Source organism: Lepus europaeus, chromosome 19 (assembly GCF_033115175.1).
Source record: "Lepus europaeus isolate LE1 chromosome 19, mLepTim1.pri, whole genome shotgun sequence".
NCBI lineage: Eukaryota > Metazoa > Chordata > Mammalia > Lagomorpha > Leporidae > Lepus > Lepus europaeus.
The window spans coordinates 4,251,122-4,323,210 of NC_084845.1; the positions used below are offsets into that span (position 1 = coordinate 4,251,122).

Below are 72,089 nucleotides of genomic sequence, written 5' to 3' on the forward strand. Positions count from 1 at the left end.
TTGAAGTCATTGACTGTTTCTTACTGAAAACATCATTTGTACTCTGGAGATGGTCAGATATTTCCTGTTTTTACATGAGGAAAGACTTTAAGCCACATGAGGCATGTCCTGTAGAGAAGGATGTCACCTGCCAGCTGCCATGTACAAATTTGTGTTCCAGCATTTGTTCTGAACTGGAAATATTTTCATGTCAATCACAAGCTCCACAGTTTGGACACCCTAGATATTCCATGTGAGTTTACACACTCTAGTACTCAGTAACCTTTAAACATCTTTATTATGGAAAATTTAGTCATTAACTATGAGTCACAAAAGCACAGATAGTGGCCGGCGCCGCAGCTCAATAGGCTAATCCTCCGCCTTGCGGCGCCGGCACACCGGATTCTAGTCCCGGTCGGGGCGCCGGATTCTGTCCCGGTTGCCCCTCTTCCAGGCCAGCTCTCTGCTGTGGCCAGGGAGTGCAGTGGAGGATGGCCCAAGTGTTTGGGCCCTGCACCCCATGGGAGACCAGGAGAAGCACCTGGCTCCTGCCATCCGATCAGCGCGGTGCGCCGGCCGCAGCGCGCCTACCACGGCGGCCATTGGAGGGTGAACCAACGGCAAAAGGAAGACCTTTCTCTCTGTCTCTCTCTCACTGTCCACTCTATCTGTCAAAAATAAAAAAAAATAAAAAAAAGCACAGATAGTAAAGTGGTCATATTTAGTTTCCACCATACATGACTTCATCATAGACAGTGTCTCCTGTTCCATAGTCTACAGCAGAACATATGATCAGCACTTAGGTATCAGGTTCTAGTGCTACAAAAGCCAAATACTGTTAGCATTGCCTTCCTAAAATAGAACTGATTTGACTTAGTAAAATACCAATTTTCAAGGAGTGCATCAGAAAAAATACTATAATCAGTTGATTTACATCTTCAAAATATATATATAATGCATAATCAATACTTACATTACTTTGTGCTGTAAATCCTTATAGTTAAATTGGCACAAAAAATGAACAATTAGCATGAGTCTGCAATAAGTTGGCAACATAATATATATGCAAAAATATGTGTTATTTGAATACACAGCCGACTAGTTTTGTAAGAATAGCAAGATAGTTAACTAACCTACTCTCTCATAAGGCCATCCAAGTTCAATTCACCACATTACATTATACATTAAGAAGTTTAAATTTAGACAATTGGCTGGCCTATAGCCACCTAAGGGACAATTTTATTTCAAATGCAAGGAATATTGCTGCCTTTCATTGAGTTAGGAATACAAGAATTACTCTCAAGACACCACATATTTGTAAGTATCTTTTGTAAGTAGCCTTAGTTACTTACTTAGTTAAAACATAATATAAATAAACATATTAAGCAGCTATGGCTAAGTGTCAACGAATTAAGTGGTGAATATTGTGAATGGAGACTGTTGTATTTTGGTTGACATTAATACATGTACCTCATGCCCCATGTCCCTTACAGGACTCAGAAACAATAATCAGACATTGGGAGATGATGGGATGGCCACCAGAGATTTGACAATGGGGATGATCTTCTTATCACAAACTCTTACAGGAATCCTGGGGAATTTCTCTCTTCTTTCCCATTATCTCTATCTCTACTTCACAAGATGCAAGTTTAGGTCCACAGATTTGATCATCAAACACCTGACTGTAGCCAATTGCTTAGTCATTCTCTCTAGAGGAGTTCCCCAAACCATGGCAGCTTTGGGGATGAAGCATTTCCTCAGTGATATTGGGTGCAAACTTGTGTTTTATGTTCACAGGGTGGGCAGGGATGTGTCCACTGGCAGTACCTGCCTCTTGAGCATCTCCCAGGCCATCACCATCAGTCCCAGGAACACCAGATGGGCAGAGCTCAAAGCAAAAGCTCCCAAGTACATTGGCTTCTCTGTTGTACTTTTCTGGATGGTGAACCTGATACTAAATGTCATGGTACCTGTGCATGTGACTGAGAATGGGAGTGACAAAAATATGACAAGGGAAGTTGATTATGGCTACTGCTATTCAGTCATTAGTTACAGATTCACAGTGTATGGAGCAGTGTATGTAGCACTGGTGTTATTCCGAGATATTTTCTTTGTGGGGCTCTTGATGTGGGCCAGCAGCTCCATGGTTGTCATTCTGTACAGGCACAAGCAGCAGGTCCAATACATCCATGGGACCAACATTCCCTCCAGGTCCTCCCCAGAGTCTAGAGCCACCCACAGCATCCTCATCCTGGTAAGCACCTTTGTGTCTTTGTGCACTCTCTCCTCCCTCTTTCACATTTTCTTGATTGTTTTAAACAATCCCAGTATATGGCTGGTGAACACCTCTGCATTAATCGCTGGTAGTTTCCCAACCGTGAGCCCCTACATTCTCATGAGCCATGACTCCAGAGTGCTTAGGCTCATTTTCACCTTCTCGAGGTATACAGAATCCCCTGTTTAGCATGAATGTGTAAATTGTATGTGTACTCACAATGGTTGGTTCTCTGATGCTTTTTAAAATTTATTCATTTATTTACTTGAGAGACAGACACAGAGCTCACTATATTGTATTTCACTCCCCAAACATCTATCTTGAGTTCGGATCAAAGCCAGAGCCGAGACGTGATTTACTTGTGCCATCAACACCACTTCCAAGTGTCTGCCTTAGCAGATAGCTGAGTTCTGGTCAGAGCTGGGTATCAAATCCAGATACTGCGATATTAGATATGTTCTTCTTGTTTGGAAACTTAACTACTAGGCCAAATGCCTGCCAAACACAATGTGAGTTCTTTATTCTTGAAGCCCTCTGAATGTTTAAGCATGTTTCTTAAAACAGTACAAAGAACAGTTTGGTAAACAAAACAGACTGAATTTCTGCTCTAAATAAATAATGAATGTGTTAGTAAATATAAATGAATCACTATGTAATTATCATGTCAATTCCCATATTGTGTTATTGTTTCTGCCTCCATCAAGAAATGTAGAAATTGCTAAGAAGTTATAGGAGTCACCTGGATCAACATATGAATTTTTCAGAAGTGAACAGTTATGGAAATAAGACAGAACAATGAATAGCATAGATGTTAGTGGAGAGAAAATGAAGATTTCCCAGAGTGGAGGCCTTGAGGATCCTGCAGTTCGTGCATGTAGGGGAAGAGTCCTCTGAACTCAGATGTTATGAAGGAGATCGGTTACTTCAATCATTTTCATATACAAATGCCTGGTGTGACCTGTAGTGGGGCACGGGGTAGCACGAAGCATGTTCTGCTGTTTATGAATGACACTGAGGGGCAGAGCACACTGTCCAAACACCCCAGCATGGAGGTGAGATCTGCTGGGGGAGCTTCTGTATCTTTCAGTGAAGAGGCCAGTTGGGTGTGTGGACAAGAAACAGCTTCCATGTGCACTCCCCAGTCTCCCAGGTGAGGAAATAAGTTTATGGTGGGACCTTCCTTTAGCCTTGAACTCAGGATGAAGTAGGCACTGGAAGCCAGTCTCCTTCCCTGCCCTCACCTGGTGCTTATTTCCAAGTGCATAGACAAGCATTTTTGTGTTTCTAAGTGTCTGTGTATGCACACATGTAGACATATGAAGTCAAATTACATCTGCATGCTGTAAATCATTAATACTGGAAAAGCACAAAGTCAGATTTACAAAGCAGTGACAGTAAGAATAACACCAGCCGTGTTAACCCCACTGTCTATTTACTCTGAATATGTATCCCCATGTGTTGGACACTACAGCAGACAACCCTGGCTGTAAGGCCAATGACAGCTAAAGGCCCCCCTGGAGGTCTGGCTGGGCTGACACTTCCTATCCCTCAGCTGTAGGACACAACCCAGCCTGGGGATTTCCAGTCCTGGCCCAGGGAAGTCCAGCAGAGAAGACCACCCCAGCACACAAGCAGCTCTCACTCACCTGAAGCAAAGCTTCCCCTGCAAGCTCAGGTCCAACTTCCTTTAGGAGAGAAACTCCTAGTACCTGACCTAGGCAGCCTACAGGCTTAAGGAAGGGGGCTGCTTCACACAGACTCTGAGAGAGGTCTTTGGCCAATGGTCATCCAGCCCCTGTATCTGGACCAGGCCACTAGCCTGCTCCCAGTATCTGGTTTGTGGGAACCCTGGTAGAATAAATAATTTTCTTACTTTTTCTATTTTCATTTAGTTTAGTTCTTTTTTTAAACAGTCTATATATTAGTTATTTTCATAAGATTTTGCCTAATCAGCAGATGAATGTTCATGGAATGTTTTTGCTCTTTTCATCCACATATTTTAACTATGATAAGGGTACTTCAAAAAGGTTCTTAGGAAAATGAAATTAAGTGATAAGTTTATTTTGGTGCAAAACATGTTTGAAAGCCAAGGATGCTTGTTGTTACATGCATTTTCCATAAAGCTTTTGAAAATCCCTATCTGCATGTGTTTTACAGTTTTTACTTTGACAGTTCTATCTTCAGAATCTACTCATTTGTAACTTGGAAAATACACGCTACTTCTCAGAGTTAGTCACAGTGTAGTTCCTAATACATTCAACTCCCCCTGGACAATGTGATGGCACTCCAGAAGTAATCTATCAACAACCTGAGAGCTTTTAAAATCTGTGGTAAACATTTTAATGTCACACACACACAGGTCTGGAATTGACATCTCATTGAAATTCCACAGCTGCACACTTCTCTGGATCAAGAACTAGAAGGTGGCTGCCCTCCCTCACCCCAGGCACCACATTTTCACTCCTTAGCACCTCCCATGTCCCTTGAGGATCATGATGGCAGACTGCCTCCAGCCTCTTCTTATGTTATGATTGAAACAACACAGCACTGACCTGTGTGGGCTTTTCTCATTTCTTATGTTGCTCATGACTTTAAGTGTACTGTCACATTTGTCTAGATACTCATCAACTTCTCTGCAGAAGGGCCCACCAGGTGAACACCCAACAACTGATTCAGTCACAACACTGCGTGAGTCATTTTCAAGTTGGACTCCCAGGAACAGTGCCAGTAGTAAATTCAGAATTCATCTTTTGGCAGAGGTGTGTGTAGGTTTGTTTTGCGTATAAATGGTGGGGAGATCATTGGGCCATAGATTTACCTTGGTTTATCTTTTTTTTTCCTTCACAATAAATTTGATTGCACAGAATTTAGGGGGAAATTATCTCATAAACTTTAAAATGTCAAATATTTACATTTTATCAATGATCCTATGGTCTTTCTATAAAATCCTGTAATTGTGCATTCAAACATAGGTGCAAACACAGTGTGCACATATAGTTTTGAGTTGTTGTGTTCTTTTTTTAACTTTTATTTAATAAATATAAATTTCCAAAGTACAGCTTTTGGATTACAGTGGCTTCCCCCCACCCCCGATAACTTCCCTCCCAACAGCAACCCTCCCATCTCCAGCTCCTTCTCCCCTACCATTAGCATTAAGATTCATTTTCAATTATCTTTATATACAGAAGATCAATCTAGTATATATTAAGTAAAGATTTCAACAGTTTGCACTCACACAGAAACACAATGTATAAAATACTGTTTGATACTAAGGGCAGTTGTTATCAAAACAGCATGGTACTGGTACAGAAACAGATGGATAGACCAATGGAATAGAATAGAAACACCAGAAATCAATCCAAACATCTATAGCCAACTTATATTTGACCAAAGATCCAAATCCAATCCCTGGAATAAGGACAGTCTACTCAATAAATGGTGCTGTGAAAATTGGATTTCCACGTGCAGAAGCTTGAAGCAAGACCCATACCTATCACCTTACACAAAAATTCACTCAACATGGATTAAAGACTTAAATCTACGACCTGAAACCATCAAATTATTAGAGAGCATTGGAGAAACCCTGCAAGATATAGGCACAGGCAAAGACTTCTTGGAAAATACTCCAGCAGCACAGGCAGTCAAAACCAAAATTAACATTTGGGATTGCATCCAATTGAGAAGTTTCTGTACTTCAAAAGAAACAGTCAGGAAAGTGAAGAGGCAACTGACAGAATGGGAAAAAATACTTGCAAACTATACTACAGATAAAGGGTTGATAACCAGAATCTACAAATAAATCAAGAAAATCCACAACAACAAAACAACAACCCACTTAAGAGATGGGCCAAGGACCTCAATAGACATTTTTCAAAAGAGGAAATCCAAATGGCCAACAGACACATGAAAAAATGTTCAAGATCAATAGCAATCAGAGAAATGCAAATCAAAACCACAATGAGGTTTCACCTCACCCCGGTGAGAATGGCTCACATTCAGAAATCTACCAACAACAGATGCTGGAGAGGATGTGGGGAAAAAGGGACACTAACCCACTGTTGGTGGGAATGCAAACTGGTTAAGCCACTATGGAAGTCTGTCTGGAGATTCCTCAGAAACCTGAACATAACCCTACCATACAAACCAGCCATCCCACTCCTTAGAATTTACCCAAAGGAACTTAATTTGGCTAATAAAAAAGCCATTTGCACATTAATGTTTATTGCAGCTCAATTCACAATAGCTAAGACCTGGAACCAATCCAAATGCCCATCAACGGTAAACTGGATAAAGAAATTATGGGACATGTACTCCATAGAATACTATACAGCAGTAAGAAACAATGAAACCCAGTCATTTGCAACAAGATGGAGGAATCTGGAAAACATCATGCTGAGTGAATTAAGCCAGTCCCAAAGAGACAAATATCATTTGTTTTCCCTGATCGGCGACAACTGAGCACCAAAGGGAAAACCTGTTGAAGTGAAATGGACACTATAAGAAACAATGAACTGATCAGCTCTTGTCCTGACTCTAGATGTACAATGTAATACTTTATCCTTTTTAGTATTTGTCGTTGTTTTTGTTGTTGTTGTTCTAGTACTAGTGGTTGAACTCTGTAATTAACACACAATTACTCTTAGGTGTTTAAATTTTAACTGAAAGGTGATCCCTGTTAAATTTAAGAGTGGAAAAAGAGAGGGAGGAGATGTACAATTTGGGATATGCACAATCAGACTTGCCGCAAATGGTGGAGTTAGAAATGTGCCAGGGGATTCCAATACAATCCCATCAAGGTGGCATGTACAAATGCCATCTCACTAGTCCAAGTGATCAATTTCACTTCACATTCGATGGCTCTGATAGGTCTAAGAGTCAAAGGGATCACACAAACAAGACAAGTGTCTGCTAATACTGATAGAATCAAAAAGGGAGAGAAGGATCCAACATGGGAAGTGGGATACACAGCAGACTCATAGAATGGCAGATGTTCTAAACAATACTCTGGCCTCAGAATCAGCCCTTAAGGCATTTGGATCTGGCTAAAGAGCCCATGAGAGTATTGTAGGCATGGAAAGCCAAGATACCATGGAAAAGAAAAAAAAGAAGAAGACCTAAATGAAAGATCTCTGTGAGTGAGATCCCAGTGGAAAGAACAGGGCCATCAAAGCAGGAGGTACCTTTCTCTGAAGGGAGGAGAGAACTTCCACTTTGACTATGACCCTGTCGGAATAAGATCAAAGTCAGCAAACTCTGAAGTCTTCCATAGCCCTGGCAACTCATGACTAGAGCCTAGGGAGATTACTGACGCCATGAACAGGAGTGTCAAATTGTTAAGTCAGCAACAGGAGTCACTGTGTACTTACATCCCATGTGGGATCTGTCCCGAATATGTTGTCTAATATGCAGTGATGCTATAACTATTACTGAAACAGTATTTTTACACTTTGTGTTTCTGCGTGGGCACAAACTGATGTGATCTTTACTAATTATATACTGAATCGATCTTCTGTATATAAAGATAATTGGAAATGAAAAAAGGAAAAACCTGGTGTTAAATTGGAAATGGCATAGAAAATTAATTTTTTTTAAATATATTATGTAAGATCTCTGTCTTTAATGTACTGTACACTCTTATTTAATGCTATAACTAGTACTCCAACAGTATTTTTTTTCACTTTGTGTTACTATATGGGGGCAAACTGTTGAAATCGTTACCTAATATATACTAAACTGATCTTCTGTATATAAAGAGAATTGAAAATGAATCATGATTTGATTGGAAGGGGAGAGGGAGCAGGAAAGGGGAGGATTGTGGGTGGGAGGGAAATTTTGGGATCGGGAACCAATTGTAACCCATAAGCTGTAGTTTGGAAATTTATATTCATTAAATAAAAGTTTATTTCCAAAAAAAAATACTGCTTGAGTACTAGTTATAGCATTAATTTATATTGTACAACACATTAAGGACAGAGATCCTACATGGGGAGTAAGTGATCAGTGACTGCTGTTGTTGACTTAACAATTGACACTCTTGTTTATGTTGTCGGTAATCACCCTAGGCTTTTATGATGGGTTGCCAAGGCTATGGAAGCCTTTTGAGTTCGGCAACTCAGATCTTATTTGGACAAGGTCATACTCAAAGTGGAAGTTCTCTCCTCCCTCTCTTCTCCTTCTCCTCCTTCTTTGATGGCCCTTTATTTTTTGAAAGGCAGAGTTAGACAGTGAGAGAGAGAGAGAGAGAGAGAGAGAGAGAGAGAAAGAGAGAAAGGTCTTCCTTTTCCCGTTGGTTACCCCCCAAGTGAACGCTATGGCCAGCGAGCTGTGACCAGTTTTCTGAGCCTATCCAAAGCCAGGAGCCTGGTGCCTCCTCCTGGTCTCCCATGCCTGAGCAGGGCCCAAGGACCTGGGCCATCCTCTACTGCACTCCTGGGGTGCCAGGACGGCCCGTTCTTTCCACTGGGATCTCACTTGCAGAGATCTTTCATTTAGGTGTTGTGTTTTTTTTTTTTTTTACCAGTGTTTTGTCTTTCCATGCCTAAAATACTCTCATGGGCTCTTCAGCCAGATCCGACTGCCTTAAGGGCTGATTCTGAAGCCACAGTGCTGTTTAGGACATCTGCCATTCTATGAGTCGGCTGTGTATCCTGATTCCCATGTTGGATCATTCTCTGCTTTTTTATTCTATCAGTTGGTATTAGCAGACACTAGTCTTGCTTATGTGATCCCTTTGACTCTTAACCCTTTCATTATGATCAATTGTGAACTGAAACTGATCACTGTGACTAGTGAGATGGCATTGGTACATAAAAGATCCTGTGAAATACTTCCAAAAGCTTTTCTTCCTTTTTATTCTTTTACAAAAATTTTCATTTTGTTGCAGAATTTATTTACTATATTTTTTATATTTTGGGGATAAATTTTAATATACATTTGAAGCAAAGGCTTAATGGCTCTACTAACAAGTTCCACAAATAACCCGCAAGCAATCTGTGTAAACTCCTATTTTACCTAGAATCTGCCAACACTTACAAGTTTCAGTCATTTTATTTTTAGCTCTTGTTGGTGTATGACACTTTCAAGTAATGGTTTTATTTGAACATTTTTTTATTACTAAGGAAGTTGATTACCTATTAACACATTGAATGAATTCAGATATCCTTTGTTGGAGGCGTTGTTTTATTTTGTCCAATTTTTCTGTTGTATTATCTTTATTGTCTCTATTGGTTGCTTGGTGCGCTGGAGTATTACACATACTTCTTACTTGGCCCCAATCTCTCATCTTTCTCTCTCTCTCTTGCTCTCTTTCTGTGTTTTCCTCTCTCTATTGCTGTGTCTTTCAAACACATAAATAAAATCTCAAAAAAAATCAAGGTTCTTGTGTTCAGAATGTTAATGGCTCTTTTTGTTCTGATGATCAGTTCTCTTGTGTTTGTACAGCAGAAATCTACCTTATGGAGGGTCATTTCCTGCATAAGTCCCTGCTATTACCTCCAACATTTATTATCTTCTGTTCCAAGTATCTTTTCAAGGATTTTCACATAACAAATCACCTCCAAAGACATCAGTAGTTTAATAACTGGGTGTAAAGGCAGACTGTACACAAGAGCAAAATAACAAAAACAACACATCCCTCTTTAAGGCCCAATACATTTCTAACAGTTTTGATAGAGATAGGATACTGAGAGAGACATGATGTTCTGCAAATGGGAAGTACAAGGAACCTTTTTGGGATGGGTTAGGGAATGAGAATACTTTAAGGTACATGAAGAATCCTTTCAATATGTTACAGCCATTCAACTGGATTGATAAGGTCAGATTATTGCATGAAACTCCTATCATTACACATCTAAGGTTGATGAAGCTATTTTTGCTGAGTGAAGTAAATGTACTATCTAATTGGAAAGACAAGCTCTCCACATTAAAGCCACTTCAAAGCCTTGTTGTTCTGGTCCAGATAACTCTATCATGTGGTTTCTCATAATGCATCTGTAGATATCTGAAACACTCAGAGAGGAACGTTTTGTTTTCAAAGGGAGTTTACAACTCTTCTTTTTCAGAACATTCAGGCTGTTCACGTACATTGAACAATATCATTTAGAAGTGCACTGTCTTCATCGTTAGCAACATAAAGGCTGTTGTGCATCCAATCAGCCCTAAACACAGCCCTGCTATCCCTCGTCTCAACCTCTTAGAACGTGATCCCAGCCCAGAGTGAGTCACAGACAACACCTCCTTCCTGGCTTTCCCTTGCCTTTCCAGTGATGGTCAAGAATCAGGCTGTAGTCATGAAAACATGGGCTGGACTGACCCACCCCAGTCAGTGCACACACAGCTGGCCATGTACTGCCTCAATGGAACACAACCTGGATCCAGTCCCCAGAAATGGGTCAGGAAATCACCATACTGAACACTGGAAGTTATGTTCCACATTAGGTTCTCCTGGGCCACTTTCTTAATCTTCTACCCAGCTCCAGCCTCAGAGGAGTTGACTGAACCTCTGCAAAAACAGAAACCACCTGAATCAGCACAAAGGAAAGCCAAGGAGGAGACTCAGTTAGGTAAGCACAGCCGCCCAAAGATGTGGGGATCCCATTAAACACATCTGGGGTCTCACTATGAGAAATGGCCATGTGGCCAGGCCAGGCTGGGATTTATCCACCTTGACCCTTTCCCAACATCAGTGGTGATGAAGGTGCTGCAGCCTCCAGCCCACTTCCATGTGCTTCAAGCTAAAGAATGGCAGCCCTGTCCCTCACACACCCGTCAATCTCACAGCACTGCTGGTACCCACTGAAGACTGTCCATCCCTCCCTCCTGGGAAGGCTGCACTCTTGTCTGGACTTCTGTAGGATAAGAGTTGGCTACAGAAGGCAGCTGTTTCAGAACCAAGCTATATTTCATGAGCAACACACGTCCTTTCATGAAAGTGAGTCTTTTTTTGTAAAGATTTATTTGAAAGGCAGAGTGGCAGACAAAGAGGTCTTCCACCTGCAGATTCACTCTCCAGAAGGCTAAAAGAGACTGGGCTGGGCTAGGGCAAACCAAGAGCCTGGAACTCCATCCAGGTCTTCCTCACAGGTGGCAGGGGCCCAAGCCCTTGGGCCATGTTCTTCAGTTCTCCCAGGTGAGTTACCAGGGAGATGGATTAGAAGCAGAGCAGCCAAGACTCAAACCATTGCTCCAAGTGGGATGCTGGCATCACAGACAGGGGCTTAACCCACTCTACCATCATGCCAGCCTCCACGAAAGTGGCTCTAATTGAGCTTGTCCTCTATGCTTCCATATGCATGGATCTGTGTTTGTCACTCACATGAACTATGTGAGTCAACTGTGGACAAACCCTGGATTGGGTGTGATGAGTCCCATCTATATGTAGATGGGGGAGTGGTGCATACTTTTTTTTTAAAAAGGCAGAATTTTGGTTCTGTAATGTATTTGATCACTTATTTACATGAGGTCATTGGATTTTACTTGTTCTGAACATAGGAAGAGCCCAAGAGACCTATAAAAAATATAGGATAGAATGGAGAACATATGTTATTTGAAAATTCCACCCATGAAATTTTAAGTCCTTTCTTGCCCTTTATTTGTGATTCTCCAGGAGCAGGAGGAGCAGCCACCCTGATCTCTGTCTTTCCTGCGCTCCTCAGAGAAAGGAAGATGGAGCTGGGGATGGAGAATGAGGGGAGGAAATTCCTAACTGAGCACATTAGTGAATGCCTGCATTGATCACACTTGGCACCAAGACTCACAATTGAGGGAACAGCTGCGGTGAAGACTCGAGGAAAACTGGAGTCTGGAGATAAGGCTGTAGGGTCAGCAGCACAAGGCAGGTCTCTGAGGACATTCTGCAAGGGCCCATGAGGGAGCTGGTCTCTTTCGGCACCCTGTGCACTGCTAGCTTGCACAGTGGTCATTGATGCCCTGCCCTAGAGCCTTGGTGTTGCCCAGAGGGCAGCTGGGCAGAGGGTGCTCTGGGTGCAGGTCACTGCATGTGCTTCTGCAATGAATTGGGAGAGAAGGGATAAGACAAATGGGAGGAGGGATGATGAAGGGTGTAAGGCAGCAACGGCTTGGGTTGGTTGAACCATAGATTTTGATCTGGTTACCCTACCATCTCCACCAACCTCCCTGCCTATATCATAGCCTGTTCCCATTTTGTCTCCCTGTGCTTGTGATCCCTGCTCAGCATCAGGGTCCCTAGCCCCCTCCACCCTCCACCTCTGCCTTGGGCCACAGGTCGCCCCTAGGACATATATGTGGCACTGTCAGCCTCTCTGTCATTATCCTTTTACTTCTCATAGACATTAAGTCTCATGTGCTGTTTACCAACTCTGCTCTTAACCATGTTCTACACTGGGAGCCACCCCTTTGGACAGTCTCATTCCCATGACCCCATGCACACCTTATTGGCTCGCACACACCATTTCCTGTGCAGTCACTTTGCACACCTGGCACCCTTGGAGCATCAACCCCACACTTTGACCACTCTGTGAATTCAACACTCTCATTCCTTGGACCTTCTTTCCCATCTCTCCCTCTGCATTATGTCTTGTAACACCCACACAATCTCTTCCTGTGCACCAGTAGCCCCTCCCTGGGCCCTCATGTCACCTGTACTGTCACAAACACACTCTCTGTCATGCCCCTGCATTTACACATGAAATGAGATTGAGCTGTGGGCAAAAGTCCGTGCTTTCCAAGAGAAATTTCATCTTCTTATTTTGCTTGTTTCCCATTGAATATCCTTCACAGAGGATGTGCTGTTATAATTGTCTGCTAACTTAAATGTTTCGTCAGCTCAGTGGCCTGAAGATTTTGGGAAAAATCACACTTTGGAGTAGGGAAACTTCTCAGACAACACAAAACCTGGGAAGACACATGAGCGTGAGGAGCCTCTCTCATCACAGACCCCAGCAGGAGCTGCTGCCTCCCTGTGTGACCGGTCTGTCTCCAGGCATCAGGGAAATAAAGAGACTCTCAGACACTGCCATAGTCTCTTGGCAGATGGTAACTACAAACCTCTAATTGGTTTTTGGTCACAAGGAACTAGGGAACATTTTTCACTGCCCCAGGCCTGTCCTCCACTTGTAGGGACAGGTGATAAGATAATGGCTGCTCTGAGGGGAGGCGACATCACACATCATATCACACCATTTCCCAAGGTCTCCATCCCAACACAAGCACTGGTGCTGTGAACATCAGTTTGAGTCCTTGCTCTTATTATCAGAGGAGACAGGTGTTTGCCATTGCAGCCTGAGACAGAGAGTCTGAAACCAAGGTTTGCCAGTCTGCAGCCAGGTAAGATATCCTGTTAGAAGGGGTTTGCATTTGTAATCCAGCCTGCTGCCACAGCCACCCAGGAAGCAGAGATCATTCTGAGGCCTGAGCAGAGCTTGTAGAGAGATGAGGGCCGAACCTGACAGCAGCCCCTAAAGGCAGTTGTGCCATTTACTATAAACCAAAACCACCTGTGTTGTGTTTCCTATTTTCATGTTTAAATCTTAATTTTTACATGTTTAACACTGAAAACTTAAATGAATTTTGTTCTCTGGTTAAAATGAGGTCATAAGGAAACAGCCTTGCTCATGTAAAAGCACGTTTCTGTTACAGGTTTATAAACTTTTTTTCAAGTTAATGTTTTCTTTATTGTTTTTGAGATAACATTTTTAACTTAATTATGGTTCAAGGTATAATGCTGTACCACACAGAGTTCAGCAAATGAAAAATGCAAAGACCACAGTAGAGCAGGAAAGTAGGGAGGGGCCGCATCCAGTCATCCAAGAAGATGGCCCTAACTTTTCATGAAACCCATCTCTGCTAAGATACAGGAGATGTTTAAGCTTTCTTTATGTTTAACAATGCCTTTTACCATCGAAATGGAGTAACATATCCTTTTGAGGAAATTTATATTTTTAAAATAAAATTGGTTGTAACAATATCATTGAGTTCTGACTACAAAATAAGGCTATCAAAATTATCCTGATGGGTGGGATTTAATTAAATTAATATCAAAAGTTGAATTTTAATATGTTTAAGGATTTCAGTTCCACGTTAAATTGTTGTTTAGTCTACCCTATCATATTCACACAGTGTTTTCAGGATGACTGAATATGCACTATCTTTTCTTTAAAGATTTATTTATTTATTTGAGAGAGTGGCACCAAGAGGGGGTGAAAGATAGCGAGTGAAAGAGATCTTCCAGCCATTGGTTCACTCTCCAAATGCCCACAACAACTGGGCCAGGCCAATGCTAGGAGCCTGGAACTCCTACCAGGTCTCCCACGTGGGTGGCAGAAGCCCAAGCATTTGGGCCATTTTCCTCTGCTTTCCCATGCACAGTTACAAGGAGCTGAACCAGAGTTGGAGCAGCCAGGACTTGAACTCGTGCTGAGACAGGAAGCTGGCATTGCAGGAGGTTGTTAACCTGCTGCACCATGAAAGCAGGCCCTCAAAAGTTCACTCACAGCACCAAGCTGGCAGCAGAGATGTGAACCCACAGGAACCACCTGGTGCTGTGCAGACCTGGTGTCTATGGCACCTGCTGGGAGGAGATGCACCCTGTGATACCAGGTGCTAGAATTATTTAATGAGACAGTGGTTGTTTCCTTCTGAGAACATCCATGGTCTCCTGATACTGGAGAGAGTGTTTCCCAATTTCAGCTTAGGCAGTGAGCACGTGAGGAAGCGGTAACACTATACATGGGATTCCAGATAGCAGCTCTCGGGCACAAAATTTTCCTGTGCTAAAGTCTCTGATCTTAATATATTTCACATCAATTCCTAAATTTACAATTTCAACTTATAAAATATGCAAATCTTAATATCTTACACATTCTCTTTACTGGATAGCTTATAATTTAGTTTGTTTTGGAAATTTCACCTGAGTTCTACTGATTTTACTTGTGACAAGTATTAATCCACATAAGTACATGATCTGAAATTAGTAACTTTTAGTTTGTACTCTATACTCTTTTATCATATACTGGTATTTAATGTCACATAGTTTAGGGTGCAGCAAAGTGTTCTGTGATTCCTGTGACAGGTGCAAATTCTATTTGGACATAAAAGAAATCCTTGTCACTGGCACTGTGGCATGGTGGGTTAAGCTGCTCTCTGCCACACCAGCATCCCATATGGGTGCTGGCTGGAGTCCTGTTTGCTCCACTTCCACTCCAGCTCCCAGCTAATGTACCTGGGAAAGCAGCAGAGGATGGCCCAAATGCTTGCGCCCCTGCAGCCATGTGGTAGACCCAGAAAAATCTCCTGGCTCCTGGCTTTGCCCTGGCCTAGCTTCAGCCATTAAACCATCCAGAGGGTAAACCAATGGATGGAATCTTCCTGTCTCTCTCTTTCTCTCTCTCTCATATTCTGACTTTCAAATAAGAAAGTAAATAAATCTTAAAAAAAAAAGAAATCCTTGTCGAAGCCCATCTCAATAAACAGGCAATTATGCATTCTTAAAAAGAATTTTGTATGGAATGGGTCCCTACAGAATTATTTCATAATTCTAAATCTGAATGTTAAGATATCTAAATCTTATTCATAGCTGGTATTAACTTACAGCTTCAGTCCTTATACAGTCATGTAGACTTACATACGAAGTAATAAAATCAGCTATCTAAGATCAAATCACCTGGTATGAGAATGACTAAATAGACACTGCATTATGTGAGGAACACAGCCAACAGGTCTGCAGCATCACCTTCAAGTGCACTGCTTTGATCAGCCTGCTAATTCTAAGCCCCCTCTTGAGCCACACATGTTGTTCAGATTAGACACATCACTAACTCTCCCTACTTAGCTTCTCCGTATCTTTTCGAGGAAAACAAGAATACTGTGTGGTCACTGCCTCATTTTCACTTGCAGGATTCTCACTCAGAAGATGAGCAGCAGAGGCTGGGAACTGACAGCATGGCCTCGAGGGACCTGGCCCTAGGAATGGTCTTTCTAGTACAGACACTGGCTGGGATTCTGGGGAATTCCTCTCTTCTTCTCCATTATCTCATCCTTTATTTCACAGGATGCAAGTTTAGGCTCACAGATCTTATTCTCAAACACCTGACTGTAGCCAATGCCTTGGTCATTCTCTCAAAAGGAGTCCCCCAAACCATGGTAGCCTTGGGGATGAAGCAGTTCCTCAATGATACTGGATGCAAACTTGTGTTCTATGTGCACAGAGTGAGCAGGGATGTGTCCATTGGCAGCACCTGCCTCTTGAGTGTCTTCCAGGCCATCACCATCAGTCCTACCTGCTCCAGGTGGATGGGGCTTAAAGTAAAAACCCCCAAGTATGTTGCCTCCTCCACTATTCTCTGCTGGATTCTGAACATGATGCTTAATGTCATGATACCTATGCATGTCACTGCCAGATGGCAAAACAATAATATCACAAGGAAAATAGACTATGGCTACTGTTCTGCTATTTCTAGTGGGAAAATCACTGACTTATTGTACATAGCACTGATGTTATTCCGTGATGTTGTCTTTGTAGGGCTCATGCTCTGGGCCAGCAGCTTCATGGTTTTCATCCTGTACAGGCACAAGCAGCAGGTCCAATATATACAAGCTCTCTCCTACAGATCTTCCCCAGGGTCCAGGGCCACACAAAGCATCCTTGTCCTGGTGAGCACCTTCGTACTGCTGTGCAGCCTGTCCTCCATTCTACAATTTTGTTTAGCGTTTTTCAGTATTCACAAAATGTGGCTGGTGAAAGCTTCTGCACTGATAGCTGGGTGTTTCCCAACCGTCAGCCCTTACATTCTCATGAGTTATGACTCCAGGGTACCCACACACTGCCTTCCCTGGATCATAGCAGCAAAGTCCTCTGTGCTCTGAGAAGTAAACTCTATGTATATGTTCATTGGCTGGCTGCTTACTTTTCAATCCTCCTCAGACACAAAATTCATTTCAAGAAGCAGTCATTTTACAAGAACCTGTCCTATGATACAGTTGAGCTCTGCTTGAAAATAAACTGTAAATTGAATAATTTTATTTTTTATAGAAGTCACATTTTATTCATTTTTAACATTTAATGTATACAAGCTTCATGCATTTCATAAATACAGATATGGGAATGTAGTTATTCTTTCCACCCTACCCTCCCTCCCTTCCACACTCTCACCCTTCTTCCTCCTCTCTCTTCTATTGAATAGTATTTTTAAAGAAAAATGTGAGATATTGTTATAGTAATACTTACATAACTAAAATTTTATTAGTGGTTATAATGGAGGAGCTAAGAGGTTATGTAGGGCTAAAACAATAGATCCCTCAGTGACATGGAGAAGTTCCTGGGAGTGTAACTTTCATCTGGCACAGTAAAATGTCCAGACATTAAGTGGCTGTGGAAGGGCAGAGATGTTTCCATCAAATATGGACACAATTTGAGACATCATTCAAGATACTGAAGAAACAAAAACTCTGCCATGGAATCCTGAATAGCATGGAGTTTAACTGGAGGGTAGTTCAGTTTCGAAGTATTAGTGTTTGATATTCTTGGAGAAATAGTAGTCATTTGCATGTAGATGAATTCAAACTGAACTAGAGTTGCTCATTTAAGTGGATATTTTCACTGAGTTTTCAGAGTTGAAGGGACTGTTGCCTCTTGAAAACAGATATGCTGCACAGTGTAAACAGCATGGGCTGGGGTTCTGTATGTCCATTGTTTCTGTGATGTGAAGATACCAGTTGGGCAGAGTGGCAGGAAGCAGGTCCCATGGTGCCCTCTCCTGTCTCTCAAGTCAGGAAATAATCCTGTGGTGGAGGGAGTGAGGGAGGAGCCTTTGGAAGGTGTAAGACATGAATCCATTTGGTTCCTGTAGCATTTTTGGCCTAAGCATTTTCAAAATAATGTGAATAATTTTTACTCATTGTGAGAGTTATTTTACTAATGCTCTCTCTCTCTGATTATACCATAAAGCTTATGTAAGGTATGAAAGATTCAAATATTCGAAAAGAACAATTAATCTGGCCTAATGTGTGTCTGTAATCTTGTGCCACAAAAATAGACACCATATAGTGTTAGCTCACATGAGAAACTTAGAAATACCTGACACATATTAGGTATAAAAGCAATATATTTGTATGTGTACATATTTGCATGTACATATGTCTTTGTATTCACGTGTATACATGTATATATAATGTCACTTATGTTTCTTTTCCATCAATCAATGCTGTTAGGAAATTATAAATGAAAAATGAAAAAAGAAATGAAAAATAATACTTGTTAAAATAATAGCAAATTGCTTTATCCTTGTATGTATATTACCATGAGAAGTACTTAATTGGTTTAATTTACATAAGATATATTTTCCGTTTTTATTATTTGTATTTAACCCATATACCTTGAAAAATATCTACCTGATAAACTATTAGGATTAATTATTCCTTCATGGTTGATATGAAAGTGTATACATTTGAGATTAGATTCATCCATTTCTTATATACTCATGGGTTGCTCATGGTCAATTTCCTAACTCTACCTTAATTTATTCCAAGTTAATTTTTAAAATATTTTTAATAGTTTATGCCTTTTAATTATAGATTGTATAAATGATGGCAAATTACATGGTATATATAAGTATATATATTTTTCTTTTTTCTATTTTAATCCTTTTTAAAACATATTTATTTATTTATTTGAAAGTCAGAGTTACATAGTGACCAGAAGGAGAGACAGAGTGAGAGGGCTTCAGCTGGTTCATCCTGCAAATGGCCATGATGGCTGGTACTGGGCCAGGCTTTTTAGCTATATATTTTGAAAATATTTCCCATTGAACATAATAAAATGTCTGACACAGGAATAATTAATCTATTTATACTTAATATCATAATTCTATATTGATTATTAGATTTAGCAATTTATCGTGTTCTTTGCATTCTGCTTGTTATAAATTCTTGATTTTTCTATCTCAACTTCATCTGTATTAATCTTTAAAGATTCAGTTATTTATTTGAAAGTCAGAGTTAACAGAGAGAGGAGAGGCAGAGAGAGAGAGAGAGAGATAGAGAGAGAGGTCCTCCATCCGCTGGTCACTCCCCAGATGGCTGCAATGGCCAGAGCTGTGGCAATCTGAAGCCAGAAGCCAGGAGCTTCTTCCAGGTCTTCCACATGGGTGCAAGGGCCCAAGAATTTGGGCCATCCTCCACTGCCTTTCCAGGCCACAGTAGAGAGCTGGATCAGAAATGGAGCATCCAAGACTCAAAATGGCACACATATGGGATGCTGGCACTGCAGGTGGTGGTTTTACCCAATATGCCCCAGCGCCAGCCCCCTCTAACTCTATTTTCTTCTCTATGTCTATCATCTCTATCTCTATCTCTATCTCTATCTCTATCATCTCTACCATCTCTATCTCTGTATATCCCTTTGTCTCTCCCTCAGTCTCTGTCACTCTGCCTTTCCAATGAATGAATTTTTTTTAAAATAATAATTAAGAGTCATGAGCTGAGCCACTAGAGAAAGATTATAACCCTGTAGAGTCACTAATGGCCGTTATGTATTGCAGGGTGAACCAAGTGACAATGATTGTGGGTGTTTCATTCAAGTGATAATGAAACCTGATATATAATGTGTGTGAGGACATTAGTACCAAAGTTGATCTGTCCTCAGTCTCCTGTGAGAATCACAGAACATTCTCAGGGTGACTGGAGGCACACTGTGACGTCACAATGCTAGCCACGGACAGGTGAATCCAGAGAATGACCTGATGTGATGCTGTGCAGAGCTTGAGTGTCCAGAAGGCACTTACTGTGTGGAAATGCGTCCTGCAATACTGGATGCTAGAACTGCTTAATTATTAGGAAAACTCCCATGGTCTCCATGGGAGACATTACACACAGTTTCAGACAGCAGCTGTCAGCCACAAGAGGTTCTTGTGATATATTCTCTGGCATAAACATATTTTCCTATCAATCCCAAACTCTTCAAATCACTTTTAAAACACAAAATTGAACACCTTATATACTGTCTTTACTTTATGCCTTATATTTTACTGATTTACAAATCTTGCCTTAACCGCAATACTTCTACTTGAGTCAAGTATTAATCAAATGTAAGCATATGATTTGAAAGACGTAACATTGAGATTCTGTTCCACCACATTTTGTCACATACTGCTTAGAGTTCTGTATTTTAGGGCAAAATATAATGTTCAGTGATTCCCATGATAGGTGCAATGTCACTGTGGGTAAAAAAGCAGATTCTGGTCTGTTGCTGCTTCACGCAGAGGCAAATCTGTTCTTTAAAACACCTTTGGGGCTGGCACTGTGGTGCAGTAGGTTAATCTTCTGCCTGTGGCACCAACATCCAATATGAGTGCCAGTTCAAGTCCTGGCTGCCCCCCTTCTGATCCAGCTCTCTGATATGGCCTGTAAAGCAGGAGAAAATGGTCCAAGTCCTTGGGTCCCTGCACCTGCATGAGAGACTCAGAAGCTCCTGGCTTCAGATCAGACATGCTCTGGCTGTTGTGGCCATTTGGAAAGTGAACCAGTGGATGGGACACCTTTCTCTGTCTTTCCCTCTCACTGGTTATAACTCTACCTCTCAAATAAATAAATGAAATCTTTAAAAAATAAATAGAAAAAAAACAAATTGGTAGTTTCCATGCAGTTCTTTTGAAATTCTCAGTCTAAATTCTGTTAAGAAAATTATTCATAATCCATACATATCAAATCTTCACACACATATGGAAACTTAATCCAAACAAATTTAGAATCTAAAATATCAATGTAAAATGAAACCACAAGGCATAAACATAACAAAATAAATGCTAGCATCACTTTAAGAATATTCTGTAGCATAATCTGACCAGCCCTGACAGATTCAATTCCCCACTTTTTTCAAGAAAGTGTGAAACTGAGAGGAATCAATTCAATACCTTAGTCTACACAAGTGACTCCTTCCTTTACAGTGAAAATAGTGCTACTTATATCACAGAGTTTTTTAAAAAAGATTTATTTATTTATTTGAGAGGCAGAGTTACTGACAGGGATAAATGGACAGAGGGGTCTTCCATCTGCTGGTTCACTCCAAATGACTGCAATGGTGGAGCCAGGCCAATCCAAATCCAGGAACCAGGAGCTTCTTCCAGGTCTCCCACATATGTGTAGGGAATCAAACACTTGGGTCAACTTCCACCACTTTCCAGGCCATATTAGAGATCTGGATTGGAAGTGGAATAGCCGGGACACGAACCGGCGCCCATATGGGAAACTGGTGCCATAGGTGGAGCTTAGCCCACTACACAACAGCACCAGCTTCCTCAAAGAGTTTTACAGGATGTAAGGCATAGGCATGTTCTGCCTTCCTGTCAGTGATTCTCATTTTGTGAATGCTCATTAAAGGGACACAGTCAACTTTGGGATGCCTGGGAACTAGAGAAGCATTGCAGTAAATGTATCTAAATGGAGACTAAGGGGAAGATGCTGTGTTTCAGTTCGCATGGCCCATGCAGCTCAGGCCTCTTCTTCCCCTGCAGGGCTCCCAGGCTCAGACAACAAGCATCAGACATCAGCAGCTGGTAAGACAGTCAGTCACCAGGGACGTGTCCATGGGCATAATCTACTTTTCAGAAACTCTCATAAGAATTCTGGGGAATTTATCTCTATGCCATTATCCCTATTTCTATGTCACAGGGTGCAAGTTTAGGTCCATAGACTCAATGATCAAGAATCTGACTGTAGCCAGGTGCTTAGTCATTGCCCCTGGAAGAGTCCCCCAACAATGGCTCCTTGCAGGTTAAAAACTTTGGAACACAGAGTGTCTGAGGGTTGTTCACTGGCATTACCTGCCTCCTGATCATCTTCTAGGCCATCACAATCAGTCCAAGCAACTCCAGGTGATGAGAATATGAAAACTCCCACGAATGCCAACTGCTTTTCCAGAACGTGATGCCAGTGTTTGACATCTTTGTATGTGACTGGCAAGTTGAGTGATAAAATATCATAAGTAACATTGGTTATGTCTACTATCCTGCTTACTTCACACACCCACTGTAGGCAGCAATCATATTCTTCTGTCATTGTTGTGTTTGGAGCTCCTGCTCTGGGCAAACAGTTCCATGGTTTTCACTCTTTATGGGCATTTAATGTGTACCCAAATTTGGTCAGTCCAGCAGTACATGAAGAAAACAACATGCGAGATGGATTAAGAAAGAGGGACAGAAAATCAGAAAAGTGGTGAGGAGAAAGGTATGAGTCTAAGCCTTGTGAGACAAGCTGCATTCAATGCAGGGACCCAGTATTGGGCAAGGGCTTGTACCCTGATCCAGTAGGATCATTGACAATTCTAATACAAACAGAAGCTTATGTAACGATGGGGCAGCAGTTCACTAACTTAGCTAAATTTACCCAGATGGAGATCTGGCTCTTTGGCTCAACTTCTGGAGATGATCTCCAAGTTCCCAGAATAGACTAAATGTCCATCAGCAGGAAAATAACTGAAGTTCTGGTGAGCTTCGCTGGTTGCCAAATTTCTTTGTGTATTGTCACATATTACAGGAGGCAGTGAGAGTGTCCATAACCCAAAAGGAAGAGAATCTCTAAAAGCACCTTGCTTGAATGCCTCCCAGACTCTGTTCTATGTGTTCTGCATCCTTTGTCCATAATAAATTATGACCACGATAGATTTCCACAAGTTTTTTGAGTCCTTCTTGCCGATGAGCAAATATGAGGGTTTTCATGGGGATCCCCAGGTGATTTAAGTGAGGGTGGTGTAGGGGTTCATTAAACTTGAGGATGCTGTATACAATGAAAGCAGCCTTGTGTGAAGACTCTGCCTTCTGACTGTACAGCTGATCAAACCTATGTCAGGTCAGCATATGCTGTGACCTGGATCCACAGTTCCTGGACCAGAATTATGTTTGCTCAGATAGTACAAAAAACCACTTCCTCATAGGTGGGAAACCACAGAGAGATGGGCCCCAGACACCACAGGAAATAGAAATTGGAGTCAATGCTGCATGGAATCAGGAATGTAGCCATGTGGCAACCTTGCCTAAGCCCCTCCAAAAGAGGAGGCTGACCCCACTGTCTGAATCACAACATTGCTAGGCGCAGCCAGTCACTGGGAATGCTTACTCAGGGTTCCAGACCTGCATCACAGAGCAATGGAATGCTTTAAAAGTATGCTAGAATGAAAAAGAGTTGACATGAGAGAGAGAGAGAGAGAGAGAGAGAGAGAGAGAGAGAGAGAAAGAGAGAAACCCACAGCCTCTGCCATCTGGTCCAAGTGATATGACCACTTATCTCTGCTTATCTGGTTGAACTCAGAACCTCCACTGTTCTCTGGCTTCTCCACTTTCTATCTCCATGTCATCCTCATACCATACATGTCCACTGGAAAAACATTCCACACATGCTGAAGCCCTGACTCCACTGTGACTGTTTTTGGAAATGGATTGTTTGAGCAGTCACGTGGGTTACATGAGGTTATGAGAATAGGAGTCAGGATCAATGTCTTTGTGAGACAAGCACAAGAGCTCTCTCTCCACTCTCACCTCTGTGACTACACAGAGAGGAGGTCAGGTGAGCACACAGCAAGACGGTGACCATTTACAAGCCAAGAAAGTGACTTCTGACAAAAGCGACCATGTCAGCACTTCGTCTTAAAGCTTCCTCCAGCCAGAACCATGAGATATGTATATCCTCCATTTAAGTCACACAGCAAATGGTATTCTATCATGGCAGCTCATTGAATTAAGCCACCCCTTAGAAACCTCTGCTCTGATAACTAATTCCACAGCCTGGCATTTCAGAAGATTTCCCAGAAATATATGTGGGTCATTTTAGTCATTTGTTTATATTAAGAAATTTAGTGTTATCCCAATTGGAATTAGGAAAATCTCCACAAATACGTATATACATATACTTATCCTGATGTAAAAAAATATCCCAGGCTATAAATTAAACATTAAACTGATAACTTGTATTCTGATAATGAAAGATTACTTATTTTATACACAAAGAAATGAAAACAAATCAGTAAGCAACAAAATTGACATTATGAAAAGGATATAATTCATGTATATTTCAATTTTAATTATGTATTGTCAGATACACAAATATGTTCTATATTTTTGGTAACAATATGATACTTGACCAAATATTTACGTTGTGAAATGATTTTATCAAACTAATGAACGAACCCATCACCTCACATACTCTTCATTTTTGAAGTGAAAATATTTAAAAGATATTTCTTTACTACTGTTCTTGACTAGTGTTTGTGAAATTCCAGTGTGTAAAGAAGTGATTTGGACATCTTGTGACATGTAGACTTGATCTTGCCTGGTGGAGGTAGAGCCTGAATTTCTGTATTTATTAACTTACCAGGGGCTCATAAGAATCAGTGGAATACATGGGAGGAGCAAGAGTTATTAAAGAAAGGGAATAAGACAATCTCCACACTACCACAGAAAACCAGAAAACACTAACATAAAGAATTAAAGCAGACATAAATAAATGAAAAGATAATCTACATTCCAGGATTTGAAAAACTAAAGCATTTAAATGAACATTATCACCACATAATCTATAGATTCAATTCAATCCATGCCCAAATCCCAATGATATGTTTTACAGAAGCAAACAAAAATCCTAACATTTATGCAGGACAACAAAAATCATGAAGAGCCAAAACAATATTGAGAAAGAACAAACCTGGAAGTCCTACACTCCTTGATTTAACATGTACTAGAAAGCCAGGGTATGCAAACAGTAGGGTACTGGGAAAGTCAGACATATACACGTTGTAGGAACTTAATCAGGATCTCTGAAAGAACCCCATCATTTGTGATCCATTCATTTTCAACAACGGTACCAAGCATGCACAATGGGGTAAGGAGAGTCCCTTCAGTGAAAGGTGCAGAGAAAACTAGAGATGTGCATGTAAAATGATGAACTGTACCCATAACACACTATAACCACAGCAGCTCAAAGTGAATTAGAGACTTAAATTTAACACCTCAAATTAATGTCGGCAGAGAGGCAGCTAATGAGGAGGAGCTGAGGTCACCAGCCCCTCCCTGCAGCCTCTCATGTACTGTCCAACTCCCCACCCCTTTCCATGTAGTGCAAAAGCAAAGCTTCTGTAGAACCACTGCAGAGAACAGGTGGCAGATAAAACTAACGAACATGGTGCCCCCTAGCTCTTTACATGCTCACTGTAATACAATTCCCACGGCTGACCCTCCTCCTCCCATTGCGTACCTGATGCATGACTTCTCCAAAATTCAAACAAAATCTTGCTTCTCTGATGATATACACTTAAGTCTTAAGTTAGAATTCCTTCTAGTGTCAGAGACAAGAACCTAGATCCCACTACCTCACAAGAAAACCTAAAATTCCTAGATGAAAACTGGAGAAAAGCTGTGACACTGGTCTTGCCAATGATTATTTTTTGTGTGTGGATTTGATATCATAAGCACAGAAAATAAATGAAAATTGCAATAACAAAATATCAATTAGAAAGTTTCAGCATGACAAAAACTAATCAAAATAATATGAACTATGGAATTGCCAGAAATATATGCAAATTTTAGGATTATATTTTAAAGTCCAAAACATATAAAGAATATCTACAACTCAGTGGTAAAATAACAAATATCTCGCTTCAAAAATGAGCAACAAACCTGAACAGACATTTTTCCAAGACGACATTCAAATGCCCAACATGTTTATGAAAAGGGGCTCAATATGAATAATCATCAGGGACATGGAAATTGAAACCATGGCTGAGACATTACCACAGACTTTATAGGACAGCTGTTACTGAGAGAGTGAGAGAGACTGAAAGAAGAATTTGGAAAAAATGAATTATCGTACATAGTTGTGGGAATGTTAACTGGATGAAACGTTATGGAAAAAACCACAGCAGCTCCTTAAAAATTAAAAAAAGGAATTATCAGATGAGCCAATAATCCAACTTATGGGTATACAGGAAAAGGAAATGAAATGAGAATTTGAAGCCTTAATAGCACTCATGCTCATGACTGCACATTCACAATATCCAAGACACACAAGCCACGTAAATACCCGTTTTCAAGTGAATTGATAGATTGAGATTTGTAACACAGTGGAATATTATTTTTACTTTAAAAAGAGGGAAATCTTGAAAGTTACAATGTGGATGAACATGAAGGACTCTGTGTGAAAGTAAAATAAGCCAGAGATGCATGGACAATCACTACATGATCCCACTTGCCCACGAGAGGAATCTAAATAATAAATTCAAAAAGTGGAGGTACAGTGGTGGCTGTCAGGAGCTGTGGAGTGAGGAAAATGGCAGGGATTCATAACATTATTTGACTTCTCAAGACATTTAATATGCAAGATGAAGAAGGCCTGGAATTCTGCCATCCAGCACAGTGACCATGGCCAACATGTGGTATTCCACACTGAAGACATTAATAAGTGGGTAGAACTTTTGTGAGGTGCCCTTGCACAAATACAGGGATAATAACAACAAATAAAGAGACTTGAAGGAACTTTGGGGGTAAAGGATAGGTTGATGGCTTCACCGGTACACATCTATGTGCAGGCTCATTAAACTGTATATACTATATATGTACAGCAATTAGTGGTATGTAAAATTTGAAATGAGTCCATTTAAAAACTTCAAAGACATCAAAGTTTAAAAAGCATTCTTCATGTTAAACATTCCTCAGAAAAGTGCTGTATAAAAAATAGATGCCAGCCTAGCTACAGCTGGAATGTCCCTCTGGCTAAATGATAATGAATTGTAACTACCACAGTAATGTCCAAGGAAAGAAATCCATATACATTACTGAATTATAAGTGAAAATTAAAAGTTTTAAATGAAATTGTTGATATACCCATAAAATGTCACCATTAATTTCTGTTAAGGTTGATAAGGGAAAAGCAAAAGACGACTGAAATTTTAAATTCCATAATGCTAATTTTAATTCTTTCTTAATAAGACAAGTATAATACCTAAGAAATAATATATACTCTAGTACATTATATTAATGTATTAACAGATATGTAAATATTTATATAAAATATTATGATTTTTAGAAAACATTAGATGTTTACTGTTATTTAATATTTATAAAATAGTAGATATTGGGGCTGGTGCCGTGGCTCACTTGGTTAATCCTCCGCCTGTGGTGCCAGCATCCCATATGGGCACCGGGTTCTAGTCCCGGTTGCTCCTCTTCCACTCTAGCTCTCTGCTGTGTCCCAGGAAGGCAGTGGAGGATGGCCCAAGTGCTTGGGCGCCAGCACTCTCATGGGAGACCAGGAAGAAACACCTGGCTCCTGGCTTCAGATCGGCATAGCTCCGGCGAGTTGGGGGGTGAACCAACGGAAAAAGGAAGGCCTTTCTCTCTGTCTCTCTCACTGTCTAACTCTGTCAAATTAAAAAAAATAGTAGATATTTAAGATTTATACTTATACAATATTCCGGAAACAATGTTTAAGATAATGAGGGATTGTTATCATGCAAGATTTGGGCATTAAAAAATCTCAAGACAAAAAACATGCAGGGAACTGTGGCACCTCTGTCCATCACTGAGCAAAGGGTCCCAAGCAACAGCTCCTAGCCTCCGGAAACCAAGTCTCCAAAGATGACATGGAAATTGGGGGTAATTAGGCAGTAGAACTGGGGGAAATCATGGATTTGTGTCCACTAAAAACTAAAGGATAAATTTGAATTTATGTGGCATTTTCTCATTAATTACAAAATCAACCAAGACAACTAAAAATTAAAAAGAAAAATATAGAGATATGAAACTATGGTAACCATTCAAGTTTGTTGAATTCAGGAGGTCATATGGCTTATCTGGTAAGGGAGTTTAAACATCTTCTCATTAAATCAAGGTTTCACTTATGAGGGCTCATTAACTCATTTTTTTTTTTGACAGGCAGAGTGGACAGTGAGAGAGAGAGACAGAGAGAAAGGTCTTCCTTTTGCCGTTGGTTCACCCTCCAATGGCCGCCGCGGTAGCGCGCTGTGGCCGGCGCACCGCGCTGTTCCGATGGCAGGAGCCAGGTGCTTCTCCTGGTCTCCCATGGGGTGCAGGACCCAAGGACTTGGGCCATCCTCCACTGCACTCCCTAGCCACAGCAGAGAGCTGGCCTGGAAGAGGGGCAACCGGGACAGGATCGGTGCCCCAACCGGGACTAGAACCCGGTGTGCCGGCGCCGCAAGGCGGAGGATTAGCCTGTTGAGCCACGGCGCCGGCCTCATTAACTCATTTTTTAAGAATTACTTATTTGAGAGGCACAGTTACAGACAGAGAGTGGAAGAGACAGAGAGAGGGAGATCTTCTACCCATTGGTTCATTCCCAAAATGGCCATAAAGGCAGAGCTGGGCTGATCCAAGGCCAGAAGCTTCTTCTGGATCTCCCACATGAGTACTGGGGCCCAATCATTTGGGCCATCTTCTATTGCTTTCCCAGGCATATTAGCAGGGAGCTGGATTGGAAGAGGAGCAGCTGGGATATGAACCAGCAGCCATAGAGCATGTCAGTGTCATAGGCGGAGGCTTAACATACTGAGCCACAGCCCCAGCCCACATTAACTTCTGTATGTCTATGGATATTATTCTCTTCAGCTTCCTGTATCTACTGGAGATGAGAAAGAAAGCTAAATTGGGATAAAGAATGTTTTCCTATAAAACTCCCATAATCCTCTGCAATTCCAAACAGACTGTCATTGTCAACAGAACCTCTGGTTTCTCATGTGAGCTATGACCATCAGGTTCTTCACAAAACTTGTAATCTGTGAAAGCCTCTCCCAGCTGCATCCTTAACTCTGCTATGCTCATCACATCAATGGTACTGAGCCTGGAGGTCTCAAGTTGGAGAGAACTCAGTCTTGTGAGGAAAGAAATCTACAAATGCTGGGAGACCCATGAGTCTCCTGCCACTCCCTCTGCTGGCAGACATCAGAATGTCCTGCTCCCTCCTGGCCAGATCCTGTCTGCCTCCAGGGAGCTGGGGAAATTTTGAGCCACTTCAAAGACTTCACATTCTCCATGGAGATGATTACTATAGAGTTCTAATTGCTTTTGGTAATGAGCAAGAGGAAAAAAGTTTTCACAAACATCCTCAGTATCCCAACTTCACTTTCAGTGCAGCTGCAGGTGAAAATAGAATTGCAGTTCTTCAGGGCGGTGAGGTCACAGGTGCACACTATTTCTAGTGCTTCAGCTGCCTCCAGCCCACCCAGTGCTGACTTTGTGGTGACCTTGTTGCCAACACTTGTCCTGGAGGCTGAAAGAAACTGGTTATTTTCTATGTCAGTGTGAAAGAGAGACGCTGTAAGCAAAGAGGTGTCTCTGGAGTCTGGGTGAGTGATTAGGTGGGAAAGGGGATTCTCCTGTGCTTGCTCCTGGTCCTGTGCCTCAGCCTCACAGGAAGGAGAAAGGAATCCGGCTGGCGCCACGGCTCACTTGGCTAATCCTCTGCCTGCAGTGTTGCCCCCTCCCCCGCGTGTTAGTCCGGGCTGGGGCACTGGATACTAGTCCTGGTTGCTCCTCTTCCAGTCCAGCTCTTCTGTGGCTTGGGAAGGCAGAGGAGGATGGCCCAAGTGCTTGGGTTGCTGCACCCGCATGGGAGACTGGGAAGAAGTACCTGGCTCCTGGCTTCGAATTGGTGCAGCACTGGCCGTAGAGGCCATTAGGGGAGTGAACCAACAGAAGGAAGACCTTTCTGTCACTCTCTCTCTGTCTCTCACGGTCTAACTCTGCCTGGCAAAAAATAAAATAAAATAAAAAAGGAGGAATAAATCTGAGATGTGTGCTGAGGAAGGATAGGAGATGGGGTCCTATAGCCTACTCCAATCCTGGGGGCTCCTAATGTAATTCAGTGTCATCCACCATGACATTAGTTCTTGGTTTTAAAGAAATAATCCTGAAATCTGGTGTTGATGTATTTAAAGGCTGTCATTCCTGTAAATCCTCTGTTCTGCCTATTGGATGGGAGTCATATTCTCCACTTTCAGAATTATCAGAGATGCTTATCCATCTGTCATGTGCTTATGAGAAAGATTTGGAAATCCCTGCAGGAATCTTCTACTCCTGGAAGAAATCATGGATTCCAGGGACAGTGGTTGGAATAGTAAGGTTTTCTCCTACTCTGTTGTCTAAATCCTCAATGGAGTCAGTGACAGTTTCCTACTGAAAACATCCTTGTACCGTGGAGATGGTGAGATTATTTCCCCTCTTTACATAAGGGAAGAGTTTTAAACCACATGAGGCATGTCCTGTAGAGAAGGACACCACCTGGCTGCTGCCACTTATGAATGTGTTTTCCAGCGTTTGTTCTGAACAGGAAATATTTTCATGTCATTCACAAACTCCACAGTTTCAAGTGACAAACTACACAGGATTGGACACCCTAGTTATTCCATGTGGCTTACATGCTCTAGTACTCAGTAACCTTCAGAAATCATCTTTATGGAAAACTTAACCATTAATTAATGATTAGTTACAATAAAAGTATATGATATTAAAGTAGTATTTAGTTTCCACCATACATTACTTCATCACATTTTCTCCTGCTCCACAGTCTACAACAGAACATGTGACCAGCACTTAGATATCAGTTTCTGATACTAATTAAATGCATGAACTTGTTTCTTAAACAAAATTAAAAAAGTAAGGAAATAATAAGAGACAACTATTAGAAAATAAATCTGAAAAACAGATGAGGTATTATTCATTTTTTGACAGGCAGAGTGGACAGTGAGAGAGAGAGACAGACAGAGAGAAAGGTCTTCCTTTGCCATTGGTTCACTCTCCAATGGCCACTGCGGCTGGCACGCTGCGGCCAGCACACTGCGCTGATCCAACGGCAGGAGCCAGGTGCTTATCCTGGTCTCCCATGGGGTGCAGGGCCCAAGCACTTGGGCCATCCTCCACTGCACTCCCGGGCCACAGCAGAGAGCATTTTTTTAAAAGCCAACTTTTGCTTGCATTGCCTTCCAAAGAATTGATTTGATTTTAATAAAATACATTTTTTTAAAGAAAAAGAAGTTTACTCCTATGTTAATACATGTCAAGGGACCCTTTCTTTCCAAAAGGGTTGATAACACCAGTTCTTAGCAATAAACATAAGGCACTTGTTTAGATTACAATATCACTTCATTTTTCCACTTGTTTCTCTAACCCTGTTTTTCCCCCCACAGTATCACTGGAAATTCACACAATGAATGAGGCAAATGTGAGATGATCAAGTTGACACTACTCAGAGCAAGATAGTACAGCACAACGTTTTGGGGGTGATGTCCGGACATAAAATTAACCCAGTCAAGGTCCTCTGACACCAGACAATGTATCCACTATCAAATAAATCTGAAAGAAAATAAAAGATGTATTCAATAGTTCCAGTAAAATTGAATTGGAATATAATATACATGTTAGGAACTTAGCTCTTCATGGGTGACATCTGCATTTAAAGTTCTGGGTACATATGAATATTCACTCTAAGACAGTCTACATCAGTTGAACATTATCAAGACAAATAGATGAAGTTCATTTCAATATACAGTAGAGTTTAGACAAAATTCACACAAACTCCCCCAATTAAATGGCTGGTGCCTCCTCCAAACACCTCATTAGTGGCAGAGGTAGCACTAGTGTTCTTTCCCAACAATTAAGAACTTCAGTTGCCACTCATAGGAGAAGTTCAAAAAAAGTTTTTTAACCATCTGTTAAAGATGTTCCTGAGACAGGGCCAGTTAATAAAACAAATCAAAGCACTGTAGTTTAGTGTGTACTTCTCTTTACATCACTAAACTCTTAGACTGGGATGTGGAATGCAGATCATGTATTGTGAAAGCTTGATATTAGCACAACTGTTCAAGTCAGTAAAAGGATCAGATCTTCTGAAAATTCCCTTTAGTGAGTATACTTTCTATAAACTAACAGTACCACAAAAAGTCAATTATATATACAGTGGATTCATTTTACTTCATCTTAATTTGCTCAGATCTTGCAAAGGCAATGAGAATACTGAGCCTGAGGCTAGTTCTCAGGATACAGGTTTAACATGTTAAGGCTGATTTTCCAATCAAAATAGCAGTTTATAGTTTTCCTTTCAAATTATGAATTACATTCATAGTACCTGCCACTATCCTAGCCCTCAATGAATCTTAATACAGAAGCAGCATTCTACTTCATTATTGAGTTCCCTGACACCAGCTTGCACCCAATAACTCATTCCAAAAATCTCCCATCTTCACTAGCTTTAGAGCACATTACATTGCTTCGGGCTTGCACCTCTGTTTCCACCTGTGTATTTTCACAGAAGCCCAACACAGATTAGTTGAAATATTCAAATAACTGTTTTCCAAAACAATTTGGTACCTTATGTTTGACAATAAAAAAGAAATTACATCAGTAACTACAGGAAAAAGAAGCTGGTCTGTCATTGGAAAAAAAATCATGGGCCCTTTGAAAATTATAAAGTCTAGGGCTTGCTTGAAACAAATGAGCAAGAAATATATTCTTAGAAATGCAGGGCTTCAAGAGTTACAAACCTGTGACACTGTGGAAAACTTCCAGAGGCATCTAAACTGCAGCATTTTTTTCCTGCATATTGTGAACAAGGCCTGCTGAGGTTTTTAATTATTCGTCTCTTGATCAGTCATAGAATGGTAGTCAGGAGTTCTGCTCTTTAACTTCAAGCCATGGTAAATTTTCTTTTCTTCACTCTTGGGTGAAAAATTCATGCTTGCTAATTAGTTGGTACCACATCACAGTGCAATAAAATACGATTTTCAAGGAGTACATCAAATACTATAATCAGTTGATTTACATCTTGAAAAGACACAAAAATGCTTAATCAATACTTAAGTTGGCTTATGCTGTAAATCATTATGTATAGAGTTAATCTTGCATTAATTGCTAAAACAAATTACTTCTAGTCTACACTAAATTGACAATGCAATGAAATATGCATGAGTATGTGTTATTTGAAGAACACAGCTAACTCTTTTCATAAGAATAGCAAGGCGGGCTGGCACCATGGCTCAATAGGCTCAATAGGCTCAATAGGGTGTGTGTTTCTCTTCAAGTCTGTCAGGCTGTATCTGCTGTATGTGCACAGCATTCTGTATGTTCGTTCAACTTCAATGTGTCAACTTAAGAAGTTAAGAATGAGTAAAAACTGGAAAGATTTCATTATGTCAAACATTCCTTCAGGCTGGTTGTTTTACATAATGAGTAAGCTGCCTGAAGTGCCAGCATCCCATATGGACTCTGGTACAAATCTTGGCTGCTCCAATTCAGATCCAGCTCCTGGCCACCACCTGGGAAAGCAATGGAAGATGGCCCAAGTGTTTGGGGACCTGAACCCAGGCGGAAGAATCAGAGGCAGCTCTTGGCTCCTGGCTTTGGTCTGGCTCAGCTCTGGCTATGGCAGCCATTTGGGGAGTGAATCAACAGACACAAAATTTGCTCTGTATTCCCTTCCCTCTTCATAACTCTGACTTTCAAAGAAACAAATAAAATCTTATTTTAAAAAGGCTACAGCAGAAAGCTGGATTGGAGTGGAGCAGACATGAGATGCCAGCACTGTAGGAGGTGGCTTTAACTGTACACCATAGCACCGGACTCAATAAATAAATCTTTCAAAAAAATTTTAAAAAAGGAAATAGGCGTCACTATAATTATATCAGTAATATTATTTTTGCTTGGTAATGTTATATATGATAGAAGTAACACCCAAGGGAAAATACACAATGTGATTTTATCAATGAAAAGAAATTTATTTAAATTTTTCAATATATCCATAAACTATTACCACCTTTATTTGTTGTAAGGTTGATGACTAGGAAAATGAGTATTGAAATTTTAAGTTCTACAATTCTATGCTTGATTCTGTTCATAAATAAATTACTGTTTACTTAATATCAAAATCTGTTATTTTTATCATGTCAGATTTGGAGTAGAAAAAGGCCCCAGACATTTGAAAAATCCAGCAGGGAATCCTGGCTGCTCTGTCCATCACTGAGTACATGGTATCAACCCATAGTCTGTGGGCTGTCCACTACCACAACTCTAAAGTCTGACTTGGACATTGAGGCAAATTAATGTGGTGTATCACATTGATTGAGTTGTGAACACTGAACTATCCCTGCATACCAGGGATAAATCCCACTTGGTCTGGGTGGATGATCTTTCTGATGTGTTGTTGCATTCTATTGGTCAGAATTTTATTGAGTATTTTTGCATCTATGTTCATCAGGGATATTGGTCTGTAATTTTCTTTCAATGCTGCATCATTTTCTGGCTTAGGAAGTAAGGTGATGCTGGCTTCATAGAAAGAATTTGGGAGGATTCCCTCTTTTTTGATTGTTCTGAATAGTTTGAGAAGAACTGGAGTTAGTTATTCTTTAAATGTCTGGTAGAATTCAGCAGTGAATCCATCTGGTCCTGGGCTTTTCTTTGTTGGGAGGGCCTTTATTACTGTTTCAATTTCTGACTCAGTTATGGGTCTCTTTAGGTTTTCTATGTCTTCCTGGTTCAATTTAGGTAGGTTGCCTGTGTCCAGGAATCTATCCATTTCTGATAGATTTCCCTGTTTGCTGGCATACAAGTCCTTGTAGCAATTTCTGATGATTCTTTTTATTTCTGTTGTGTCTGTTGTTACGTTTCCTTTTTCATCTCAGATTTTATTGATTTGGGGCTTTTCTTTTTTTAGTTAGTTGGGCCAACAGGGTGTCAATTTTGTTTATTTTTTCCAAAAAACCAGCTCCTCGTTTGGCTGATTTTATGTAACTTTTTTTTTTTTGATTCAATCCTATTGATTTCTTCTCTGATTTTCATTATTTATATTCTCCTACTAGATTTGGGTTTGGTTGCTGCAGTTTTTCTAGATCCTTGAGATCAATTGAAAGCTCATCTATTTGGTGCCTTTCCAATTTCTTGATGTAGGCACCTATTGCTATAAACTTTCCTCTTAACACTGTTTTTGCTGTATCCCATAAGTTTTGGTATGTTGTGTTGTTATCTTCATTTACTTCCAGAAAGTTTTTGATTTCTCTTTTGATTTCTTCTATGACCCACTGTTCATTCAGGAGCATGTTGTTCAGTCTCCATGTGTTTGCATATGCTCTAGGGATTCCTGAGTTGCTAATTTCCAACTTCATTCCTCTATGGTCTGAGAAGCTGCATCGTATGATTCTAATTCTTTTGAATTTGCTGAGACTTGCTTTATGGCCCAGTATGTGGTATCCTAGAAGAGGTTCCATGTACTGCTGAGAAGAATAAATTCTTTATGTGTAGGATGAAAAGTTCTGTAGATATCTGTTAGATCCATTTGGGCTATATTGTCATTTAAATCTACTGTATCCTTGTTGATCTTCTGTCCTGTTGATCTGTCTATTTCTGAGAATGGAGTATTGATGTCCCGCAGTACTATTGTATTGGAGTCTAATTCTGCCTTTAAGTCCCTTAACAAATCTTTTAAGTAAACCGGTGCCCTGTAATTAGGTGCATATACATTGATAATTGTTATATCTTCCTGTTGAATTGAACCCTTAATCATTATATAGTGCCCCTCTTTGTATCTCTTAATAGTTTTTGTGTTAAAGTTTATTTTATCTGATATTAAGATGGCTACACCCACTCTTTTTTCATTTCTGTTGGCATGGTATATCTTTTTCCAGCCTTTCACTTTCAGTCTGCATGCATCTTTGTTGGAAAGCTGTGTTTCTTGTAAGCAGCAAATAGATGGGTTTTGTTTCTTATTCCAATCAGCCAATCTGTGTCTTCTAACTGGAGAGTTGAGGCCATAAACGTTCAATGTGACTATTGATAAGTAGTGATCTTGCCCTGCCATTTGCCAAATATATTTTCTAATATATGCTTTGAACTTCCTGTGATCTTTTGCTGTGAGGTTTCCTTCCTTTACTTTCTTTCATATTGATGACCATGTTTCTGTGTTTCTGTGTGTAACACATCTTTAAGCATCTTTTGCAGGGCTGGATGAGTGGCAACAAATTCTTTCAATTTCTGTTTGCTTTTTTTTTTTAAACTTTTATTTAATGAATATAAATTTCCAAAGTACAGCTTATGGATTACAATGGCTTCCCCCCACCCCCATAACTTCCTTCCCACCCGCAACCCTCCCCTTTCCTGCTCCCTCTCCCCTTCCATTCACATCAAGATTCGTTTTCAATTCTCTTTATATATAGAGGATCACCAACTTTTCTTAAAAATAACCAGGGTAGAATCTAAAATAAATAGGAGGAAACCAAACCAAATGCAAAGCATTGTCTGTTTCAAGAGGTATTGGCTTTATCTTAAGAGCAAAAGAGGGGGAAGAGTTGTTTTTCTATGTTATTAAATACATGGAATACATTTTAATACTTAAATTCAAATTCAAATATTTAGTATAAATTATATTGTACATGTTTCATTCTTTTTTTTTAACTTTTATTTAATGAATATAAATTTCCAGTATACAGCTTATGGATTACAATGGCTTCCCCCTCCCATAATTTCCCTCCCACCCGCAACCCTCCCCTCTCCCGCTCCCTCTCCCTTTCCATTCACATCAAGATTCATTTTCAATTCTATTTATATACAGAAGATCAATTTAGTATAAATACTTCAACAGTTTGCACCCACATAGAAACACAAAGTGAAACATACTGTTTGAGTACTAGTTATAGCATTAAATCAAAATGTACAGTACATTAAGGACAGAGATCCCACATCAGGAGCAAGCGCACAGTGGCTCCTGTTGTTGACCCAACAAATTGACACTCTAGTTTATGGCGCCAGTAACCACCCTAGGCTGTCGTCATGAGTTGCCAAGGCTATGGAAGCCTTCCAAGTTCCCCGACTCTGATCATATTTAGACAAGGTCATAAAAGACAGGTTGAGGATAGTAACCAATGATCCTAAGAGTGGCATTAACCAGGTCTGAACAATTATACAGCATTAAGTGGGGAAGAGGACCATCAGTACACACAGGTTGGGAGTAGAGCCATTGGTGGTAGAGTAGAGGTTATGATTACAAAGGAATGAGGCCCAAGTGGACTAGACAGGGTCTAGAACAAAGGACAGAGTCATTATTAGAGGAGCTAAGAAAGGTGCTGTCTAAGCTACAAGTAATTTTTCTGATTGAGAGGCAAATAGAACCTGAATTTCTGTTTGCTATGAAAGGTCTTTATTTCACCTTCATTCACAAATGAAAGCTTTTCAGGGTATAATATTCTGGGCTGGAAGTTTTTCTCTCTTAGTACCTGAGCTATGTCTCAGCATTCTCTTCTAGTCTGTAGGGTTTCTGATGAGAAGTCTGCTGTGAGTCTAATTGGAGATCCTTTTGGAGTAATCTGGCTTTCCTCTCTTGCACATTTTCAAATCTTTTCTTTGTGTTTCACTGTGGTGAGTTTGATTACAATGTGTCCTGGTGAGAATCTCTTTTGGTCATGTTTACTAAGGGTTCTATGAGCTTCCTGAACTAGGATGTCTCTGTCTTTCTCCAAACCTGGGAAATTCTCTGCTAGTATCTCAGTAAAAAGGCATTCTAATCTTTTTCTCCCTCCATGCTTTCAGGAACTCCTAGAAAAATAAATGTTGGTTTTTTTAATAGCATCCTGTAGATTCTCAACAATATTTTTTAGATTTCTAATTTCCTCTTCTTTTCTTTGGTTTGGCTGTATACTTTCCTGTGCTCTGTCTTCTAACTCTGATATTCTCTCTTCTGTTTCACTAACTCTGTTTTTAAGGCTCTCTAATGTGTTTTTCATTTCATCTATTGAGTTCTTCATTGCATTTTGATTTCTTTTCACTATCACAGTTTCTTGTTCTACTAGTTTCTGCATTTCATTTTGATTCCTCCTTAAGATTTCACTTTCACAAGAGAGATTTTCTATCCTGTCCAGTAAGGATTTATGTAGCTCAAGCATTTGTTTTTGAAAACTTCTAAATGTTCTTATAAATTTTTTGAAATCAATATCTTGCATTTCTTCCATCTCATCATCTTCATAATCTTGGCTTGCGGTGTCTTGTTCATTCGGGGGCATCATAATGTCTTCCTTGTTCTTGTTTCCTCGGTTTCTGTGTTTGTTGCTTGGTATTGTGGAGATATTCTTTGGATTCTTCTTCCCTCACTGTGGTGTTTTTTTCTTGTTATACTATGACTGTATTAAGTGGACTGTCTGCTTTTGATGGAGCCTTAGAGGATTGAGATGGGTGTGGCCAGAGAGCTCTGTTTGGTTCTTCAGGGTTAAGCATGTGCCAAATTGACACACCCAGGTTAGGCGTGGTAAATCTCTCTTTTTTTTTTCATTCAGAAGGGAAGTAATTCCGCACAGCTGATCCTAATTGAAGATAGTCAGCTTCCGATCTCTGGCTCCTGTGGGTATAAAATTCATCTGCTCTTTTCCAAGGACCACACAAAGAATCTGTGCTGCCCTCAGTGTGGGCTCAAATTCCCCTGCAGTCTCTCACTGGGTTGCCAAGGTTTCCGAATTTTAGCATCTCTGGAGAGTACTCACATGAACTTCGTGAGTTCTCTCACCCACTGTCTCTTTTTTCACAGTCTCAGCTCATTAGCTCCACACATTCACTAGGTTCCAATCTGCTGTTATTTCACCCCCCCACCCCGAGTCAGGTTTTTCTGCTTGGCTGAGGGCAAGTGCAGCCCTGAGGTTACGCAGCTTTTACGTATGACCAAAATGGCGCCTGATCTTTGACTTGCTGGCCTTTGAGAGGTGAGCAGAGAGAGAGAAACTCGTGTTCATACTGGTCCCTTTTTTTTCCCTCTCTCCTCTAGTTAGCCTGGTGAACTTTCCCCCATGGGGCTTCAAGCCTCGTTCCCTCTAGGCTCCTCCTTCTGCTTTCCCACCGGTGTTTCGGGCTACTGAGGTTCAACTCACCTTGTGTTCCAGCGCTGCTGCGTAGATTCCGCGGCTGGTGTGTAGATTCTGCAGCTGGTGTCCTGAGCCGTGTTGGCTCCTATGCCCTCCATGCAGGTGCACCTTGAATCACTAGTTCCAGAAGAGTTTACTCTGCTGTTTCTTCCCCAACTCTTCCTTGAACCTGCAGTATCTCCACTTTTATTAAACTGTCTCTTCCTGGACTATCAGTGTGCTCCCTTCCTATTCTGCCATCTTGCCGGACCCTGTTCCATCCACCTGATCGCAGTCATAGACTCCACTTTTAGAATTGTCAGAGATGCACATATATCTATCACATGCTTATGATAAAGATTTAGAAAACTCTACAGCAATCTTCTATTCTTGGAAGAAACCATGGATTCCAGGGGCAGTTGCTGGAGCAAGGTTTTCTCTAACTCTGTTGTCTGAATCCAAAATGGAGTCAGTGATTGTTTCTTACTGAAAACATCCTTGGTTCTGAGAAGATGGTAAGATTAGTTCCTGTCTTTCCATAAGGGGAGATTTTTTTATGCCATATGAAGACATGTCCTATAGAGATGGACATGACCTGGCAGCTGATATGTATGAATGTGTCCTCCTGCATTTGTTCTGAATTGAAAATATTTTCATGTTATTCAGAAGTTTACAGTTTCAAGGGAAAAACTACACAGGATTGGACACCCCAGATGTTTCATGTGGCTTACTTGCTCTTGTACCCAGTAACCTTTATATATCTCATTATAGAAAACTTAATCATTAATTAACTATGAGTCACAACTGAAGCATATGATAGTAAGGTGATATTTAGTTTTCACCATACATAACTTCATCACAGATGGTGTCTCTTGTTCTACAGTCTACAGCAGAAAATATGACCAGCACTTAAGTATCAGTCTTGTACTATAAAAGCCCAGTACTATTTGTATTAACTTCCTAATATAGAAGGAATTTGATTTAACAGTATACATTTTTAAAGGAAAAGGACATTAGAAAAATATTATAATCAATTGATTTATACCTTCAAAAGTTACCTAAACCCTTAATCAATATTTATGTTGGCTTATGCTGTAAATCTTTATGTACAGAATTAAACTTCTATATATAAAAATAATTGAAAATGAATCATGATGAAGAATGTGATGGGAGATGGAGTGGGAGATGGGATGGTTGTGGGTGGGAGGAAGTTTATGTGGGGAAAGCTGCTATAATTCAAAAGTTGTACTTTGGAAATTTATATTTATTAAGTAAAGGTTGAAAAGAAAAAAAAATGATGAATCAGGCCGGCGCTGTGGATCACATGGTTAATCCTCTGCCTGTGGCACTGGCATTCCATATGGGTGACAGTTCTAGTCCCAGCTGCTCCTCTTCCAATCCAGCTCTTTGCTGTTTCCTGGGAAGGCAGTAAAGGATAGCTCAAGTGCTTGGGCCCTTGCACCTGCATGGAAAACCAGGAGATCTGGCTTCAGATTGGCACAGTTCCAGGTGTAGTGGCCATTTGGGGGGAAAACCAATGGAAGGAAGACCTTTCTCTCTGTCTCTCTTGCTGTCTATAACTCTACATATCAAATAAATAAAATAATTGATGGATCAAATTACTATTAATATCAATAAATTGAAATAATAAAATAGATGTGTGTGTGTGTGTGTGTGCTATTAGAAAGTCACAGCTAACAAATCTTGTAAGAATATCAAGATGGCTAACTTACCTATATTTTTATAAGAGCATCCATGTTCAACAGACCACATTACACATTAAAATGTTAAAATTTAGACAATTCACTGGCCTATAGATACCTAAATGATAAACTTATTTCAAATGAAATGGATACTGCTGCCGTTCGAGGAGTTATGAACACAAGAATTACTCAAACTCACCACATACTTGTGAGTCATATTTTGCAAGTAGCCTTAACAGTTACATATTCATCTATTTAGAAACATGGCATAAAGAGACATATTAAGCAGCTATCTCTAAGTATAAATTGAGAAAATGGACGATATTGTGAATAGAGACTGTTGAGTTTGGTTGACATTAATACATGTAACTATTCCTTCATTTCTCATACAGGATTCTCAGGATCAGAGACATAATCAGGCATTTGGGGCTGATGGGATGGAAACCAGAGGCTTGATAATGGGGATGATCTACTTAACACAAACTATTATTGGAATCCTGGGGAATTTCTCTCTTCTATCCCATTACCTCTATCTCTACTTCACAGGATGCAAGTTCAGGTCCACAGATTTGATCATCAAACACCTGACTGCAGCCAACTGCTTAGTCATTCTCTCTAGAGGAGTTCCCCAAACCATGGCAGCTTTGTAGATGAAGCATTTCCACAGTGATATTGGGTGCAAGCTTGTGTTCTATGTGCACAGAGTGGGTATGGATGTGTCCATTATCAGCACCTACCTCTTGATTATCTCCCAGGCCATGACCACCAGTCCCAGGAACAAAGGGTGGGCCAAGCTCAAAGTAAAGGCTCAAAAGTACACTGGCCCCTGCATTACACTCTTCTGGATGATGAACCTGATACTAAATGTCATGATACCTCTGCATGTGACTGGGAAAAGGAAGGACAAAAATAACACAAAGAAAGCTGATTTTGGCTACTGCTATTTAAACAACAGTGACAAATTGACAGAGAATGGAGCAGCACTGGTGTTATTCTGAGATGTTTCTTTGTGGCAGTCTTGCTCTGGGCCAGCTGCTCCATGGTTTTCTCCCTGTACAGGCACAAGCAGGAGGTCCAATATATCCATGGGACCGATGTCACTTCCAGGTCCTCCCCAGAGTCCAGAGCCACCCTCGGCATCCTCATCCTATTGAGCATCTTTGTATCTTTGTTCACTCTCTCCTCCATCTTTCACATTTCTCTGGTTTGAACAATCCTAGTTTGTGGCTGGAGAACACCACTGCATTTATTGCTGGGAGTTTTCCTGCTGTGAGCCCCTACATTCTCATGAGCCACAACTCAAGACCACATAGGCTCTGCTGTGCCTACACCAGGAATACACAATCCCCTACTTAGCAAGACAGTGCAAATGTATCACCATTCATATGTTTGTTCTCATATATTTGTTCTCAATATGTTTCAAATTTCATTAATTCAAATTAATTTATTTTGTACATGGAAAGAGGAAAGACAGATCTCAAATCCCATGATTCACACACAAATGCCTGTAATAGCTGGTCTCAGATGGCAGAACTGGGAGAAAGGTACTCTATTCAGGCCTCCTACAGTTACTTGAGCCATTATTCCTGCCTGCCAGGTCTGCATCAGCAGCAGGCTTGGGTTGGCAGCAGAGCTGGATATAGAACCCTGGTAACTCTGACGTTGTGGCAATTTTATCTGGGATATTAACCAACAGGTCAAACACCTGCCATTACAATGGTGAGATCTTCATGCACTGATCCATCCAGGAGTGCAAGCACATTTCTAAAGCCATCCCGGTTCCAAAGTAGGGTTAACAAGACAGCATGAATTTCTGCTTTAAAACAAGACTTTAATGCCTGTCCAAAAAAAAAAAAAACAACAAAAACAAAACAAACAAACAAAAAAAACCAAGACTTTAAAACAAGAACATGGGGCTGGCACTGAGTATTAATCCTATGTTGACTCAAGTTCATTTACAGATTGCTGTACTTGTGAGCCAGCTCCCTGCTCATGGCCTGAGAAAATAAAAGATGATGGTCAGAGCATTTGGGTTACTGTCACCCCTACAGGAGACTTGGATGAAGTTTCTGTGTGGGGAACATAGCTTCTGCCACAGCTTTCTCGGTGAGGACATGCTCCTCCTGGACACAGAGTGTGGCCACAGGTACTGATTAAGGATAGTAAGTGACCTACTATCAAGAAGAGCATTGAGCCCTTGTGGAAATGTTGGGACCCACAAGGACATGCAGCTGCTTTAAGAGACATGCTTATCTAATATGTCTTGCTATAGAGTTATGAGATCTTGAACCTGTGATTTACAAATGGCTGATGTGATCCAGAGAAATAAAGAAACACACTGGGTTTTGTCTAGCAGCATTCTTCTGAGGAAGAGTTCCCGTGTACTTTCTCTCCTTTTGCTTGCTACAACCACAACACTCCTGGCTCCTGGCTTCAACATGGCTCAACCTTGGACATGGAAGCCATCTGGGTAGTGAACCAGAGGATGGAACATCTTCATCTGTCTGTCTCTCTTTCTGTCTCTTCCTCTCTCTTAGTAACTCTTTCAAATAAATGCATTTTATTTCAAAAATAAAATAAAAATAAGTTCTAAGTAATAAAAAAGATTTACTATCTAATTGTCACATTAATTCTTATATTATGGAAATGTATTAATGTTCCTTGCTCCACTAATAAATATGGAGATAGTGGAGAAGTCACAGATGTCCCCTGAATCTAATAATGAATTTGACAGAAATGAATAATTTATGGGAACATAACAAAAGCTCCTTAAATAAAGGGAATGTAAGAGGTATTGGGAAGAATGTGGAGAAAGTGAATTCTTGTATACTGCTGATAGGAATGCAAATTGGATAGAGCCATTAAGGAAAATGGAATGGCAGTGTCTCAGAAGTTAAAAATAGGACTTCATATGACCCCGTGACCCCAATTTTGACTATGGAATCAGAGGCAAGCAAACGAGATCTTTAATACATCTTGAACTCATGTTTGTCTCTAAATTGCTCATGATATCTGTGGCATGGAAAAAACCAAATTATGTATCAAAGGTAAGTGATTAAAGACATTGTGCTATATAAAAATGGAATATTATCTAGTCTTAAAAAAAGAAGGAAAGGTTAGCAATGCACCAACATGGATGGGCATGAAGGACATTAAGTGAAGTAAGACACAGAAAGCCAATCACTACATGATCTCCTTTATATGAGAAATACAAAATAGTAAGTTCAGGGGCCAAATTTTGGCACAGTGAGTAAAGCTGCTGCCTGTGATACTGTCATCACATTTCAGAGCTCTTCTTCAAGTTCGGGCTGGCCTGTTTCCAATCCAGCATGCTGCTAAAGGGCCTGATAAAGCAGCAGAAGATGGCCCTAGTACTTGGGTCCCTGCACCCCAATGTGAGATCCAGATGGAGTTCTTGGCACCTGGCATCAGCCTGGCTCAGCTCTGGCCATTGTGCCCTTTTAGGGGAGTGACTCAGTGGATTCCCTCTCTTAACTCTTCTTTTAAGAAAAATTAAAATATAGTAAGTTCAATGAAGCAGAGAGTATAATGGTGGTTTCAGGGTTGCAAAGAATAGAAACTGGAAATGAATCATGACATAAGATGTTTTAAGTTTGCAAATGAAAAAGGCCCAGAATTCTGTCATGTAGCACAGTGTAGTTAACACTGCTGTATCACATACAGAAAATTCTCTAAATGTGTAGCTCTTAAATGTCCTTTTTATATACATCAATAATAACAAAATAATAAATCAGAAGGGCATAGTGAAGTTTGGAAAAAATGGATATATTTATGTCAATGATTTTGGTGGTGTATTCATGGGTGTGTGCTTCTCTCCAAGTTTGTCTAGTTCTATTTGCTGTATGAGCACAGCGTTCTGTATGTTGGTTGAATTTTAATATATCATCTTAAGAAGTTTAAAAGAGTCAAAATGAAAAAAACTTTCATCACGTCAAACATTCCTGGGGCCAGTTTTATTGCTTAGCAAGTAAAGCCGCCTGTAGCAGCAGTATCCCACATGTCCTCCAGTCAAAAGCTAGCTTCTCCACTTCTGATTCAACTCCTTGCAAATAGCCTAGGAAACCAGTAGAAGATGGTTCAAGTGCTAGGGTCCAGAACCCACATGGAAGACCCAGAGACAGCTTATGGCTCCTGGCTTCAGTCTGGACAAGCTCTGGCAGTGGCAGCCATTTGGGGAGTGAACCATCAGATGGAAGACCTTGTTCTTTGTCTCTCCGTCAGTCTCTGTAACTTTTTCAAATAAAAATAAATCTTTGAAAAACCTTTTTAGAAAAAGGAAATAGCTGTAACCATAATTACATAAGCAACATTCTTTTTGCTGGGTAATATTACATATTAATGAAATAATACCCAAGGGAAAATATGCATAGTGTTAGAAAAATAGTGATTTATTAATCATAAGCCTGAAGATAAGGAAAAACAAGAGTACTAAAATTTGAAATTCTCAATGCTATGTTTGATTCTCTTCATATACAAGTTACTATATATTTAATATCAAAATATGGAGATTTTTATGTCATATTTGGGGCAGAAAAAGGCTCAATACATGTGAGAATTTTGGCAGGGAATTCTGGCATCTCTATCCATCACTGAGCACAGGGTACCAATCAACAGTCTGTGGGCTGTCCAATACCAGGACTCTAAAGTCTGACCTGGAAATGGAGGTATCAGAGAGTAGGCATGAGAAAATAGTGCATTTCCTTGAACTAAATTTCAAAGAATGAATTTCAATCCATGTAATATCTCTTTATTAATTATAAGGTCAATCAAGACTACAAACAATAAACAAAAAGGGGGTAGGGCCAGAAAATCATGGTAGCCATTCAATTATCTTAAATTGAGGAGGTAAGATTACTAATCTAGTAATTGAGAGAATTTTAGAATTTGCCTGCTACTAAATTATTTTTCATTTTGCAGTGCTCACAACCTTCTGTATATCCAATGTTGTTATTTTTTTTAGCTTCTTGTGTTCACTGGAGATGAGAAAGTAAGGTGCAAACTGGGAAAGAATTCTGTGGGGGACCAGTTCTGTGGCTTAGCAGGTAAAGCCACAGCCTGCAGTGCCGGCATATCATATGGTTACCAGTTCGAGTCCCAGTTGTTCCACTTCCGATCCAGCTCTCTGCTATGGCCTGGGAAAGCAGTGGATGATGACCCAAGTCCTTGGGCCCCTGCATCCCAGTGGGAGACCTGGAAGAAGCTCCTGGCTTTGGATCAGCTCAACTCTGGCTGTTGTGGCCATTTGGGGAGTGAACAAATGGATGGAAGACCTTTCTCTCTCGCTCTCTCTCTGCCTCTCTTTCTCTCTATGCAACTGTGACTTTCAGGGAAAATAAATAAATCTTTAAAAAAAGAGAATACTTTGGTGTAAAATCCCCACATCCTCCTTAATTCCAAAAAGTTTTTCATGGAGTACCAGATGAATCTAGTGCTTTCTTTCTTTAGTGGCTAATGAGAGACTTATTTCCCCCAAGAGGCTGTAACAATTATTTTTGATACTTTTTTTTCATAGATACCATTCGCTCCTTCTTCATTCCTTCTGTTTATTTTTTTAATCAATTTTTATTTAATATAAAGAGAACAATGGGGGCAGGCACTGTGGCACAGGGGGTAAAGCCACTGCCTGCAAGGCTGGCATCCCATATGGGTGCCAGTTCGAGTCCTGGGTGCTCCACTTCTGATTCAGCTCTCTGCTACGTCCTGAGAAAGAAGTGGAAGATATCCCAAGACCTTGGAACCCTGTGCCTGTGCTTGAGACCCAGAGGAGGCTCTTGGCTCCTGGCTTCTGATTGGCCAAGCTCTAGCCATTGCAGCCATTTGAGGAATAAACTAGTGGACAGAAGATCTTTCTCTCTCTCTTTCTGCCTCTGATTCTCTATAAATTTGCCTTTCAAATAAATAAATATTTTTTAAAAAGAACAAGTTTATTTCTCTTTTTTTATTTTTTTGACAGGCAGAGTTAGAGAGACGGAAAGAAAGGTCTTCCTTCCATTGGTTCACCCCCATATTGCCGCAACAGCTGGCACGCTGCACCAATCTGAAGCCAGGAGCCAGATGCTTCCTCCTGGCCTCCCATGCGGGTGCAGAGCCCAAGGACTTGGGCCATCCTCCACTGCCTTTCCGGGCCACAGCAGAGAGCTGGATTGGAAGAGGAGCAACTGGGACAGAATCCGGTGCCCCAACCAGGACTAAAAGCCAGGGGGCTGGTGCCGCAAATGGAGGATTAGCCTAATGATCTAATGAGCCGCGGCACCAGCCTATTTCTATTTTTTAAACATTAATTATTCAAAAGGCAGAGTTATATATAGATATCTCAAATCAGCAGGTTCACTGCCTAAATGAACACAATGGCTGGAGCTGGGCCACGGCAAAGGCAGGAGTAAACTGTTGCTACTATGTGGGTACCAGCAGCCCAACATCTGGGCCATCATCTGTTGCTTTACCCTGCCATTAGCAGCAAGCTGGATGCAATGTGGAACAGGTGTCCATATAGGATGCTGGCATCACAGGGAGTGGCTTTTACCAGCAAGCACAATGCAGAACCAAAGAGCACTGGTTTCTAATGTAAACTATGGTCATCATGTTCTCCATTGCACCTGTGTTTCTGAAAACCTTTCTCAGGCGCATTGTTCAAATGGCTCTGCTCATTACATAAATGATGCTGAGCTTACTGGTCTGCAGTTTGGGAAAGAACTCACTGTGGGGTAGACAGAAATCTTCTGTGCATCCAGAGAGGCACAGGAGTTTCACTGCCCATCCCTCCCATGTCAGGCTCAGGATCTCCTGCTCCCTCTAGGGCAGACCCTGTCTGCTCCAGGGAGCTGAGAAAAAGCAAGTCTCCTTTGAGATAGTAACTGCAATGCTGCACTGGGTCCTTGTAGTTACCAAGAGTGAAAAAGTTTCACAGTATTCTCAGATCCCCAATTTTCAAATCACTGCAGCTACAGATGAAAAGATAATTGCATTCTGAAGGGAGGTGAGGTCACACCTACACAAATGCATTTCTAGTGCTCCAGCTGCCTCCAACCCACTCAATGTAACTGTGGTAAGCTTCATGCCAATGCTTATTTCAGCCTCAAGGCTGAAAGAAAGGGGATTTTCCATGTCAATGGGAAAGAGGAAGCTTTAAGCAAGGAGAAGTTTCTGTAGTCTGGGTGAGTGATCAGGTGAGAAAGGGGATTCTCCTGTGCTTGCTCCTGGTCCTGTGCCCCAGCCTCACAGGAAGGAGGAAGGATTCTGAGATGTGTGCTGAGCTAGGACAGGGAGATGGCGTCCTATACCTTACTCCAATTCTGGGGGCTCCTAATGTAATTCAGTGTCATCCTCAATGACGTATGCTCATGGTTTCAAAGAAATAATCCTGAAACCTGGTGTTGATGTATTTAAGGACTGTGGTTCTTGTAAATCTGCTGTTCCATACTCCTGGATGGGAATCATAGACTCCACTTTCAGAATTATCAGAGATGTACATCTATCTATCATGTGCTTATGATAAAGACTTGGAAATCCCTACAGGAATCTTCTGCTCCTGGAGGAAACTGTGGATTCCTGGAGCAATTGCTGGAACAGCAAGGTTTTCTGTAACTCTGTTGTCTGAATCCTCAAGTGGTCAGTGATTGTTCCTACTGAAAACATCCTTTGTACCATGGAGATGGTAAGATTAGTTAGTTCTGGTCTTTATATAAGGGAAGATTTTTAAGCCACATGAAAGCATGTCCTGTAGATGGATGTCATCTGGCAGCTTCCATGTACGAATGTCTCTTCCAGCATTTGTTCTGAACTGGAAATATTTTCATGTCATTCACAAGCTCCAAGTTTCAAGTGACAAACTACACAAGATTGGGCAACCTAGTTATTCCATGTGGTTTACATGCTCTAGGACTCAGTAACCTTTGAAAATCATCAAATGGAAAACTTAATCATTAATTAACTATGAGTCACAGTTAAAGCATATGACAGTAAAGTGGTTATACTTAGTTTCCACCACACATGACTTCATCACAGTGTTTCCTGTCCCATAGTATACAGCAGAACATGTGACCAGCACTTAGGTATAAAAAATATGAATGATTATGCATTATTTGAAGAACACAGATAACTAGTTTGGTAAGAATATCAATACTCTTATATATTTTTATAAGACCATGCAGGTTCAACTCACCAAACTACACAATAAAAAGTTCAAATTTACGCTAATGGCTAGACTATTCCTGCCTAAGTGATAATTTTAGTTAAAAATGGACTGCTCATTTCAGAATTTAAGACTACAAGAATTACTCAAATTAATCACATATTTATTAGTCATATTTTGTAAGTACCTTAATATTTTTTACGGATTTATTTATTTGAAAGAGAGAGAGAGGTAGAGACAGAGAGAGAGGTCTTCCATCCATTGGTTCCCTCCCCAGATGGCCAAAACAGCTGGAGAGGTGCTGATCCAATGCCAGGAACCAGGAGTTTCTTCCAGGTCTCCCACATGGGTGCAGGGGCCCAGGGACTTGGACCATCTGCTGCTTCCCTCAGCCATAGCAGAGAGCTGGATCAGAAGAGGAGCAGCTGAGACTAGAACCAGTGCCCATATGGGTTGGCAGTGCTTCAGGCCAGGGCTTTTACCTGCTGCACCACAGCACCAGCACCTCAACTCTGTTTAAATAAGACAAACATTTTAAGAGCTACCTCTAAGTGTGCATTGATTTAAGTGGACAGTATTGTGCATGGAGAATGTTGACTTTGGCTGATATTAATACACATAACTCTTGTCTCATTTCCCATACAGGAATCTCAGGCTCAGAGACAATAATCAGGCATTGGGAGCTGATGGTATGGTCACCAGAGACTGGACAATGGGGATAATCTTCTTATCACAGACCATTACAGGAGTCCTTGGAAATTTCTCTATTCTTTCTCATTATCTCTATCTCTACTTCATAGGATGCAAGTTTAGGTCCACAGATCTGATTATCAAACACCTGACTGTAGCCAACTGCTTAGTCATTCTCTCTAGAGGAGTTCCCCAAACCATGGCAGCTTTGGGGATGAAGCATTTCCTCAGTGATATTTGGTGTAAGCTTGTGTTCTATGTGCACAGAGTGGGCAGAGATGTGTCCATTATCAGCACCTGCCTCTTGAGCATCTTCCAGGCCATCACTGTCAGTCCCAGGAACAAAGGGTGGGCCAAGCTCAAAGCAAAGGCTCACAAGTACATTGGGCATTCAGTTCTCCTCTTCTGGATGGTGAACATGATACTAAATGTCCTGGTACCTGTGAATGTGAGTGCAAACTGGAGTGAACAAAATGTCACAAAGAAAATGGATTATGGCTACTGCTCTTCAAGCAGTAATGACAGACCTACAGGGTATGGAAGACTGTATGCAGCACTGGTGTTATTCCGAGATGTTTTCTTTGTGGCCCTCTTGCTGTGGTCCAGCAGCTCCATGGTTGTCACCCTGTATAGGCACAAGAAGAAGGTCCAATATATCCATGGGACCAACATCTCCTCCAGGTCCTCCCCAGAGTCCAGAGCCACCCAAAGCATCCTCATCTTGGTGAGCTCCTTTGTGTCTTTATTCACTCTCTCCTCCATCTTACATATTTGCTTGACTGTTATAAGAAATCCCAGTTTGTGGCTAGTGAACACCTCTGCACTAATCGCTGGGAGTTTTCCTGCTGTGAGCCCCTACATTCTCATGAGCCATGACTCCAAAGTACAGAGACTCTGCTGTGCCTGCACCAGGAATACAGAATTCTGTACTTAGCCAGAGAGTGCAAAGTGTGTGTCTATACACAATGGTTTGATCTCAGTATGATTTTCACTTCATTAATTCACTAATTAACTTTTTGTACTTGACAGGGTGTCAGAGATCGAGCTCAACATCCCATGATTCACACCCAAATGCATGTAATAGCTCAGGTTACAAAAACTGGGAGCAAGGAACTCTATTGCTTTCTCCCACAATTACTGAGCCATTGTCTCTTCCTCCCAGGTCTGCATCAGCAGAAAACTTGAGTTGGGGGCAGAGCTGGGTCAGAACCCTGGTAACTCAGATGTTTGATGTGGCAATTTTATCGGGGATCTTAACCAATAGTCCAAACACCTGCCATTACAACCGTGAGTTCTTCATGCACTAATCAATCTGGGAATAATAAGCACATTTCTGAAGCCATCCCAGTACCATAGAGGGGTTACAAGAGAGCATGAATTTCTGCTTTGAAATAAGAATATGGAACAGCCTTATGGCATGGGGGGGGGTAAATCCCATATTGGCCCCAGTTTGTATACAGATTACTCAACTTCTGATCCACTTTGCTATTTGGCCTGAGAAAGCAAAGTGTGATGGGCAGAGCAAATGGGTCCCTAGAAGTCATACAGGAGACTTGGATGAAGCTCTTGGCTCCTGGTTCCTGGTTTCACCTTGTCTCAGCCCTGGTTACTGAAGCCATTTGAGTAATAAACCAGCAGATGGAACATGTATCTGTGTGTGTGTGTGTGTGTGTCTTTCTCTCTCCAAATCTACCTTGTATATAAATGTTTTAATTTCAAAAATACAGAATATGCATTTAAGTAATAAAAATGAACTACTATGTAACCATCACATTAATATCTCTATAATGGAAATATTAATGTTACTTGCTCCACCAAAAAATGAGGAGATTGTGGACATGCCACATGATCTCCTGAATCTGACATAATGAACATAGCAGAAATGAGCAAGTTTGGGAATGTAACAAAAGTTCCTCAAATAAAGAAATGGTAACAAGTGTTGGGAGAATGTTTAGAAAAGTGAATTTTTGTATACTGCTGATAGGAATGTAAATTGGATGGAGCTTTATAGAAAACACCATGGCAGTGGCTCAGAAATTAAAAATGGGACAATCATATGACCCTGTGACCCCGCTTGTGCCTAGGTAAATAAAGGAAATGAGATCTTCAATAAATCATTGAACTCGTGTTTGTTACCAGATTGTTCATGATATCTATGATATGGAAGGAACCAAAATGTACTGACAGGTGAGTGGATAATGATATCATGCTATGTAACAGTGGAATAATATCTAGCCTTAAAAAGAGGGAAATGAAAGCACTACAACTATATGGATAAACATGAAGGACACTGTGTAAGTGAAGTGAGTCAGACACAGAAAGACCATCACTACATGATCTCACATGAGGAGTAGAAAATAGTAAATTCAGAGGCAGACTGTGGCAGAGTAGATGAAGCTACTGCCTGTGATGCTACCATCACATCTCAGAGCTCTTGTTGAAGTCTCAGCTGGTCTGCTTCCAATCCAGCTCCCTGCTATAGTGCTTGGGAAAGCAGTGCAAGATGTCCATAGTACTTGGTTTGTGCACCCATGTGGGAGACCCAGATGGATTTCCTGGCTCCTAGCTTCAGCATTGCTCAGCCCTAGCTTTTGTCACCTTTGGGAAAGCGAACCAGTGGATGGAAGATTGTTTCCCTCTCTTTCTCTCCCTCTCTGTCTATAATCTGCCTTTCAAATATATTACATGATTCATAAGAATAAAATCCCTTTTAGTATTTTTTTGTCCTACTTAATACTATTGGTTGAACTCTGTAATTAACACACAATTATTCTTAGGTGTTTAAATTTAACTGTAAAGGGATCTCTGTTAAATATGAGTGGAAATAAGAGAAGTAGGAGATATACAATTTGGGACATGCTCAAGCTGACTTTCCCCAAATTGTAGAGTTAGAAACATGCCAGGGGATTCCAATTCAATCCCATTGAGGTAGCAAGTACCAATGTCATCTCACTAGTCCAAGTGATCAATTTTTGTTCAAAATTTACATACTGATAGGTCTAAGAGTCAAAGAGATCACATAAACAAGACTAGTATCTGCTAATACTAACCGATAGAATCAAAAAGGGAGAGAATGATCCAACATGGGAAGGTGGGATACACAGCAGACTCATAGAATGGCAGATGTTTTAAACAGCACTCAGGCCTCAGAATCAGCCCTTAAGGCATTCGGATCTGGATAAAAAGAACCTGAGAGTATTTCAGGCATGGAAATCCAAGACACTCTGGCAAAAAAAAATCTAAATGAAAGATCTCTGTGAGTGAGATCCCAGTGGAAAGAAGGGGCCATCAAAGAAGGAGGTACTTTTCTTTGAAGGGAAGAGAGAACATCCACTTTGACTATGACCTTGTCTAAATAAGATCAGAGTCGGCAAACTCAAAATGCTTCCATAGCCTTAGCAACTCATGACAAGAGCCTAGGGTGATTACTGACGCTATAAACAAGAGTGTTAATTTGCTAAGTCAACAACAGGAGTCACTGTGCACTTACTCCTCATGCAGGATCTCTGTCCTTAATGTGTTGTACAATGTGAATTAACGCTATAACTAGTACTCAAACAGTATTTTACACATTGTATTTCAGTGTGGATGCAAACTGATGAAATCTTTAGTTAATTTATACTAAATTGATCTTCGGTATATTAAGAAAATTTGAAATGAATCTTGATGTGAATGGAATGGGAGAGGGAGCAGGAGATGGGAGGGCTGCGGTGGGAGGGAAGTTATGGGGGAAAAAGCCATTGTATCCATAAACTGTACTTTAGAAATTTATATTTATTAAATAAAAGTTAAAAAAAGAAAAAAGAATAAATAACAGTAAATTCAAAGAAGCAGAGTATAAGGGTTGTTGCAGGGCTGCAGAGAGAAAAAATTTGAGCCATGAATCAGAACATGAGATGTTTTAAGTTTGCAAATAAAGAAGGCCTAGAATTTTGCCATGCAGCACGGTGACTGTCACAGACAGTGCAGGATCACATAGTAAAAATCCCCTAAGAAGCAGATCCTAATTTAAGTATCCTTTTTATATATCTCAATAAAAATAAAATAAAACACAAGGGTGGACTGAGCTTCTGGAGATAATGGACATATTTATGTCAATGACTGTGGTAGTGTGTTCATGGGTGTTCGCTTCTCTCCAGGTTTGTCAATTTGTAATCCCTCTACATGCACAGCTTTCTGTTTTTCTTTATTTTTTATTTTTATTTTACTTTGACATGCAGAGTTAGACAGTGAGAGAGACAGAGAGAAAGGTCTTCCTTTTTCCGTGGTTCACCCCCCAAGTGGCCGGTGCACTGCGCCATGCTGATCTGAAGCAAGGAGCCAAGTACTTCCTCCTGGTCTCCCAGGTGGGTGCAGGGCCCAAGGACTTGGGCCATCCTCCACTGCACTCTTGGGCCACAGCAGAGAGCTGGACTGGAAGAGGAGCAACCAGGACAGGACCGGCGCCCCAGTTGGGACTAGAACCTGGGGTGCTAGCACCACAGGTGGAGGATTAGCCTAGTGAGTCATGGTGCCAGCCCATGCACAGCTTTCTGTATGTATGTTTTATTTTAATGTGTCACTTCAAGTAATTTAAGAAATTGGAAACAAAAGAGCATTCTTCACGTGAAACCTTCCTTGGGTTGGTTTTGGGGCACAGCAGGTAAAGCTGCCTGTGATGCTAGCTTCACTTATGGGGGTCAGTTCACGTCCTGTCTGCTCCAGTTCTGACCAGGTCCCTACTAATGGCCTAGGAAAATGGCAGAAGATACCAAGTGCTTGGCTCCCATGCATTCATGTTGGACTCCTGGATTGGGCTCCTTGTTTCTGTCTTCTGCCCGCCCAGCCCCAGATGTTGTGTTCATTTGGGAAGTGATGGAAGACAGGTGTGTCTCTGTCTTTCCCCTCTCTCAGATTCTTTCAGAAAGATCAAATACATCTTTAAAAAATTCCTGAACTGATTCTTTTTAAAAAGGATTTATTTATTTATTTGAAAGTCAGAGTTACACAGGGAGAGGAGGGGCAGAGACAGAGGTCTTCCATCCGATGATTCACTCTCCAGATGGCCACAAATGCCGTAGTTGCACCCATCTGAAGCCGGGAGCCAGGAGCCTCCTCTGGGTTTCCCACATGGTGCAGGGGCCCAAGGACTTGGGCCATCTTCCACTGTTTTCCCAGGCCATTGCAGAGAGCTGGAGCAGAAGTGGAGCAGCTGGGACATGAACCAGTGCCCACATGGGATGCCAGCACTACAGGTGGCAGCTTTACCCACTATGCCACAGTGTTGGCCCCTGAACTGATTCTCTTTAAAGAAACAGGTGTAACCATAATTAATCAGCAAAGTTCATTTTGCTATGGAATTTTTACAAATGCATAAAATAACACTAAAGGGAAATATGCATACTGTTATGAAATGAGTAATTCACTTCAGTGAAGAAAAATTTTATTTACAATTCTCATAATATTCATGTTTTTAGAAGGCTTCTATTTAATAGATACAAATTTCATATGTGCAGTTTTTAGGAATATAGTGGTTCTTCCCCCAATTCCTGCCCTCCCACCCCCACTCACCTCCCACCTCCTACTTCCTCTCCCATCCCATTTTTCACTAAGGTTCATTTTTAACTGACTTTATATACAGAAGACCAACTCTATACTAAGTAAAGATTTTGACAGTTTGCACCCACACAGACACACAAAGTATAAAGTACAGTTTGAAGACAAGTTTTACCATTAATTCTCACAGTACACCTCATTAAGGACAGTGGTCCTACATGGGGAGTAAGTGCACAGTGACTCCTGTTGTTGATTTAACAATTAACACTTATTTTGTTAAAGATTTACTTTATTTTATTTTATTTTAAGACAGAGTTATAGAGAGATGTAGAGAGAGAGAGAGAGAGGTCTTCCATCTACTGGTTCACTACCCAGATGGCTGCAAAGGCCAGAGCTGCTTTGATCCAAAGCCAGGAGCCAGGAAGTTCTTCTGGGTATCCTTCGTGGGTGCAAAAAACCAAGGACTTGGGCCATCCTCCACTGCTATCCCAGGCCATAGCAGAGAACTGGATTAGAAGAGGAGTAGCCGGGACTAGAACCAGCACCCATATAGGATGCCGGTGCTTCAACCTGCTGCACTTCAACCCAGCCCCATCACTCTTATTTTTGTCATTGACAACCCGAGGCTCTTGATGTGAGCTGTCACGGCTATGGAAGCTTTTTGAATCCACAAACTCTGACAGTATTTAGACAGGGCCATATGCAAAGTGGAAGTTCTCTCCTCCCTTCAGAGAAAAATACATCCTTCTTTGACCGCCCCTTCTTTCTACTGGGGTCTCATTCACAGAGATCCTTCATGCAGAATATTTTTTGCTACTATGTCTTGGCTCTCCATGCTTGAAATTCTCTCATGGGATTTTCAGACAGATCTGAATGCCTCAGAGGATGATTCTGAGGTCAGAGTGCTGTTTAGGGCATTTGTCATTCTGAGTCTGCTGCATGGACTGCTTCCCATGTTGGAACTTTCCTTCTTAATTCTACTGTTACTAGCACACACTTGTTAATACTTATGAGTGATCCCATTGACACTTATTTTCATCTTTATGATCAGTTATGCACTTAAAATGATCACTTTAACTAGTAAGACAGCATTAGTACCTGCCACCTGAATGGGATTTGGAGTCCCATGGCAAGGTTTTACTTCTCCCCATTTAATCAAATGCAGGCCGTGGGTTTTTTACAAATTGCTTTGATTGTATTGAGGAATGTTCCTTCTATACCCAATTTACTTAGAGTTTTCATCATGAAAGGGTATTGTATTTTATCAAATGCTTTCTCTGCATCTATTGAGATAATCATATGGTTTTTCTTTTGCAGTCTGTAAATGTGTATCACAATGATTGAATTGTGAACATTAAACCATCCCTGCACACCAGGGATAAATCCCACTTGGTCTGGGTGGATGATCTTTCTGATGTGCTATTGCATTCTACTGGCCAGAATTTTATTGAAGATTTTTGTGTCTATGTTCTTCAGGGAAACTGGTCTGTAATTCTCTCTCTGCTGCATCTTTTTCACGTTTAGGAATTAATGTGATGCTGGCTTCATAGAAAGAATTTGGGATTCCCTCTTTTTCGATTGTTCTGAATAGTTTCAGGAGAATTGGAGTTAGCTCTTCTTTAAGTGTCTGGTAGAATTCAGCAGTGAATCCATCTGGTCCTGGACTTTTCTTTGTTGGGAGGGCCTTTATTACTGATTCAATTTCCAACAGTTATGGGTCTGTTTAGGTATTCTGTTTTCCTGGTTCAATTTAGGTAGGTTACATGTGTCCAGGAATCTACCCATTTCTGATAGATTTCCCTATTTGCTGGCATACAAATCTTTGTATTAATTTCTGATGCCTCTTTTTATTTCTGTGGTGTCTGTTGTTACATTCCTTTTTCTTCTGATTTTATTGATTTGGGTCTTTTCTTAGTGAGTTGGGCCATTGGGGTGTCAATTTTATGTTTTCAAAAAACCACCTCTTCATTTGGCTGATCTTTTTTTTTTTTGATTCAATCCTGTTGATTTCTTCTCTGATTTTCATTATTTTTCTTCTCCTACAAGCTTTGGGTGTGGTTTGCTGCAGTTTTTCTAGATCCTTGAGATGTATTATGGCTCATTTGTTTGGTGCCTTTCCAATTTCTTGATGTAGGCACCTATTGCTATAAACTTTCCTCTTAACACTGCTTTTGCTGTACCCCATAAGTTTTGGTATGTTGTGTTGTTATCCTCATTTACTTCCAGATACTTTTGATTTCTCTTTTGATTTCTCTTTTGATTTCTTCTATAACCCAGTGTTCATTCAGGAGCACGTTGTTCAGTCTCCATGTGTTTGCATATGCTCTAGGGATTCCTGAGTTGCTAATTTCCAGCTTCATTCCCCTGTGGTCTGAGAAGATGCGTGGTATGATTTTGATTCTTTTGAATTCGCTGAGATTTGCTTTATGGCCTAGTATGTGGTCAATCCTAGAGCAGGTTCCATGGACTGCTGAGAAGAATGTAAATTCTTTAAGTGTAGTAAGAAAAGTTCTGTAGATATATGTAACATCCATTTGTTCTAAGTGTCAATTAAATCTGCTGTTTATTTGTTGATCTTCTGTCCAGTTGATCTAATTCTGAGAGTGGAGTATTGATGTCCCCCAGTACTACTGTATTGGAGTCTAAGTCTCCCTTTAAGTCCCTTAACATATCTTTTAAATAAACTGGTGCCCTGTAATTATGTGCATATATGTTTATAAAAGTTACATCTTCCTGTGGAATTGACCCTTAATCATTATATAGTGCCCCTCTTTGTCTCTCTTAACAGTTTTTGTGGTAAAGTTTATTTTGTCTGATATTAAAATGGCTATTCTTGCTCTTTTTTCATTTCTGTTGGCATGGAATATTTCTTTCAACCCTTTCATTTTCAGTCAGCATGCATTTTTGTTGGAAAGATGTATTTCTTATAAGCAGCAAATAGATGGGTTTTTTTAGTCCATTCAGCCAGTCTGTCTTTTAACTGGAGAGTTGAGGCCATTTACATTCAATGTGACTATTGATATGCAGCGACTTTGCCCTGCCATTTTCCCAAAGATTTTTCTAATATATGCTTTGAACTTCCTGTGATATTTTACTAGAGATTTTCTTTCTTTACCTTCTTTCGTACTGATGACCGTGTTTCTGTGTTTCTGTGTGTAACACATCTTTAAGCATCTTTTGCAGGGCTGGACATGTGCTGACAAATTCTTTCAATGTGTTTGCTTTGAAAGGTCTTTATTTCACCTTCATTCACAAATGAGAGCTTTGCAGGATAGAAGTCTGCTGTGCATCTAATCCTCTGAGAGTAATCTGACGTTTCTCTCTTGCACATTTTAGAATCTTTTCTTTATGTTTCCCTGTTGTGAGTCTGATTACAACGTGTCGTAGTGAGGATCTCTTTTGGTCATATTTTCTGAGGGTTATATGTGCTTCCTGTACTTGGATGTCTCTGTGCTTCTCCAATCTTGGGAAGTTTTCTGCTAGTATCTCACTAAAAAGGCCTTGTAATGCTTTCTCTCTCTCCATGCCTTCAGGAACTACTAGATCCCGCATGTTGGTTTTTTTAAATAATATCCTGTAGATTCCCAACAATATTTTTTAGATTTCTAATTTCCTCCTCTTTTCTTTGGTTTTGCTGTATACTTTCCTGTGCTCTGTCCTCTCTTCTGTGTCACTGACCATGTTTTTAAGGCTCTCTAATGTGTTTTTCATTTGTTCTATTGAATTCTTTATTTCATTTTGATTTCTCTTCAATATCTCAATTCATGTTCTACTAAATTCCTAATTTCATTTTGATTCCTCCTCAAAATTTCATTTTCATGAGAGAGATTTTCTGTCCTGTTCTGCATGGATTTCTGTTGTTCATCTCCTTCCTCTCTGATTCCCAATCCTATTTTTAACTGGGATCTAATTTCAATTGACTTAATACACCTATGATTAATTCTATGTTAAGTAAAGATTTCAGCCAATGTTATTAAGTCGAAAAAAAGAATAAATAACAAAATAAAATAAACTGTTCTTTGACAGTCAAGGCAAGTGTTGTTCAAGCAATTGCTTCTCAAAGTGTCAGTTTTCTAAGTCTTCATGGTTCAATTTAGGTACATTGTATGTGTCCAGGAATGTATCCATTTCTAATAGATTTCCCTGTTTGCTGGTATACAAGTCCTTGTAGTAATTTTTGATGATTCTTTTTATTTCTGTGGTTTCTGTTGTTACATTTTCTTTTGCATCTCCGATTTTATGGATTTGCGTCTTTTCTCAGTTGGGGCATTGGGGTGTCAATTTTGTTTAGTTTTTCAAAAAAACAGCTTCTCGTTTGGCTGAGTTTTTGTAATTTTTTTGATTCAATCCTGTTGATTTCTTCTCTGATTTTCATTATTTCTCTTCTCCTACTAGATTGGGTCTGGTTGCTGCAGATTTCTAGATCCTTGAGATGAACTGAAAGCTCATTTATTTGGTGCCTTTCCAATTTCTTGATGTAGGCACCTATTGCTATAAACTTTCCTCTTAACACTGCTTTTGCTGTATCCCGTAAGTTTTCATATGTTGTGTTGTTATTTTCATTTACTTCCAGATACTTTTGATTTCTCTTTTGATTTCTAATGTTCATTCAGGAGCATGTTGTTCAGTCCCCATGTGTTTGCATGTGTTCTAGGGATTCCTGAGTTACTAATTTCCAACTTCATTCCACTATGGTCTGAGAAGATGCATGGTATGATTTTAATTCTTTTGAATTTGCTGAGACTTGCTTTATGGCCTAGTATGTGGTCAATCCTAGAGAAGGTTCCACGTACTGCTGAGAAGAATGTAAATTCTTTATGTGTAGGATGAAAAGTTCTGTAGATATCTATTAGATCCATTTGGGTTATAGTGTCATTTACATCTACTGTATCTTTGTTGATCTTCTTTCCAGTTGATCTTTTTCTGAGAATGGAGTATTAAAGTCCACAAGTACTATTGTATTGAAGTCTAAATCTCCATTTAAATCCCTTAATATATCTTTTAAATAACCCAGTGCCCTGTTATTAGGTGCATATACGTTTATAATAGTTACATCTTCCTGTCCAATTGATCCCTTAATCAGTCTCTCTTTGTCTCTCTTAACAGTTTTTGTGGTAATGTTTATTTTGTCTGATATAAGATGGCTACACCCACTCTTTTTTCATTTCTGTTGGCATGGTATATCTTTTTCCAGCCTTTCATTTTCTGTCAGCATGCATCTTTTTTGGAAAGCTGTTTCTTGTAAGCAGCGAATAGATGGGTTTTGTTCCTTAACCCATTCAGCCAATCTGTGTCTTTTAACTGGAGAATTGAGGCCATAAATGTTCAATGTGACTATTGATAAGTAGTGATCTTGCCCTGCCATTTTCCCAAGGATATTTTTAATATATGCTTTGAACTTCCTGTGATCTTTTGCTGTGAGGTTTCCTTCCTTTACCTTCTTTCATATTGATGACTGTGTTTCTGTGTGTAATACATCTTTAAGCATCTTTTGCAGGGCTGGACGAGTGGCAACAAATTCTTTTAATTTCTGTTCGCTATGAAAGGTCTTTATTTCACCTTCATTCACAAATGAGAGCTTTTCAGGATATAATATTCTGGGCTGGCAGTTTTTCTTAGTACCTGTGCTATGTCTTGCCATTCCTCCTAGCCTGTACAGTTTCTGATGAGATGTCTGCTGTGAGTCTAACTGGAGATCCTCTGAGAGTAATCTGATGTTTCTCTCTTGCACATTTTTAAATCTTTTCTTTATGTTTCACTGTGGTGAGTTTTATTACAACGTGTCGTGCTGAGGATCTCTTTTGGTCAGGTTTACTAGGTGTTCTATGAGCTTCCTGAACTAGGATGTCTCTGTCCTTCTCCAAATTTGCGAAGTTCTCTGCAAGTATCTCAGTAAAAAGGCATTCTAATCTTTTTCTCCCTCCATGATTTCAGGAACTCCTAGAAAAATAAATGTTGGTTTTTTTAATAGTGTCCTGTAGATTCCCAACAATATTTTTTAGATTTCTAGTTTCCTCTTCTTTTCTTTGGTTTGGCTGTATACTTTCCTGTGCTCTGTCTTCTAACTCTGATATTCTCTCTTCTGCTTCACTGACTGTTTTTAAGGCCCTCTAATGTGTTTGTCATTTGATCTGTTGAGTTCATTTCATTTTGATTTATTTTCACTATCACAGTTTCTTTTTCTACTAGTTTCTGCATTTCATTTTGATTCCTCCTTAAGATTTCATTTTCACGAGAGAGATTTTCTATCCTGTCCAGTAAGGATTTATGTAGCTCAAGCATTTGTTTTTGACAACTTCTAAATGTTCTTATAAATTTCTTGAAATCCGTATCTTGCATTTCTTCTATCTCATCATCTTCATAATCTTGGCTTGAGGTGTCTTGTTCATTCGGGGGCGCCATAATGTCTTCCTTGTTCTTGTTTCCTCGGTTTCTGTGTTTGTTGCTTGGTATTGTGGAGATATTCTTTGGATTCTTCTTCCCTCACTGTGGTGTTTTTTTCTTGTTATACTATGACTGTATTAAGTGGACTGTCTGCTTTTGATGGAGCCTTAGAGGCCTGAGATGGGTGTGGCCAGAGAGCTCTGTTTGGTTCTTCAGGTTAGGTATGGTAAATCTCTTTTTTTGGTTCAGAAGGGAAGCAATTCCACACAGCTGAGCATAATTGAAGGTAGTCAGCTTCCGATCTCTGGCTCCTGTGGGTATAAAATTCATCTGCTCTTTTCCAAGGACCACACAAAGAATCTGTGCTGCCCTTTGTTGTCTCAAATTCCCCTGCAGTCTCCCACTGGGTTGCCAAGGTTTCCGAATTTTAGCATTTCTGGAGAGTACTCACGTGAACTCGCTGAGTTCTCTCACCCACTGTCTCTTTTTTCACAGTCTCAGCTCATTAGCTCCATACATTCACTGGGTCCTAACCTCTTTTTATTTCACCCCCCCTCTGGTTTTTCTGCTTGCTGAGGGTGGTCACAGCCCTGAGGTCATGCAGCTTTTACGGATGTCAAAAATGGCACCTGCTCTGTTCTTGCTGGCCTTTGAGAGATGAGTGGAGAGAGAGACTCATGTCCGTACCAGTCCTTTTTTTTTCCTCTCTCCTCTAGTTAGCCTGGTGAACTTTCCCCCATGGGGCTTCAAGCCTCGTTCCCTCTAGGCTCCTCCTTCTGCTTTCCCACCGGTGTCTCGGGGCACTGAGGTTTTGGCTCACCTCCCATTCCAGTGTTGGTGCGTAGATTCTGCAGCAGATGTCCTGAGCCATGGTCGCCCATGGCCTCCTTGCAGGTCCACCATGAATCACTAGTTCCGGAAGAGTTTCCTCTGCTGTTTCTTCCCCAACTCTTCCTTGAACCTGCAGTATTTCCACTTTTATTAAACTGACTCTTCCCAGACTATCAGTGTGCTCCCTTCCTATTCCGCCATCTTGCCAAAACCACCCCACACTGATATTATTCTTTTAACTCCTCTGTCCACTAGAGATGAGAAATAAAGGTGCCAAATTGTGAAGAATGCTTTGCATGAAATTACCAAATCCTCTGTAATTCCAAAGAATTTTTCAGGGTGGACCAGATAAATGCAGTGTTTTCTTTCCTCAGTGACTGTTAAGTGATTTATTTCCTCCAAGGAGCTGTATAAGTTCATTTTTCTTTATATTTTTTCATAGATACTACTCCCTTCCTTCCTTTTCTTTTTATTATCACATTTTTATTAATACAAATAGAAAAAATGGTTTCTCCTCTGTTTTATACATTTATGTATTTATTTGAATGACAGAGTTACAGAGAGAGGGAGAGATCTCCCACCAGCACTTTCACATCCCAAATAACCATAATACTTGGGATGAGCAAGGCCAAAGCCAGGAGGTTCACTGGGGTCTCCCATGTGGCTGGCAGGGGCCCAAGCACTTGGGCTATCTTCTGCTAGTATTCTCAGGCCATTAGAAGGGTAACTGCATCCAAAGTGAAGCAGCTGGGAACACAAACAGGTGTCCATATAGATGTTGGCACTGCAGGCAGTGGCTTTTACCACCTAGCCACAACACCAACCCAAAGAACAGAATTTCTAATGTAAACTAGGGTCATCATGTTCTCCATTGGACCTGTGTCTCTGAAAACCTTTCTCAGGAGCATTCCCCACATTGCTCTGCTCATTACATCAATGAAGCTGAGTTTAGTGGTCTGAAGTTTGGGGTGGAACTCACTCTGAGGGAGAAGAAATCTACGAATCCTGGGAGACACAGCAGTTTCACTTCTCATCCCTCCCAAATCAGTCTCTGCACCAGGGAGATGAGAAAAGGAGAGCCAGTGTAAGAGTCTGATAGCCTCCTTTGAGAGAACAACTACAGTGTCGTAATGGATCCTGGTAATGAACAAGAGGGAAAAAGTTTTCACAAACATCCTCAGTACCCCAACTTCACTTTCAGTGCAGCTGCAGGTGAAAAGATACATGTAGCTCTGCAGGGAGGGTAAGTCATGGGCACACACCATTTCTAGTGCTCCAGCTGCCTCCAGCCCACTTATTGCTGACTGTGGTGACCTGCAAACCAAGGTTTCTCTTGGCAGCTGAGATTAGTGATTTTCTGTATCAGTGAAAAAGAGTGAGGCTTCAGGTTAGGAGGCTGGGTGAGTGATCAGGTGACAAAGGAGATTGTTCTGTGCTTGCTCTTGGTCTTGTGCCCCAGCCTCACAGGAAGGAAGAAGGGTGCTGAGACTGTGCTGAGCTAGAACAGGGAGGTTGTATCCTACACCCTACTCCAATCATGGGGGTTCATAATGTAATTCAGTGTCACCCACAATGACATTGGTTCCTTGTGTTTAATGAAAATAATGCTGAGATCTGTTGTTGATGTATTTAAGGACTGTTGTTCCCAATAATTCCTCTGTTCCATCTCCTGGATGGGAGCCATATACTCCACTTTCAGAATCATCAGAGGTGCACACCTGTGTGTCATGTGTTTATGATAAAGAGTAGGAAAACCCTGCAACAATATTCTCTTCCTGGAAGAAATTGTGGATTCCAGGGGTGGTGGCTGCAATAGCATGGTTTTCTCTAACTCTGTTGCCTTAATCCTCAAGAGAGTCAGTGATAGTTTCCTACTGAAAACATCCTTGGTACTGTGGAGATGGTAAGATTATTTCCCATCTTTACATAATGGAAGATTTTAAGCCACATGAAGACATGTCCTGTAGAGATGGATGTCACCTGGCAGCTGCCATGTATGAATGTGTCTTCCAGCATTTGCTCCGAATTAGAAATATTTTCATGTCAATCAGAAGCTCCATAGTTTCAAGTGACAAACTACACAGGAATGGGCACCCTAGACATTCCATATGGTAACCTTTAAATATCCTCATTACAGGAAACTTAATCATTAATTATGAGTCACAATAAAAGCATATGATACCAAAGTGGTAATACTTAGCTTATACCATGTAAGATTTCATCTCAGATGGTATCTCCTGTCACTTTGTCTGCATTAGAACATATGACCAGCACATATCAGTTTCTAGTGGTAAAAACCCAATGGCTGTTTGCATTGTCTTTCCAGTGAAAAACAGATTTGCTATAATAAAATGCAATTTTTCGTGGCAAAGGACATCAGAGAAAATTTTATCATCAGTAGTTTTAAATCTGCATAAGATACCTAAAGGCTTAATAAAGACATATGTGGGCTTAGGATATAAATCTTTACATAAAAGTTACAATTGCTTTAAATTGATAAACACTAGTCTTCCATAAATTGACTTTATAAGAAAATAAGTATGCAGATGTGTTATTTGAAGAAACCAGCTAACTACTTTTCTAAGAATAGCAATGTGGTTAACTAACCTGCATTTTTATAAGATCAATCCAGTTGAACTCACCACATTACACATTAAAAAGTTTAAATTTAGACAAATGGCTGGACCACAGCTGCCTAAATGATAATTTTATTCCAAATGAAATGAATACTGCCGTCTTTTGTGGAGTATAAGAAATACTCTCAAGTCACTATATATATGTAAATCATACTTTGTAAGTGGCCTTCATAAATTTTCAACTATTTTGAAACATGACATAAGAGACATATTAAGCATCTATCTCTAAGTGTGAATTGATATTAAACGGACAATACTGAATTTGCCTGACAATAATGCATGTATCTCATGCCTAATTTCCCACACCAGAATCTCAGGCTAAGACAATAATCAGAAATTGAGAGCTGATGGAATGGTCACCAGAAACTTGACAACAGGGACCATCTACTTATCATAAACCATTACAGGAATCCTGGACATTATTTCTATCTCTACTTTACAGGATGCAAGTTTAGGCCCAGATTTGATTATCAAACACCTGACTGTAACCAAGTGCTCATTCTCTCGAAAGGAGGTCCCCAAACCATGGCAGCTTTTGGGAAGAAGTATTTCCTCAGTGATACTGGGTGCAAGCTCGTGTTCTATGTTCACAGAGTGAGCAGGGATGTGACCACTGGAAGCACCTGCCTCTTGAGCATTTTCCAGGCCATCACTATCAGTTCCAGGAACACCAGAAGGGCACCCCTTAAAGCAATAACTCCCAAATATATAGGCCTATTCAATATCCTCTGCTGAATACTGAACATAATACTAAATGCTATGGTACCTGTGCATCTGACTGGCAACAGGAGTGACAAAAACATTACAAAGAACACTGATTATGGATACTGTCATTCTGTGAATCATGGCAAATTCAGAGTCCCTGTATAGAGCACTGGTGTTAATCTGAGATGTTTTCCTCATGGGTCTCATGCTCTGGGCTAGCAGCTTCATGCTTTTCACCCTGTACAGATACAGGAAGCAGGTCCAATACATCCATGGGGCCAACATCTCCTCCAGGGTCTCCCCAGAGTCCAGAGCCACCCACAGCATCCTTGCCTTTGTGAGCACCTTTGTTTATTTGTGCACTCTCTCCTCCATCTTTCACATTTGCTTGACTGTTTTAAGCAATCCCAGTTTGTAGTTGGTGAACACCTCTACACTAATCGCTGGGAGTTTCCCAACTGTGAGCCCCTACATTCTCATGAGACATGACTCCAGAGTGCCCAGGCTCTGCTGTGCCTACACAAGGAATACTTCATCATCTTAGCATGAGTGTGTAAACTGTATGAGTTGTATGTATTTTTGCAATAATTTGTAATCAGTATCAACATGTTTAAAATTTAATTTTATGTAAGAGGCAAAGAGACAGAAACAGAATCCAATATCCTCTTTTCCACTTCTGCATTCCTTAACAGCTACATATCAAAGGTCAAATCTGAGAGCTGGGAACTCAAGTGACGTCTCCCTGTGGGTTGAACACTCCTTGTTACCTGAATTATTAGAAACACCTCCCAGGTGTGCAGTAGGTAGAAGCATAGGTCGGGTGCAGAGTTGGGGTTCAATCCTCAGTATCTCTGACACGGGATGCAGCATTCTTGTTTGGCATTTGATTCCCTAGTCCAAATGTCTGCTTTGCCAAGAACTCAATGGTGAGTTCTTGATTCATTAATTCATGCTGGAGTATAGGCATAATTTTGATGCAGTCCCAGTACAAGAGTATGATAAACAAAAGAGCCTAAAACTCTGCTCTAAAATAAGGAATAAAGTTGTAAGTAATTATATATGAATTACTATGTGCCTCTCACACCAATTCTTCTGTAGTAGAAACATTATTCATATTTCTAGTTCCAGCAAGATACTTGGAGATTATGGAGAAGTCTTGAGTGTCACTAGAATCTGACAAAAAATCTGTTAGAAATTAACAAGTCATGGGAATGCAACAGAAGCTCCATAAAGCAGGTCCAACTTTTCAAGGGGGGATCAACATACAGAAAATGAAGAAAGCCTCTGAGGATCTTAGTGGAGGAAAACTCAGCTTCCCAGAGCAGCAGCCTTGAGGACCCCAGAGGAGTCCTGTGCCCCTCATCCTTCAAGGGCAGCACCATCTGAGGCAGGTGTCATTAAGGAGATCAGTTACTGCAAGCATCTCCACATACAAGTGAAGAGTCTTTCCTGGTGTGGGCACAGGGGCACACAGAAGTGTTTTCTGCTGCTTATAAGAGACACCAAAGCCTTCTTCCCCACACTATGAGCAGCACAATACCCTCATTACAATAGCTGCCACATCTTGCACTTCCAGCCTCAGAACTCTGAGCTAAATAAGCTTCCTTGCAGGGCCAGGCCTTGTGGCACATTGGATAAGTTACAACACATCAGAGTGCCTGAGATCCAAACCAGCTTCCTGTGAATGCACCTGGGAGGCAGCAGGTGATGGCTCAAGTCCTTGGGTCCCTGCCACCCACATGGGAGACTTGGATGGAGTTCCTGACTCCTGGTTCAGCCTGGTCTTTCCCAGAGAGATATTCTTTCTCTCACTCTCCCTGTGTAACTTTTTCTGTATCCCTGCCTTTCAAATAAAAAATTAAATAACTCTTTTCCTTTAATTAAAAAAAGACACCAAGGCAGTATGGCCTATGAACAGGGCACCCTGTCTGGAATATCCTGACATGGTGTTGAGATCTGTTGAGGGAGATTTCTGTATCTATAAGAAAATTGGACAATTCTGCATGTGGGCAAAATACATGTTCCACGCTGCATTCTTCTGTGTCTCTGGAGAGGAATAAGTTTATGGTGATGCCTTGCAGTAACCTTGAAGCCAAGAGGACACAGGCACTGAGAGACATTCTGCTCATCTCCCTATTTCCATGTGTACAGAGATATTTATGTTTCTATGTGTTTATATGTGCACACATGTAGAGAGATGAAATAAAATTATATTTGCACTTTATCAATCAGTAACACTGGAAAATTATAAAGTAAGAAATCCAAAGCAATACTAGTAAGAATAACTTCATCTATTTACTCTGATGTGGGAGTCCCCATGTTCAGGGACACTACAGGAGACTAACCTTGGCTATAAGGCCAATGATGGCTAAACGCCCCCTGGACATCTGGCAAGGCTGATGCTCCCTGTCCTTCAGCTGTAGGATGTGACCAAGCCTGGGGATTTCTAGGCCTGGCCCAGGGAATCCCAGCAGACAAGGCCACCCCAGCACACAGGCAGCTCTCACTTACCTAAAGCACAGCTTCTTCTGTAAGCCCAGCCCCAACTCCCTTTAGAACAGAAACTCCTAGTATCCAACCTGTGCTGAATACAAGCATAAGGAAGGGGGCTGATTCACAAAGTTTCTGAGAGAGGTCTTGGAGTGGAGTCCCTTATGGCCATCCCCCTGACTGGTTCTTGTACAGGCCACCAGTCTGCTCCCAGTACCTGGCTTGTGGGATCCCTGATAGAATAACCTTTTTGAGAATCAGTTGGTGCCTAAGACTCATCTTTGACAGGGAGCTCACAGCAGGAATGAAGGAAATCGCCCTGGGTAAGCTGCTTAACTTGGACAGCCTGAAACCCAGACAGAGCACCAAGCTCCTTGTTCCATAGTGAGATTCAGTTGGAATACTTTATGTTTCTACTTTTTTCTTTGAATTCTTATGTATTTCATTTAATAAAATTCAAATGAATTCATTAATAAATAGTACAGTATTAGGAATAGTTTAAGGTAAACATAGAAGCATATATATTTGGCCATGTCATGGTGCATGGAAGGTTAGTGTAAGTAGCAGCAATGTTCTGTGTATATTTGCAAACAAAAATGCAGTAGGAATATTTTGAATGATTCATTCAGAAATGATACCCATTTGAGGAGGCAGGTACATTTACCTTGTTTTCAATATAGAGTGTATATATGTATGAAAACATTGCATAGTAACCCATTCATATGTAAAATATTTACTTGTCAAGTAAAAGTAAAATTGTTGTACTTCTGTTATTTCCAAAAAACAGCAAGGACTATCTCCAGGTAGTCATGACCCACCCACAAACTCCACCCCCAGAAAGTATTCAGTGAAACCTGGCTGCAGATACCACCTAATGCTTCCAGATCATGTAAATCAATGGACCCGTACCTCCTGGCGGGCCTCCCACTCTAGAGCATGCCTGAACTCCTTCATGAGCGTGTACTTCCACTTTTTATGCAAATAAATCTTTTCTGTTGTTTTACTAATTTTCTGCTTGTGTCATATATAAGAACATAAACCCAGCTATCTCACGACAAAAACATAACATTCTTACAGGAATTAGGGTAAAGTTCCTTGACAACAGTCTTAGCAGCAATTTCTCATGGGTATGACACCAAAAGCACAGAAAACAAATGCAAAAAGAGATAAGCAATGTAGCATCATAAAGCTACCTGGAGGCCCCCTCCCCACAAGAGTCACCTCATTAGCATAAATTAGGCATATGGTTGAAAGAAGCTTATAATTTAAAATTTTTAAACCAGACTCCTCTCACCCGTATCAAGATATTCTAAATGCTTTAGGTTCTCTGCAAGGAACCTGGGATACAGAATGAAAATATAATTCTTAATATCTCACATCACAACTTTTAAGAAGAAAAAATAACTAACTTAATTCTAAATCTACTCAAAGAAAAGTACCAAATATCTTCCATGGTAAATTCTATCAAATATTAAGCAACAATTAACGCCAACCCTCAAACTCTCCCCCAAACAATGCTTCTTCGTTCTATGAGATCAGCATTATCCTGATATCAAAGCCAAAGAAGTCACAAAGAAAACTACTGTCCCCTAGCCCTCATGAATATAGGTTCAAAAATCCTCAGTAGAATACAAGCAAACAATGATGTGGCTTAAAAAACGATTATACATTATGAAGAAGAGGAATTTATCCCAGGAAGCCAAAGGTGATTCAACACAAAAAATGAACCATTAAACTACATTAACAGAACTATAAAGGAAAACACTAGTATCATCACAACTGCTGCAGACAAAGTGAGGGTCCAGTGTTGTGGCACAGCAGGTTAAGCCATGGCCTACAACTCTGGTATTCCGTATTAGCACCAGCTTGATTCCCAGTTGCCCCACTTCTGATCCAGCAATCCTACTACCTGGGAGAGTAATGCAATAAGGGCCTAGTTCTTGGGCCCCTGCCAGTCCTGTGAAAGACCCAGATGGAGTTGCAGGATCCTGGCTTCAGTTTGGCTCACCCTTGTTCATTGCAACCATTTGTGGAATTAACCATGAGATGGAAGATTCCCACCACCAACCCCCCCATCCAACACACACTATGACTGCCTTTCTAATAAATAAAAATAATTTTTCAAAGAAGAAAAAACATTTGACAAAATTCAACAGCTTTTCATGATGAAAACACTCAACAACCTAGGAACAGAAAACTTGCTAATGTGACAAAAAGCATTTGTGAAGTGTTAAACTTAACATTGTACTCGAAGATGTGGCAGGGAGTCTTTCCTACTGCTGTACATGACATCTCAACCAGGGCTGTTTCTGAGCTCCTGATGAGGGCCCAACTGCTGGTGCCCAAGCCCTTCAAACTCCCCTGCTCCAGCCCTGGTGGGGGATCTGCCTGTGAGGGACCAAGCTCTATGTACTTCAACATTCCCTCTGAGGAAAACACACAGATTGATTCTTTTCCTTCACTGGACTTGTGAGAAAGATACAGGAAATGAGGACGTGTGTTATGAATTGTGGTATCTTGGGGCTGGCACTGTGGCTCAGCGGGTTAACGCCCTGGCCTGAAGCTCTGGCATCCCATGTGGGTGCCAGTTCTAGTCCCAGCTGCTCCTCTTCCGATCCAGCTCTCAGCTGTGGCCTGGGATAGCAGAAGATGGCCCAAGTCCTTGGGCCCCTGCACCCACGTGGGAGACCTGGAAGAAGCTCCTGGCTCCTGGCTTCAGATAGGTGCAGCTCTGGCTGTTGTGGCCATCTGGGGAGTGAACAAGTGGATGGAAGACCTCTCTGTCTCTACGTCTCTCTGTAACTCTGTCAAATAAATAAAATAAATCTTTAAAAAAAACAAATTATGGTATCTTACATCCAATAAACTGGGAGATTTAAAACTTCTGTTAAAGAAGAGCCCTTACTATGAATACGTTACAGGATGTGTATTATCCAGATGTCATTTATAGAGATATAATTTACATGAAGGAAGATGCACACCTTTTAGGTGTAGAGTTCTATTAGTTTCCACCACCATGGTATAGGAAGAAAAGATTTTCCATCCCCACAGACAGTGCCCTCCTGTATGTCTGAAGTCAGTATTTCCCCCCCACTCACAGCCTGGGAACCTCTGATCTGCTTGCTGCCATTATACTGTTAGCTTTCCAAGATAAACTATGTAACCTTAGGTATTGTGTGATTATTAATCTGGAAATATATACTACATGACTTCTGACACTGGCTTCACTTTTTCAGCATAATGCTTCTGATAATCAACCATGTTCTCTTCTGTATCATCTTTAGCTTTGTATATTAATTTACTAATTTAATTTCTACATGAGAAGCGAGACAACAGACATAGAGCTAAACATCCCATGATTCACATCCAAATGCCTCTGATAGTTTCTCCCAAACACAAATACCAAACCCAATTGCGTTCAGAAAAAATTTACAGAAATAACTATTTTAACTATGAAAACATTTCTGCAGTTTCTGTAGAGAAGCTCAGATGGAAGATGGATTTCTGATTTATAGCCTTAATGATCATAAATCAGACTTCACGACTGCCTGGGGAAAATTTCAACAATCACTATCACTGAGGATTTTATTAACATGGATCTGGAATGTTAAGAGATTGTGTGCCCAGCGCCTGCCCTGGGGCCTCGGGGACCGGGCCGAGCGGTAAGGGGGCCGCCCCCTCACACGGCCATTTCCTGGCGCAGGGCGGACAGCGAGGCGGCACGCGAGGCCCACGCGGCGCGACCACCAAGACCGAGGCGGGAACCGGGCTCGCGAGGGCTGCGGCCGGAAGCGTTCCTGGACCCCTGCCCAGCGGCGAAGGCGGACGGCGACTCGGGGACTTACCGCGGGCGCGGGCACGGACGCCGGGC

The 72,089-nt window shown here is 40.8% G+C and overlaps 2 protein-coding genes across 2 annotated transcripts; both read left to right on the forward strand.

Annotated features, from left to right (window-relative positions):
• Positions 1-1,510: 1,510 nt before the first annotated feature.
• LOC133748700 (vomeronasal type-1 receptor 4-like) lies at positions 1,511-2,443 on the forward strand. The gene has a single exon (XM_062177633.1). It carries the CDS (start codon positions 1,511-1,513, stop codon positions 2,441-2,443), a length of 933 nt encoding a protein of 310 aa, XP_062033617.1.
• A 13,728-nt stretch (positions 2,444-16,171) lies between these two features.
• LOC133748701 (vomeronasal type-1 receptor 4-like) lies at positions 16,172-17,095 on the forward strand. The gene has a single exon (XM_062177634.1). It carries the CDS (start codon positions 16,172-16,174, stop codon positions 17,093-17,095), a length of 924 nt encoding a protein of 307 aa, XP_062033618.1.
• The last annotated feature ends 54,994 nt before the right edge of the window (positions 17,096-72,089 follow it).

Bases quoted from the DNA above. Each gene is read 5' to 3' on its own strand.
- LOC133748701 (XM_062177634.1), top strand. From the start codon at position 16,172: ATGGCCTCGAGGGACCTGGCCCTAGGAATGGTCTTTCTAGTACAGACA.
- LOC133748700 (XM_062177633.1), top strand. From the start codon at position 1,511: ATGGCCACCAGAGATTTGACAATGGGGATGATCTTCTTATCACAAACT.